At 39.1% G+C, this 71,447-nt stretch overlaps 4 protein-coding genes across 8 annotated transcripts; 2 read left to right on the forward strand and 2 right to left on the reverse strand.

Moving 5' to 3' along the window:
• Positions 1 to 24,706: 24,706 nt before the first annotated feature.
• On the forward strand, positions 24,707 to 36,008 carry LOC110787247 (4-alpha-glucanotransferase, chloroplastic/amyloplastic). The gene is made up of 16 exons (XM_021991828.2): positions 24,707 to 25,215; positions 25,311 to 25,373; positions 26,052 to 26,140; positions 26,249 to 26,309; positions 27,973 to 28,051; positions 28,673 to 28,809; positions 28,905 to 29,063; positions 29,182 to 29,258; positions 30,679 to 30,818; positions 30,931 to 30,962; positions 31,055 to 31,129; positions 33,621 to 33,693; positions 33,868 to 33,956; positions 34,108 to 34,152; positions 34,280 to 34,432; positions 35,442 to 36,008. Exons 1-16 carry the CDS (start codon positions 24,841 to 24,843, stop codon positions 35,544 to 35,546), a joined length of 1,752 nt encoding a protein of 583 aa, XP_021847520.1. The 5' UTR covers positions 24,707 to 24,840; the 3' UTR covers positions 35,547 to 36,008.
• LOC110787249 (uncharacterized) lies at positions 35,806 to 39,638 on the reverse strand. 2 transcript variants are annotated; one of them, XM_021991832.2, is made up of 10 exons: positions 39,316 to 39,638; positions 38,764 to 38,859; positions 38,607 to 38,681; positions 38,290 to 38,358; positions 37,159 to 37,235; positions 36,944 to 37,032; positions 36,693 to 36,822; positions 36,332 to 36,422; positions 36,178 to 36,243; positions 35,806 to 36,097 (listed from the first exon to the last, which is right to left on the reverse strand). In XM_021991832.2, the coding sequence occupies exons 1-10, from the start codon at positions 39,466 to 39,468 to the stop codon at positions 35,978 to 35,980; spliced, it is 966 nt and encodes a 321-aa protein (XP_021847524.1). In that variant the 5' UTR covers positions 39,469 to 39,638; the 3' UTR covers positions 35,806 to 35,977. The 2 variants fall into 2 exon arrangements, with proteins under 2 accessions (XP_021847524.1, XP_056696498.1); XM_056840520.1 differs by having other exon boundaries at positions 38,764 to 38,884; positions 39,316 to 39,442.
• Positions 39,639 to 42,161: 2,523 nt separating this feature from the next.
• Positions 42,162 to 45,382, forward strand: LOC110787248 (F-box/kelch-repeat protein SKIP6). Of its 3 annotated transcripts, none has more exons than XM_056840519.1 (2): positions 42,162 to 43,447; positions 45,121 to 45,382. In XM_056840519.1, exons 1-2 carry the CDS (start codon positions 42,318 to 42,320, stop codon positions 45,161 to 45,163), a joined length of 1,173 nt encoding a protein of 390 aa, XP_056696497.1. In that variant the 5' UTR covers positions 42,162 to 42,317; the 3' UTR covers positions 45,164 to 45,382. The 3 variants fall into 3 exon arrangements, with proteins under 3 accessions (XP_056696497.1, XP_021847521.1, XP_021847522.1); XM_021991829.2 differs by having other exon boundaries at positions 45,145 to 45,382; XM_021991830.2 differs by having other exon boundaries at positions 42,164 to 43,461.
• Positions 45,383 to 46,037: 655 nt separating this feature from the next.
• On the reverse strand, positions 46,038 to 52,886 carry LOC110787250 (shikimate kinase, chloroplastic). Of its 2 annotated transcripts, XR_002533057.2 has the most exons (13): positions 52,646 to 52,793; positions 51,798 to 52,038; positions 51,022 to 51,083; positions 50,789 to 50,843; positions 50,634 to 50,706; positions 50,322 to 50,409; positions 49,476 to 49,558; positions 49,240 to 49,369; positions 49,071 to 49,149; positions 48,772 to 48,836; positions 48,534 to 48,596; positions 47,571 to 47,816; positions 46,038 to 46,310 (listed from the first exon to the last, which is right to left on the reverse strand). XR_002533057.2 is itself a non-coding variant. In XM_021991834.2 (12 exons), exons 2-11 carry the CDS (start codon positions 52,012 to 52,014, stop codon positions 48,561 to 48,563), a joined length of 888 nt encoding a protein of 295 aa, XP_021847526.1. In that variant the 5' UTR covers positions 52,015 to 52,038; positions 52,646 to 52,886; the 3' UTR covers positions 46,038 to 46,310; positions 48,534 to 48,560. The 2 variants fall into 2 exon arrangements, 1 of the variants encoding a protein (XP_021847526.1); XM_021991834.2 differs by lacking the exon at positions 47,571 to 47,816 and having other exon boundaries at positions 52,646 to 52,886.
• Positions 52,887 to 71,447: the final 18,561 nt, after the last annotated feature.

Raw genomic sequence — 71,447 nt, forward strand, 5'->3', positions numbered from 1 at the left:
AAGAACTCTTAACGGAATGTTTGTTCGGTAAGGAGAGGAGCACCCATGCTTGCTAAAACCCGGATTTGAAATTTTCCATGACTGCCACACCTTGGATGAGGCACCCCACCTCACCAAGACCAAAACAGCTGAAATATTGGACCACCAAGCTCTATGGACATTGTTTAACGAATCGAGGCCTATGGAGGACGAGACTGTGATGACTACCTTAGCTTTACAAGATGAAGGTTTCGATCCAACCCGGTTAATCTCTCCTGCATCAACACTAGAAGAGGTCGAGAACGGATGGGTGAAGACATGTCAGTGGGTCAACACAAAGGGAATAGAATTCAAGATGAGTACTGGTGAAGGACCAAAGTTTTACGAGACTAAACCCAAGGCTTGAGCCATAGAGAGAACTTTAGCAAAAAAACGCCTAGTAGTTCTTTAGATTGATAGAAAAAATAAAAGCTTTAGATGGTCCTAAGACCCCTTAGAATATAGGCTAATTTATTTCAGTATGTTTTCCTTACTTTCCAAATTAATAAAGGCGTAAGATTTCTCCTAAAAACTTTTATTCTGACACTAAATAAGCACTAATCATACTTGCAAATATAAAAAAGAAGCGGCCCACCCTAGGCCCAATAACAAGGCCCACTCGGTCTTGAATCGTGACATCGAAATTCATCCCCAAAAATCCCAAAATGAACCACACCGTCATACTTCCAAAACATAAGGGTCTAACCCATGCAACCCAAAGAAATCAAAAGAAATCAAATCCAAACAAAGCAAATGTTGCTCAAAAAAAATATATTCATCAAACAGAATACCATCATTCCCACCATTAACAACCCGCACCTCAGTCCACTCAAAAAGTCTACACAAAGATCTTCATATCTTCCGCACACTAACCCCATTCTCAAAACCGTTTCGAGTCACGAATAGAAAAAATTAATCCGGACAAAAATGCGTCTCACGCTAACAGTAAAAAAAAAAAGCTTTCGAAATAGCGTCAAAATTTATTTCAACACTAGTAAAAAAGTAAAACAAAAGAAAAGAAATAAATGCAAGAACGTGTGAAGCAATGCGTCGGAAAAGACTGCCCAGAAATCATTTTCAGCGCCCAGGGCTGGGCGCCGAAATCTTTAGCGCCCCAGCCTGGGCGCTGAATCTCTCTGCCTGCCAAATTTTACCCACAAGTGCTCGTCATTTTATCCGCACATACATGGAAAAATAACGAACACTTGGGGGGGTACAGCACGTATTCAGATATACGTACCAAAAAATATCCAAAAAATATCCGTACAAAAAACACATGGAAAGTTTCATTTTTTGTGTGCAAATACACGGCTTACGGCAAAGCAGCAGATTAAAATAAAACACTTCACTTATTTTACCGTTCAAATAATATGTTTCCATCTCAGAGCATAATTATCAAATTCGGCATCCTAGAATTTATTCTAGCTAGAACTACGCGCGACCTGATTCTAAGTTAAAATTATTTAACAAGGATACGTAGGCAATCCTATTCATGGATTCGGTCCAATCAAGTAAAAATATACATTGTGCATAAGTGTTAGACATGAGCAAATATTAAAAAAAAAAGGAGAAGCAAAAAACGAAAAAAAAAATTACGCCTTTATTAAAAAAAAATAAGAAGGAAAACAAAGTGCTAAGGAATGAAAAAAAACACAACTGAAATAAATAAAGGGCACCTACACCCTAGCAAGAACTACACTACTCAAGTTCTTCCGGATCATCAAACAAAGTCTTGTAGAGGGCAATGTTCGCAGGGTCCACCCCCACAGGCTTCTACGCTGCCCCTATGTCAATCTCCATAAGAACAGGCTCTTGGACACTAACTTCCAAAGATGCCAAGGCCTCAGAAACATTCTCAGTTTGAACAGTTATAGCCCGCTCAGCCTCAAGGGCACAAACAATGGTGGGGGAAGGATTATCAACATCAACTGGATTAGCCACTGGTTCTACTAGCGGCTGAACTTTCCTAACCCATACATTATTCCGGCGACGATCTCCGCGAGAGCTTGCATTTCTTTTGTGAACGGCAGGCCCCTTCATGTTAGGCATCTTCTTAGGCCTGGAACTGGAACGGGGAGGAACTTCCTTTCGCTTTCGATCAGGACGAGCTTTTACAGTCTTAATACCATGGTTGCGAGGATTAGCAGAATCACGGCCCTCATACCTAGCCCGAATACGAGGTATCAAAAGCTCAGCCGGCTCCCCATTTCGAGCCTTAGTCCTCACAGCTTTATCATCGGAACTCATCCACAACTTGTAGTTTTCGGAAAGACCCACAAAGCCATCTGTAGCCACGGCCCAACGCGGGAGGCCATCATAATACTTAGCCCACGCTTGAACCTGTGCTTGTGAAAAGGCCGCTACTTTAGGTGGTACCGTATCAGAAAAGGGGATAGTCTACCTTAAGCCGTATTGACGCATGACTCGGTAAGGAAAGATATAAACGGGCCGAGATAGCCCCAACAAAGAAACATAAACTGACACTTCAGAACCCCCCGTCATATTAGCCAAACCCCACCACGGTACCACCCACTTAATAGAACATATGCCATGAGTAAAATAAGAAGTCCACTCGGCCTCGTCCTGGCCTCGGTGCAAATACTTTCGGTTACCCAAGGCTATAGGGCGATAATGTTTAGGATCAGCAGGAGTTTCTAAAAGCCTAAGTCGTTCCATGAGCCAAATCTGCAAAATACAGGTACGATCAGTTAAAAAAATAATAATAGGCGAAACCTGGGGCGCACTTTCAACACCCAGGACCAGGCGCCAAAAACTCCAACGCCCAGCCCTGGGCGCTGAAAATCAGCTCCAGGCAAGGCGAACAAAAAAGATACGAAAAATATGTGCTCAAAGGAAAGATCGATTACCTGCAGCAATAGGGGGCTCCCCTTAAAATATTCAGATTTGGCATCCTTCTTCAACTCATCCGCACTCAGCAAAGTCTCGGCAACAACCAACGGCATAATAGAATAGCAACTTTCCATCTGGCTAATCAAGGGGATCAACCTTATGTCACCGAACTCGCCATTGTTATTCGACAGCAAATAATGGTTCAACAAGCAAAATACAAGGGCTCGAATGTTCAATTTCTGTTCGGTCATATTTTTACTAGGTCTAAAGTGATGTTTTACAAGCTTTGCCAAATTAACCTTATCACCCACAACAATCTCAGCGAGCATGTTAGCATCTAGTCTTAGGAAAGTCCCTATGGTTGTTTTACCCTCTTCGATGGTGACAGGGGTGGCAGGAGTAGCATTGGTAGGATAACCAAGGATCGCAGCAAATTCATCTAGCAAAGGGAATATTTCATTGCCCCGGAAGACAAAAACATGGTGATCGGAATCCCAAAAGCTCAGGGCTGCATACAGAAAGTTATAATCAATATTAATTTGTTGTAAGCCTAAAAGTGCCTCTAAGTGGTATTCTTTCAACAAAGCCTTTTCTGTAGGAGTAAGGGCTCTTAGCCAACGCCCTAACAACTCGTTGGAGGGAGAAAGGAGGAATCGACATGACAAAAGCAAGGAAGAATAAGAGCTAAGAAATTGCAAAAGAGAGGAAAATTGAGAGTGATGGAAAAGAAAGACGTATCCAACCCCTATATATACCTGAAGACGTCAAGTGACATCCTGATCCCATTCGGAAACGCGTTAAGAAATCCGGAAACAAAAACTGCCAGGATAGGACTTTCAGCGCCCAAGGCTGGGCGCCGAAATAATTAACGCCTAGCCCTGGGCGCCGAAAATGCAACCCAAGGCCCGGATCTCGCAAAACGCGGAGAAGGAAAGGATTTAAAACCGTGTTGGTAGACACGAGGCCCTGTTGAAATCAAGATAAAGCCCAAAGCACCTTTAGAGCCCAAATAGTGAAAATAAATGTTAAAGCTTGTCGAAACTTAGACTCGTCTCAAGGAAAAAATATGTGTACATTTTTCAAAACAATATAAGAAAAATAAATATCAAGGTCATTCTTCGAAACACAAAAAAAAAAATCAAGTCGTTTGGTTTCTCAAATCAAAAAGTATTTATTTGTCAAAAGATCGATCCGGGCCAAGGTAAGCCCGATATTATTGAAAAATAAAACAAACTTTATCGCCCGGAAAATGAAGTCGCACTCCACGACTTCATCTGTAACGCCCCGACTTCTAAACACCATTAATTAGGTTAATTATCTTTAATTAGCAGCGGAAACCTTAATTTAATCGGAGCGTTACTTAGGGGTGTTAACGAGCCGAGCCGAGACCGAACTTAGGCAAGCTCGGCTCGAGCTCGAAACTTCTAACCTTAGGCTCGGCTCGAGCTCGAAGCTCGACGAGCCTTGAAAACTGAGCTCGAGCTCGGGCTCGAACCTAGGCTCGGTTCGGCTCGAGCTCGGGCTCGAAACCAAGCTCGATTCGGCTCGTTCTTTGTTCAAGCATAGGAATAACTGTAGCCCAATTCAAAATAAGCTAAGCCCAAAATAGACACAAAATATTAGACTTTATAGGGCCCAATAAATGGTATTATTTGATGCCATATCCAAACAGCCTAATAGTCATTTAGTTTTATAAGTGATTCTAGTTGGCTACTTATTTGCTTTTGCCGATATGGGACAATGAAACTTTGTCAGTAATAAAGTCTCAACTACTGCCATTAACAAATGTGATTCTCTATTTTAAATTGTCCTCCAAAAGTGTAATGCAACGTGCATAATTGTTTGAGATTTGGTTGAATGCCATATTGCCAACAAATAAATCCCATGTTCATTCCTTCTATAGTTCTATAATAGGCCTTAGACCAGTCATGGCAGCTCCAATGGTCGTTCCCCTGAAGGAATTTTCAGCAATTGGTGTATCAAGAACTCTTAGATCCTCATATTTGGGGGCCAGTCCTTTAGTCACTTTACATTCGCACCCCTTTCCATTTCCTCATCAAGACCTTGACGAAATGCTTCAAAGAGAAACACCTCAGCTTGACAAACCAAATGGCCCATATAAAGTATGATTATTGCAATATGAGTTTAATTTATATGCATCTCATTCTTTCATTCTTTTGCAATAACCAATGTGGGATAGTCTTAAGTAGTAAAAATTACAGTATTATTAAAGCTCGAGCTTGCTGACGAGCTTTCGAGCCGAGCTTAGGATAGCTCAGGCTTGGCTTGTTAAGATCTCGAGCAGAACCCGAGCTCGAGTCGAGCCCGCCCGAGCCGAACTTTGACCGAGCTTTAGCGAGCCGAGTATCGAATAGTTCACGAGCAGGCTCGGCTCATTAACACCCCTAGCGTTACTCCCGTATCTCCCTCCTGGGAAATACAAGGCGACATAACCTTTTTACATTTACTGACTACTGTTGAGTAAAGTAATTATACTTCACTTCGATTAATTATTTAAAATTTACATTGAAACCTAAGTAAACCTTAATAAATATTTCTAACATGTTTAAACATTAATTTAAAAATCTAACTCAAATCGTGAAATCATACTTAGAGTTTAATTAATACATCCCTTTATTACTAATGACATAGTTATCTTTATTAAACATCGATCGTGAATTTGATGGTTGCATCCTCACTCTAAGGCATCCCATGATCTTCTTCGTACCTAAAACAAAAGCAACATCGTGAGCCGAGGCCCAGTAACATACTACCCTAACAGCGTAAACTCATTTCAATTCATTTTATTTACTTTGCAATCAGGGAGAATAGAACATAGTAAAACACTTTCATAAATGCATTATAAAATAAACATCATTTATAACTTGAAACTTTGATAGTTCCCATTATCTTTCATAAAACCTTCATTTTTACTTGGTAACTGACAAGTTAGCCTTGCGGGACGTCTCCCACCTTGCGATAGTCCTCAAGGAGCACTCTCCCTTGTTGGACATACGCCCGTACCTAAATAGTTTCTCTTTTAGCTTGCGGTAACCCTCAAGGAGCACTCTCCCTTGTTGGGTGTCCCGCGGTACGGCGGTACGTGCACGACCTAGAATTAGTAACCCCACTAACTGCCAGAACCGATTACACTTTTATTTATCATGTTTCGTATCTTATTCGTAACTCATCAACATCATTCTTATAAAATCATACATAAACATGTTTGAATATCATCATGCATAAAACACACTTTATAAACACAATTCATATCCCACAATCCATTAAAACATATCATTATAAACATATTTCATAAATTCATAAAACACAGTTCATAAGGGGATTGTGGGTGTTAGCAATAGATGTTACCTCAACCGTAGTTAATATTCCCTGTTCGATGGACCGTTCTTCCTGAGCTCCGAGTTCGATTTCTTTCAGAATATTAAACCATCCAATTAGTTATTAACGATTAATATTAATACTTTATAGTAAGTTTATAAATAATTATAAATAACGAATTGTAATAATAAAAATTATAATTTCATAGTTTTATCGTTAATATTATTATTAATCAAAATTTCAATTAAAAACTAAATTTTTATTTTATAAATCGATTTACATGAAACATATTTATTTTTGTTAATACTAGCTAGTAACTTAATTTTAGTAAAATCGGTAATTTAAATATGTTTTCCTACCTGAAAAATAATGAGTAATTTATTAGTAATTTATTATATAAACATATATTGAAACATTTTATCAAATTTATTTAGATAAAAAAAACATGAAGGATAAGTTTATAAATCTGAAAATAGTAATGGAGAATGAGCTTACCAAAACCCATTAGAATTTGGGCCCATCCCTTTTTATTTTGGGTTAAAGGGAACAATTCACAAGTCAGGAAATTGGTTTCCTGACTTTGTGAATGTCGAGCAGAGGGGAGGGGCAAGCAACAGGCACGAAAGAGAGGAAGGGAAGAGAAGGTGGCGGCTGAAGCCTGGGCGGTACGGCGGCGCTAAAGCGCTCCGGCGATGGTGGTTGAGGGCAGTGCGACGGTGAGAGAAAGGAAGGGGGAGCACGAGCAGGGCGGGACAGGGGAGAGAAACAGGGGAGGGGTGTTTCCCGGTCGATTTTGGGCGGCGCAGCAGCAGCTCGTCGGGTCTTGTGAGGCGGAGGTGGTTATAGAAGGTGGTGCGGCAGCGACGAAAAAAAAAGAGGGAGGCAGAGGTGTGCGAAACAGAGAGGAAACAGGGGAATTGGTGGTGGTGACTTGGGGCGGTTCTGGGCGGTCGACGCGGTGGCTGGTGGTTCGTGGGTTGGTGATTGGTGACGGACGGAGTGGTGGTTGAAGGTGGTGGATAGTGGTTCGAACAGGAAGGGAGCAAGGGAACAAAATTTCAGATTTTGTTAATTTGATTTTTGCATTGAAATAATTCTGAAATTGGTTCAATTTGTAATTAGGTGGATTTCTAGAAGAATAAAAGTTCTTGGGCTCCAAGGAAGTGAATGTAGACTGAAATAAGAGAAGAGAGGAAGGAAAGAATGGCTTCCTTCTTCCATGTACGTGGAAAGCAAGGGAGGAAGAAGCTAATTGCAAATTTTGTCCTTTAGGGGCATTTTAGTAATTTCAAGTAGTTAGGTCAAATTTCTGAATTTTAATTGCTATTTTAGGAAATTACTAAAAATAGAAAAGTTTTAATTAAAACAAAGTCTCGTAAAATGTATCGTTAACGAAAAATAAATACATTTTCGTTTATAAATTTATCGTTTAAAATAAATCGTAGAAACGTTTAAAATAACGAAATTTTTAAATTATTTCTAATAATTAAAACGAAATTACGTTAATAAAATATTATTAATTTTAATCAATCGAGTTTAAAAATTTCGGGGTATTACATTCTTACCCCCTTAGAAAAAGTTTCGTCCTCGAAACTTGAATTGATTGTTGAAAGTCGAAAATATTTGAATAAAAGTACGATATTTTATTTTAAAACCAAGATCTCACAATTTCATTCCACTTCCGACAATGTCTAGCTTTCATTCCACCATCTTCTTTAATGACTCCGCTTCAACTCGAGACCTAGAATCGAAGAGTAAAGAATACAAAAGGGGCAAAATTATATGTTGATCTTAATCGTCATTAAGGTCAATTATATTCCGCCATCGTCTTTTGTATCTCTACTTTACTTCATAAAATAGGATCGAGGAGCAAGGAACGTAAAAAGGGCAAACTTGTTAGCGTAGACTAGGCTCCCATTTTTCTTTGTGAGATCCCGTTTGAAAATATTTTCTACCAAAAGTAGTAATGTTTTTAATACAAAATTATAATTCTGAAGATAGATATAATGAAAATAAATATTTTCCTAACAATTATAATAGTCAAATAATTTGTAAAAGTCATTTGTTATAATAATCTCGTACTCTGAGCTCAGGAGAACTTTCATCGAAGGCGGCTTCCATGTAAAAAGATTAGTTATTACCAATGCAATCATGACATCATAAACATAATCCATAAAGTATATCATAATTCAAAAATTGAAATTTCACTTTCAACATAAGCATAACATTCATATCATAATCATTTGATCTAACACACGAGCATGGTTGATTCGTAACACGATTACATAAAACATCGCGATTCGTACATTATATCATTCTTAGGCGACTATTTGGAGATATTGCGTTTTCGTTTGTTCTTGAGCTTCCTTGCTGCAGGAATCTTTTCGTTGACTTTCTTTATTCGATTCGTTTTGATTTCGATCTCCGCTCTTTTCTTCTACGTTGAATAACTTCGTTGACTACGTTCGTTGCAGGGGTTCGAGTCAATCACGTGATAGAAAATACATCGTTGGACATACGACTTCGATCGTTACTCATTCTTAGTATTTCAGGTAGACAACCCTCGTATTTCGCGGATAATGCTAAGTAATCAAATGTGCCTTTATCAGAAACAATCTATCTTCCAGAAAACTTAGTTCAGACTACCTGGTTTTATAGACATGTCATTTTGTCAATTTCCTATTCTCAATTTCATTGCATTCCTCAATCATTCATAACTCATTTCGAATTTCATAACATTCATTGATATCATCAACCTGATACACAGACTAATTCTTGATAACTCATTTTGGTAGAATCCTCAAAGCTTTATATATGCAAACTCAATTTCGTCTTTTCGATCACCACAAAACATGTTTTCCCATAACATTTTGCAAACCTTAATTTATCTCACTTAGCTTTCTTTATGGAGATTATCAAGCATACATAAAAACAATCCTTATAAATTATGCGGAATGGTAATCTAAGAATCGATTTCAATCGTAACTTCAATGCTTTAAATCTCGATTTAATTGTTGATTCGCCACTTACGAAATACAAACTCATGCTCTTTTCGATACTCTATCATTCAATCTTTTGATATACTAATTCCTGATAACTCCTTTTGATAAAATCCTCAAAATCTTATTCATATGTCAACTAAAATGGGTCTTCTACCCTAACTCATGTGGTTCATAATATTTATGTATAACTTCTTAGCTTCCTTAATAGAGGCATATCAATCATCTTTTAGATACTAGACTTTGTACTTATACACCAAAATATTTATCATGGATAACACGGGAAGGTAACCCTAGAATCAATTTCATTCATAATTTGAACACTATAAACCTATAATAACCTTAACTTAATTAGTGATCCACCACTCGTGAAATAAAACCTTATGCTCGTTTGATACTTAAACATTTATACTATCCTTAAAGATTCCATAACCATAAAAATTCCTCAAAACAATTCATATCCACAAAATCTTTGTGTTCGCACCGTGCTTTAACTTAACTTCTTTCAAGAAAACAGTAATGCTTAAACTTTGCCTAGTCTGTCTAGGGTAGGAAACTCATAACATGATAAACATGAAAACATGGGAATTTCGGATCCAAAGCGAGAGAGATAAATTAAAATAATACTAATGTTGGCGCCATCGTGAATGTTGCGCTTGTTGTGAGCTTCGCTCATGGCATCGTTAATGCCCTCGACAATCGATATTTCGCATAATATATTCAATCAGGAAAACATAAATAACAGGAGAATAAATCCCTTTAATCCCGTTCCTACACTCACACTCATTCCATTTTAACTTGAATTGATTTTAAAATATTCTTTTTAATTTATTCCTTAAAATTCTTGCTTAAAGCCTAATGAATTTTATTTCGTGCAAAACCCGTAAGGTTTAGCACTTATGGTCGCAGAACCTGGCTCTGATACCAAACTGTAACGCCCCGACTTCTAAACACCATTAATTAGGTTAATTATCTTTAATTAGCAGCGGAAACCTTAATTTAATCGGAGCGTTACTCCCGTATCTCCCTCGTGGGAAATACAAGGCGACATAACCTTTTTACATTTACTGACTACTGTTGAGTAACAGTAATTATACTTTACTTCGATTAATTATTCAAAATTTACATTGAAACCTAAGTAAACCTTAATAAATATTTCTAACATGTTTAAACATTAATTTAAAAATCTAACTCAAATCGTGAAATCATACTTAGAGTTTAATTAATACATCCCTTTATTACTAATGACATAGTTATCTTTATTAAACATCGATCGTGAATTTGATGGTTGCATCCTCACTCTAAGGCATCCCATGATCTTCTTCGTACCTAAAACAAAAGCAACATCGTGAGCCGAGGCCCAGTAACATACTACCCTAACAGCGTAAACTCATTTCAATTCATTTTATTTACTTTGCAATCAGGGAGAATAGAACATAGTAAAACACTTTCATAAATGCATTATAAAATAAACATCATTTATAACTTGAAACTTTGATAGTTCCCATTATCTTTCATAAAACCTTCATTTTTACTTGGTAACTGACAAGTTAGCCTTGCGGGACGTCTCCCACCTTGCGATAGTCCTCAAGGAGCACTCTCCCTTGTTGGACATACGACCGTACCTAAATAGTTTCTCTTTTAGCTTGCGGTAACCCTCAAGGAGCACTCTCCCTTGTTGGGTGTCCCGCGGTACGGCGGTACGTGCACGACCTAGAATTAGTAACCCCACTAACTGCCAGAACCGATTACACTTTTATTTATCATGTTTCGTATCTTATTCGTAACTCATCAACATCATTCTTATAAAATCATACATAAACATGTTTGAATATCATCATGCATAAAACACACTTTATAAACACAATTCATATCCCACAATCCATTAAAACATATCATTATAAACATATTTCATAAATTCATAAAACACAGTTCATAAGGGGATTGTGGGTGTTAGCAATAGATGTTACCTCAACCGTAGTTAATATTCCCTGTTCGATGGACCGTTCTTCCTGAGCTCCGAGTTCGATTTCTTTCAGAATATTAAACCATCCAATTAGTTATTAACGATTAATATTAATACTTTATAGTAAGTTTATAAATAATTATAAATAACGAATTGTAATAATAAAAATTATAATTTCATAGTTTTATCGTTAATATTATTATTAATCAAAATTTCAATTAAAAACTAAATTTTTATTATATAAATCGATTTACATGAAACATATTTATTTTTGTTAATACTAGCTAGTAACTTAATTTTAGTAAAATCGGTAATTTAAATATGTTTTCCTACCTGAAAAATAATGAGTAATTTATTAGTAATTTATTATATAAACATATATTGAAACATTTTATCAAATTTATTTAGATAAAAAAAACATGAAGGATAAGTTTATAAATCTGAAAATAGTAATGGAGAATGAGCTTACCAAAACCCATTAGAATTTGGGCCCATCCCTTTTTATTTTGGGTTAAAGGGAACAATTCACAAGTCAGGAAATTGGTTTCCTGACTTTGTGAATGTCGAGCAGAGGGGAGGGGCAAGCAACAGGCACGAAAGAGAGGAAGGGAAGAGAAGGTGGCGGCTGAAGCCTGGGCGGTACGGCGGCGCTAAAGCGCTCCGGCGATGGTGGTTGAGGGCAGTGCGACGGTGAGAGAAAGGAAGGGGGAGCACGAGCAGGGCGGGACAGGGGAGAGAAACAGGGGAGGGGTGTTTCCCGGTCGATTTTGGGCGGCGTAGCAGCAGCTCGCCGGGTCTTGTGAGGCGGAGGTGGTTATAGAAGGTGGTGCGGCAGCGACGAAAAAAAAGAGGGAGGCAGAGGTGTGCGAAACAGAGAGGAAACAGGGGAATTGGTGGTGGTGACTTGGGGCGGTTCTGGGCGGTCGACGCGGTGGCTGGTGGTTCGTGGGTTGGTGATTGGTGACGGACGTAGTGGTGGTTGAAGGTGGTGGATAGTGGTTCGAACAGGAAGGGAGCAAGGGAACAAAATTTCAGATTTTGTTAATTTGATTTTTGCATTGAAATAATTCTGAAATTGGTTCAATTTGTAATTAGGTGGATTTCTAGAAGAATAAAAGTTCTTGGGCTCCAAGGAAGTGAATGTAGACTGAAATAAGGGAAGAGAAGAAGGAAAGAATGGCTTCCTTCTTCCATGTACGTGGAAAGCAAGGGAGGAAGAAGCTAATTGCAAATTTTGTCCTTTAGGGGCATTTTAGTAAATTCAAGTAGTTAGGCCAAATTTCTGAATTTTAATTGCTATTTTAGGAAATTACTAAAAATAGAAAAGTTTTAATTAAAACAAAGTCTCGTAAAATGTATCGTTAACGAAAAATAAATACATTTTCGTTTATAAATTTATCGTTTAAAATAAATCGTAGAAACGTTTAAAATAACGAAATTTTTAAATTATTTCTAATAATTAAAACGAAATTACGTTAATAAAATATTATTAATTTTAATAAATCGAGTTTAAAAATTTCGGGGTATTACATCATCAAAGTAGCATACCACCACAAAGATCGCTCGCACATACGAGCACGATCCCAAACATGATTAAGGACGTTATAAAATACGTACTTCTCTTGGCAAGAAATGACCGTCAAGCACGAGTGCTTGGGGGCTCGAAAGAAAATATACTTCAACAGAGAGTATGCGAAGTTAAAACCATATTCCCGGACTACGCTCTACGCAGTCCCGTGTTTGGATAATCTCAAAAGATAAAACCGGATTACGACAAAGGTCGCCGTTGATACTTATACACGGTCCTCTGATCAAAGACCCAAGTAGTGGCAAAATCGAGCCGTAAAAACTAGCTCAAAACCATGAAAGAGGATGACCACAAGACAATGGTCTGTCTAAGCACGTTGTCAACCCACATTCAGGTTACAACTAAATCCGAGCATCACTCGAAAGAATTCGCTCCTACAAGAATGAATAGAAAGAAATTCTCAAAAGAAATCACAATGAACAAAAGAAATAGGGACTTGCCCACCTCAATCGGGCAAGATCGCGCCACGAACCACGCGAGTTCCAAATCGAAAAAACGAATTCAGGGGCGTCCACCCTCAGCGGACAGGGCTCGCCCACCTTCAGTGGGCGGGGTCTGCGTCACTAGCCGCGCAAGTCCTCAGTTTTCGAAAAATAGAATCTTCAAAACAAAATAAAATAGGCTCGCCATCTTCAGCCGGCGGGGTCTACGTCACAAACCGCGTAGGCCCTTATTTTCAAAACATTAAAAACAGATTCGTCCACTTCTATCGGACGGGGTGTCCACCCTTAGCGGACAGGCTCGCCATCTTCAGCCGGCAGGGTCTACGTCACAAACCGCGTAGGTCCTTATTTTCAAAATATCAAAACAGATTCGTCCACTTCTATCGGACGGGGTGTCCACCCTCAGCGGACAGTCTCGCCATCTTCAGTCGGCGGGGTCTGCGCCACTAACCGCGCAGTTCCTTAGTCGCCGCAGCGATAACTTTTTCTGGTTTTCCCTTTTTCCAAAAATTAAAGGATTGGTTTCCCCTTTTTCCAAAAAATAAAGGATTGGTTTTCCCTTTCCCCAAAAATTAAAGGATTGGTTTTTCGTTTTTCCAAAAAAGACCGATGTGCTGGATTTTCCTTCGTTTTACGTCCTATAAAAACAAGGGGGTTTTCTCGTTTAGCTAACCCTGAAAATGAGAATCTTCAAAAACATTTTACCTCGTGATTGGGCTTGGCCAGGCCCAGTTACACTTTATAGCTTTGATTTCAAAAACATCTTTAGATACTTCCAATGACAAAGTGAGGGAGTTTCTATACATCTTTAGATACTTCCAATGACAAAGAGACGGAGTTTCTATACTATCAGTTGACAAATTCCAATGACACTTGAGGGATATGTTAACACTTCAAGTGATGACCCTTAAGTCAAGTGTTATCACTCGGGGGCTCGTGAGACCCTCGCAAAATAGGTCACATACACCATGGCTTGTATGATGCACTTCGTCTAGTACTTTGACCATCGTCTCATCTCGAGACTCAGTCAAAGTGGGGGCTAACTGTAGACACCTACTTTTTTCCCCATTCCCGAAAGGGAAGGTTCGATGATGAGAACATAAATCTCCACTTGGCAACGCATCTCCTATAAAATAACGAATCTCGATCACCCTTTTCATTTCAGCCGAACCTGCTATTTATAGAAACCTGCTAAAAATAGTAACTTCCATAATGGGTAGTTGTTAAAAGTGGAAAGTCATAAAAGATAGAAACCTGTCAGAATTAGGTGTTGCACTCCAACATAAATCCTAAAAGAGATAGAATTTACAAAGGAATTATATTCCTGGTATAATTCGAAATAAAGAGTTACGTATTAATTAAAATCCTAACGAACCTAGAGTTCGTAACGGGCCCAGACGCATTCCGTCATAAAGTTAATACGCACTAAAAGACTCGGATAAGTCTCAAAGGCTCCGAATTCTACGAGTCCAAATCTGACAAGGAAACACGGCCCATACCCTATTTTCAACGCCTGGCTCTGGGCGCCGAAATCTTCGGCGCCCAGCCCTGGGCGCTGAAAATACCTGGGGACGTGTTGTCTCCGAATTCTTCTTGGATTCGTCTTCTAAAAATCTATCTTTCCACAAACTCTTCCCTATAAATACAGCCCCATAATCGACGTGAAAACACACAATTCATAATCTGAGTATTGACTCCAACCCTAAGCCTAAGCCTCACGCTGCGAAATTGATCCCGCGTTCTGTCGCAATCGACCCAAAAGTCGAACATAACGTATCCTGCCCTTTGTAGCTGAAGAATTAAGCCCGGATACTGGAACCTTGCTTGGAAACTCGAGATTCGTTAAATAAAAGGAGAAATAGCAAAGCCAAAGTGGTTAGTTTTTTGAGAACCACAACACACCTCTCAAAGGTGCGTTGTAATGTGTCCCTTCGCATGATTTAATCGCTTTCATCACCCTTTTATAAAACTGTTAACTATTAATCTGATTGTTCTATCACGCCTAATAAAGATAATATCTTGGACAATTGAACTATCATGCTAGGTACCTTAAATCAATCTAAACAAGATAATCACGATCGATTTAGTATTATGTGTTGCATATTGCTAAAATCAATTCAGAGTAGTTTAATAGTTAACGCATGTCCCTTCAATTATTTATGCTGAGCTAGTAAGGATAACCTGCCTTTGGAGTTATCGAAGAGCACTCCTCTCGGTAGTTACAGTCCCCCGAACTCTCAATCTCTGCCCTGCGGGTGTACGTTGAGCGATCCCCACACCAGGGATCACAAGGGAACCTATGGCCGTCGTGGTCAAACATAATTGCACTCCCTTTATGCCACGATAACCGGGTTTTGTCAGTTTTTCTCATTGTCGTTAAAAACTGAATGGCGACTCCTATATTACTAGTCAATTGGGTGTAAACTCACAGAAAATCCAATTACACTTGATCTGACAACGTCACGCCCACGAGGGACGAGGTCACGCATTAGCCTCGTGCTTTTTCGACCCCCTCACACCGACCGTGGTTGGGTCGAGCTGGAGCAGCGGCGGCTCTGGGTCGCCGGAGCAGGGGATGGTTCGTTTTTTGGAGCAGGGGTCGTGGGCGGCTCTGGAACGTCGGAGCAGGGGCTGGGCGGCGAGATATGGTTCGTTTTTTGGAGCAGGGGTCATGGGCGAGGGGCTGGGGCTAGCCGACGAGGTGTGAGGTGTGTGCGGTGGACGGAGTAAGGGAGCAGGGGAGGTGTGAGGTGTATGCAGGGAGCAGGGGAAGGGGCTCTGCGTTGGTGGTTGAGGGTTGTGAGGTGTGTGCAGTGGCGGTGGAAGGATTAAGGGGTGGTTCACGGTGGAAGGAGTCAAGGAGTGAAAGGTTGAGGTGAGATGGGAGTGAAGGGGGGGGTCACAATTTTTATAAGGGTAGTTTTGTACTTTTAACATTAAAATGAGGGCATTTTTAGCGGATTAGGACGTCGACACGTCGTTTAAAAACTCCCAAAAAAATCCCCGTCTCCCAAATTGAGTCATTACAACGTCGTGCAGCTCCACACATTCAGAACCAAAGTAGAAAAGGTGAAAAAGAAAATTGAGAATGAATGGCATAGAGAACGCACAGCAGGAGAGGGAGATCAAACTATCAAAGAAGCCAGTTTTTGTTTGTGGGTTTCCCCCAACAAATTAATTTGTAATCTTCTTTCTGCTAATTACTTGGAATTACAATTAAAAAATGGCTGCATTTCTGGGTATAGTCCGTCCTGTTCATGTTCTCTAACTAATTTTGCAAATCAAAGACTCAAACTCTTTACGACTTTACCTCCAGATTCCCAGTTTCAGTTCCAAGAAATGGGTTATCTTTCCATCACCTCCATAAACGAACTTTTCAAATCGTCCCAACTTCTAATAAGAGTAATTGATTTTTCCTTTTTGTCGATGCCCAATTATTTTCTTTCTGGTACTTTAATTTACAAGTAGTTTGTATTGATATATAAGTTTAATCATATATTAGTAAATTTGTTTTAGTGAATTTAACATTTTTGGGTATTTTTGGATTTATGATTTAATTAGTTTTTTTTTTTTTTTAATTTTAACTTTTTAATTAATTAAAATAATTAAAGTATAATTAACGGTTGATTATAATATGATTAGTGACTAATTGGCCGAAATACGTGTTAAGGTAGCAATTGACAACAATAACTAAAAATCTAGGTAGTAATTGACAACTTTTAACAAGCTAGGTAGTAATTCGCAAAGTCATTAAAGACCTAGGTAGTAATTGACAAATTTTCCATTAAAGTATAACAACTTGTATTATATATTTATATGGATTATCATATAAAATAACGCTATGGATTTGAAAGCAAAAAAAATTGCCATAGGATTAGTGATTAGCAAATATCATAAGATTTCTATTCCCGATTAAACAATACTGATTAGTAATTATCATAGAATTTCTATCAGCATGTTCAATTGTTAAGATACAATCCTAGTCAGTGGCATACTAGGAGTATACTGAATACAGTGTTAGAATTAGAGTAGGAATATGGATCCTAGTATTAGACGCAGTAGTATTGTTAGTTTAGAGTCTTTATGTGAAACTCTAATACTGTGCACTATATATTCTTTGCTTTATTATCAATAAGAACAACAACTTGATCTTATATTTGTCATGGTATCAGAGCAAGGTTAGAGAAAAAATTTCCGCATTATTAAAACAATCACACGTTAAGCTATGGGCACAGATGATGAAGAACCGAAATCCAAGCCAGGAGATGAGCTTGCTAAGGCATATTATCTGGGTTCAAGCGATGCACCCGGAAACATTATCACGCCAATTAAATTGCGTGGATCAAAAAATTACGATGAGTGGGCTGCCTCTGTTCGTCGAGCCCTCATATCTAAGAGGAAATTCGGTTTCGTTGAAGGTAAAATTACAGAACCTACGGACCCTGACAGGCTTGCGGATTGGATTGCAGTACACTCAATGCTCGTTTCATGGATTTCACACACCCTAGAGGAATCCCTACGATCCACTGTTGGGGATTTCGATGATGCCGGCGTTATGTGGCTCTATTTGTAAACACGATTTTGCGTGGTAAGTGGCACTCGAATTTGTCAATTAAAGAAGAAACTTGGAAACTGTAAACAACAACCCAACGAACCAGTAGCAACCTACTATGGGCGACTCTCGACTTTGTGGAAGGAATTCATTGCCTATGCTCGTGTGCCTAAGTGTTCATGTGGGGGGTGCAAGTGTGATATTGCTGGCCAAATTACACACATACGGGCTGAGGACTATTTACACTATTTTCTGATCGGATTGGATACTCCGTACGAGGCTATACGAGCACAGTTGCTCGCTCAATCCCCCCTGCCTAGTGTAGAAGAGGCATACCTGAATGTTTGTAATACCGAAGACTTGCGTGCCGAAGAGAATCAGGAAGGTCGTGCACCAGTTGTAGCATTCAAGGTTGAAACTCGTTCCCGAAACCGAGATGATGATAACAGCGACAAATTATGTAATCATTGCAATCGGATAGGGCACGAAGAAGAAGGGTGCTTTCAGTTAATCGGCTTCCCGGAATGGTGGCCGGCTGATCGGAGGGGAGGCCGTGGCTCCGGCAGGACGGGAAGCAGGGGCGGTAGAACTGGCCGCGGAGCAAGGGGCAGCAACTATGGCAATGGAACATCTTCTGGAGCAGCGAACAAAAACAATAACACCACTGATAGAGCAAATAAGGTCCAAGCCCATAATGTCCAACAAACATCCACAAACAATAATGGGCTTGTTGATGGGCTAGCAGGAGTTTCAGCCACTCAAGTTCAGCAAATTCTGGACATTCTAACATCTAAGGCAAAACCGAGATTACAGGGTAAGATTAATACTAATTTGCTTTGGATAGTTGATACAGGAGCGTCAAATCACTACACATCTGATCTTTCACTTTTGAAGAATATTCGGACAATCCCGAATTGTCCTATCGGACTCCCGGATGGTCAGACCGCCATTGCAAATCAAAGTGGTTCGGTAAAGTTGGAAGGCGGTTTTGAGTTAGACAATGTGTTATTTGTACCTCGTTTAAATTGCAACTTAATTTCTGTAACACAATTAAGTGATGAATTAAACTGTGTTGCTCAATTTACTAACAAAATATGTGTTATACAGGACCGGTCGACGAGGAAGATGATTGGCCTGGGTGTTAGAGAAGATGGACTTTATTTTTTTCGTGGAATTCCGTTTGGGAAAGTGTGTGCCGTCGAGACAGAATGTGTGGTCGAATTGTGGCATCAACGAATGGGACATCCGTCGGAAAAAATAGTGAAGCTTCTCCCTCCTGTTAATAGTGCAGTTAGACAAAATAATAAAGTGTGTGATATTTGTCCTCGTGCTAAGCATACTAGAAGTAGTTTTCTCGTTAGTACAAATAAAGCAAGCAGAGTGTTAGAATTAATACATTTGGATTTATGGGGACCTTACAAGACACGTTCGTCTTGTGGGGCTCGATATTTTTTAACTATTGTAGATGATTTTTCTAGAGGAACATGGATTTATCTGCTTCGCGATAAAACTGAGGTTGGGTTTACGTTTATGAATTTTGTTGCAATGAGTAAACGACAATTCAATCAAGACATTAAAATCATACGAAGCGATAATGGGACGGAATTTAATTGTTTGCAAGGATATTTTCTTAAGTCTGGCATTTTATTTGAATCTTCATGTGTTGGCACCCCTCAACAGAATGGTCGAGTAGAACGAAAGCATCAACACCTTTTAAATGTGGCCCGGGCATTGCGTTTTCAAGCAAACTTGCCTAAGAAATTTTGGGGGGAGTGCGTGTTGGCGGCATGCTATTTAATTAATAGGACACCTACTCCATTGCTTGAAAATAAAACACCATTCGAAATGTTGTTCAAGAAAGTACCGTCATATGATTTAATCCGGGTTTTTGGATGCCTTTGCTATGCCCATAATCAACGAAGTAGAGGAGATAAGTTTGATTCCCGTAGTCGAAAGTGCATTCTTATAGGATATCCGTTCGGAAAAAAGGGTGGCAATTGTTTGATTTAGACACACGAGAATTTTTTGTCTCTCGAGATGTTCGTTTTCATGAAAAAGTGTTCCCGTACAATGACAAACTCCAAGATATTTCAGAATATTCTAAGGAAAATATGGTGGACTTTGAATCAGATGATGCAGTAGCACTGATTGGCAGTAACACCGCAGGCATGGCTACAGAATTTGATACTTGCAGTCCTACGTGTAGGCAGGCTGGCGCAGCACCTGCAGCAAGGGGCGAGGCGCAGGAGGCGCACCACAATGTGCAGGAGGCGCTGCATCATCTGGATGATGCGCTGCCCAGTGTTGAGGCGCAGGTGGAGGCGCATGAAGAAGCGATGCCTGATGCGCTGCATGAGGCGCACCACAAGGCGAGCGAGGCGCTGCAGCAACAGGGGCAGAATGCGCAGGGCACGAGCAACACTACAGCTATTAACCAACGCAGCAGTGACGAAGCTCGGCAAAATAATAATGCTGGGCAGACTGCCTTGAGTGAGGAGGAGGAGTTTGGTAGGGGGAAGAGACAAAAATTCCAATCATCAAAACTCCGAGAATTTGTGACACACACTATACGGAAAAATAAAAGTCCATCTCCGAATTCACCCTCGACATCATCTATCTCAGGTACTCCCTATCCTATAACATATTTTGTTAATTATGAACAGTTTTCTGCAAAACACAGACACTTTCTAGCAGCTATTACGGAGGGCAAAGCTCCAAAATCCTTTAAAGAAGCAATGAAGTACAAAGCATGGAGAGAAGCTATGGGGGCAGAAATCGATGCTCTTGAAGGGCAAGGGACATGGGTCCTAGAGAAATTACCTCCGGGAAAGAAAGCACTTGGGAGCAAGTGGGTGTATACGGAAAAAAGAGATGAGGATGGAAACTTGATTCGGAATAAGGCAAGATTGGTCTGCTTAGGAAATCATCAGGTAGAAGGTACGGACTATAATGAAACCTTCGCACCGGTTGCTAAAATGTCGACAGTACGAACATTTTTAGCAGTCGCAGCTGTGAAAAATTGGGAAGTACATCAAATGGATGTACGCAACGCTTTTCTTCATGGTGATTTAGAAGAGGAAATTTATATGAAAATCCCTCCTGGCTTTCATAAAAATAATACTGATATGGTCTGTAGGATGAAGAAATCTCTATATGGTTTGAAACAGGCACCCCGGTGTTGGTTTGAAAAATTGTCTACCGCTCTGGAAAAGTATGGATTCAAGCAATCCTACTCCGATTATTCACTTTTCACTATGTCGAAGGGAGGAGTTCAATTGAGTGTCTTAATCTACGTTGATGATATGATTATTGCTGGAAATAATGTATTTGCGTTAAATAGTTTTAAAGCATATTTGAGTCAGTGTTTTAAAATGAAGGATTTGGGTCATCTGAAATATTTTCTAGGCCTCGAGGTTGCACGTAGCAAGAGTGGTTTTTATGTGTGTCAAAGAAAATATGCACTAGACATTATTTCAGAAACAGGTCTATTGGGTGCTAAACCGTCAGATTTTCCGATGGAGCAAAATCACAAATTAGCACTAGCAGACGGTAAGGAGATGGAGGATGGGGAGAAATACAGACGCCTAGTAGGACGTCTTATTTACTTGGCAGTTACTAGGCCAGACTTGGCATACTCTGTACACATTTTATCTCAATTCATGCAAGCACCAAAAGAGGAGCATTGGGAAGCAGCATTGCGAGTAGTACGATACCTGAAAAAGTGCCCGGGCCAAGGTATACTTTTACGTTCTGATAGTTCATTACGGCTAGAGGGATGGTGTGACTCGGACTGGGCTAGTTGCCCATTAACTCGCCGATCCTTAACCGGATGGTTTGTTCTGTTGGGTTATTCTCCTGTATCCTGGAAAACTAAGAAACAACATACAGTATCGCGATCATCAGCCGAAGCAGAATATCGTTCAATGGCAGCAATTACTTGTGAGTTAAAATGGTTAAAACAGTTGCTCGAAGATTTGGGCATCGAACATAAGCAGGGCATGAACGTGTTTTGTGATAGTCAGTCTGCCCTTCACATTGCACAGAATCCAGTGTTTCATGAACGGACAAAACATATTGAAGCAGATTGTCACTTTATACGAGATGCAATTAAGGAAGGAGTAATTCGTCCTTCATACGTGTCAACAAAGGTGCAATTAGCAGATATTTTCACCAAAGCACTAGGAAAAGCACAATTTGAATTTTTTCTTGGCAAGATGGGCATTCGTGATCTTCATGCTCCAACTTGAGGGGGATGTTCAGTGGCATACTAGGAGTATACTGAATACAGTGTTAGAATTAGAGTAGGAATATGGATCCTAGTATTAGACGCAGTAGTATTGTTAGTTTAGAGTTTTTATGTGAAACTCTAATACTGTGCACTATATATTCTTTGCTTTATTATCAATAAGAACAACAACTTGATCTTATATTTGTCATCAATCCTTAATTTCTTATGATGTCTTCTAATTTGGACGTAATTACTTCGTTTTATAATGCTCAATGTTATATCAAATTTGTATTGTTGGTGGTTTAGTGGAACAGGAAAACAGAAACAAGAATTGTTTTTTTAATTTTTATTTTTAATCTTATACGATATGTAAATGTCCTTGGTTAATGGTTAATGGTTAATGGTTAATGGTTAATGATTACTTTGTGCGGATTACAATTCTTTCTGGGCAAGTGCAACTAATGGAAGGAAAATTAGAGTATTAGAAAACCATGAACTTTTATGGAGCATCGATAATGGTGCCCCCAAGGCCTTGATGCATCCTTCCTTTACAAGTGAGCATATCTATACCTAGTATTTAAAAAGAAACATCATAGGTTATTAAAACAAAAGCTTTTGTGTAAGACCGTCTAACGGTAAGACCGTTTTTTTGATACTAACTAAACTAATGTAAAACATAACTATAAGTAATAAAATCATAACTAATTGAATAAAAAAATAATTAAGGTATAAAGACAAATAGTTAAATTTTGAGTTTAATAGTTATTATTTTCGAACAAACTTATTAGTAACTAAAACTCATAAAATCTTTACTAATTGATCTCATTACTTAACTAAACAGTTTCATTGTTTAACTAATTGGTTCAGTGCTTAACTAATAGGTTCGGTTGCATAACTAATTGGTTTCGTTGCTTAACTAATTGAATTTCAAACTTAACTAATTGGTTTAAGCGGTTAACTAATTAGTTAAAGTGCATGCATAAAAGTGGTCTAACAGTTAGAGCGTCTTTCCTAAAAGTTTGTATTATTAGAAGCCATGTGGCATCTCATTATTAGAAGTCATGTGACATCTTAATATTAGAAGCCATGTGACATCTCTCCTTTCATCCATCATTTTATTTTATTTATTTCAATTTTTCTTTATTGTTTCTATGATTTACAACTTTTAATGCCTCTTCCACTCCATTTTCTTTATTCAACATCAAGTTATTAATAGTCTAATATACTCATTAGTCTCTTCTACTCTACCTAGGGATGGCAATGGGTCCAGGATCCGACCCAGATCCGGTTGGACCCGATCCATTTATAAGGGTCTGGGTCCAAAATAATTAGACCCTGTGGATCTGGGGCGGATCTGGGTCTTTGTTCAATGGGGCGAGTCTGGGTCTGGGTCCAAGAATTAAAGATCCAGATCCGGTCCAGATCCGACCCACAGACCCATATATATAATTTTTTAAAAAAATTATTAAAATTTAAATATGATTCTATCTTTATGTGCCAAACTTTATTAAGTTCTTATGATGCTAAACTATTTAAATATTGTTTGACGTGACATATAAATAATAATATTAGAAACTTTAAATACTTATTGTATTACAAGGCTAATATGATTTTTTTTCCTAAACAAAATTAACGAATATTCCATATTTAGTGGTTTGATCAAAGCAACGTTACATTTACATACATAAAATGGGCGAAAAAATTACGCAATATATGAAAAATGAGGGACAGATTTTTTTGGAAAACAAATACGGTTAGACCCATTTAGGACCCAGATCCGACCCTAGACCCATTAGACCCAGTGGATCTGGGTCTGGATCTGATTTTTTTGGACCCAACGGATCTGGGTCGGATCTGGATCCACCTCTTAAAAAGCGGGTCTGGGTCTGGATCCTGTCGGACCCGGTCCAGATCCGACCCATTGCCATCCCTAACTCTACCCCTTAACATCCAATATTTATTCAACATATAATTTTTATATTTTTCCAACCCTCAAATTACACCTCTATTTAATTCATATATTACCAAAAATCACAAGTACTCACTAATTAAAACTTCAAAAGACATCTGAACAACCGCTATACTATTTCCCGTTCTATGAACGGGCTCAAAAGCTAGTGTAGTTGAATGTCTTCCTTGAAATTTTGATAATAGGTATAGAAGAGGGGTTGATAACTATCTTTTCGGATTAATGGAACACATTGTATCGAATCGAAATTAGAAGAATACTTCCTCCGTCCCTTAATACTCGACCTGTTTTGACTTTTTGCACTATTCACATAATTCACTTTGACCCTATTTTATTTCTAGTATATGAAAACAAATGTTAGTATATAATATATTGTTGGCTTCATTTATAAGTTTTTATAATATGTATTTAAAGAAATTGTTGGTCAAAGTTGTGCATTGGCAAGCGTGTTTGGTCAAACAAGGTCGAGTATTAAGGGACAGAGGGAGTATATTAATGTTAATACTTTATAGTGTTTGATTTATTTTAATCTAATACTTAATTAACCTTTTACTAATGTTTCTAAAGATGAAATATTTAACTTAATGTTATCCACTCAAAAAAAAATTCAAATATGATAAAGTTTTAAATGGATAAATGTTGATTTATATTATAATTTATATTGTTATATTTTATGATTACTTTAACGTACTTTTAAGTTACTATAATACAAAAAGTAAAATTAAAAAAACCTGTTTATACGTAAGTTCTTGATAGGAGTGTCAAAGCTGGAAGAGCAACCGCCCATACACTTTATTTGCGGTCACACGGCCATTACGGTGAGTTGTGAATCACTGACTCAGTAGTCAGTAGTGATTCGGATATTTTCCATTTTCTGCAAATTGGACAATGGCAATGATACCGATGACAATGGCGTCGCTCAACTCTTTCTCTCTCCTTCCATCATCACTCATTCCTGCCAAACTCCACCTCCCTTACTCCTCCTCACTTTCTCCGTCCTCCTCCTCCTCCTCCTCCACCGCCACCTACGTCGCCTCCGTCGCCTCTCAATCTATCTCCGCCGTCACCGCCACCGGCGTCGGAGAGGATCTCCCGGTCAATTACGACGAGTATATGCCAAAGGCATCCCCCTCGGACCGGCGGAGAGCAGGAATTCTCCTACATCCGACATCATTGCCTGGACCTCACGGCATTGGTGATCTCGGCGACCAAGCATTTCAATTCATCGATTGGCTTCATTCTGCTGGCTGCTCCCTTTGGCAGGTGGTTTTAATTTGGTAATTTTGGAGAAATTTAAGATTGAATTATGGTTTTAATTTGGTAATTTTGTTAATTATTTGCTGGAAAAATGGTGGCAGGTTCTTCCTCTGGTCCCCCCTGGCCGAAAGGCGAATGAAGAAGGCTCGCCGTATTCCGGCCAGGTCTTTTCGTTTACCTTTTTTTTTTAATAGTTGTGACAAAAGAAATTTTCTTAAGTATTCATCACCAAATCACAACCTCGTTAATTCATTTATTTCAAAACTGGGCTACATTGCTTAATATAGCTCAAACTTTTGATATGTTTGCAATCTTTGACACAAATTCAACACCCTGCCAAGAATAACGCGAACTTTTAAATTTATGATTGCCAAATGAATGATGATACTCATTGGTCCCCTGAAAATCTGAAATAATGGTTATGATACTCATGAATCTTAAAAAAGGTTTGGTTCTATTTCTTTAATCATTAGATAACACTCTTATATTAAAACATATAAATTTGTCTTGAAAAGGAAAAAGAATCTCAAAACTTTTTTTCTTCCAGTTATTTTTATGCATTACGGAAATGTTTACACAAGGGTTTTGAGCGCAGTGGATCCACATTGCATTACGAAACGTAAGTTCCACAAATCAGCAAGAAAAAAAAAAAAAGTAGAATTTAAAAAGCAGAAAAAAGTGGAATATAACGTGACTGTGATGTGATCACGTGATGATGCTAGACATTTGAATTCACTAAAACTGCTTGTCGGTATGTAGTAAAGCATCACTGTTGTTTTCTTAGGTCTCTTCTGGCCATAATAAACAAGACATTGTTTTAATCGTGAAAAGCTCGAATTCAGGATGCCAATTGTGGAAACACTCTGCTGATTTCTCTTGAAGAGCTGGTAAAGGACGGTTTATTGTATGATGAAGAACTCCCTGAACCTTTGTAAGCCTCGTTACACTACTCGTGAATCCCTGCTCTTTGTACCTAGATTATGTTAGTTTCGCTTCTGTCCTGTATTGTTGCTCATCAAAGTCACATGTCCTATTGTAGAGATGCAGACAGGGTGAATTATGATACTATTGCCGAGATAAAGGATCCTTTGGTGGAAAAAGTGAGCATCTTCTCGAATTTTGATTTCTATTTCTACCTTTACTTTCGTTTTGAAGGAGAGAGATCTTCCATGTGTTTGATTAAGATTCTCATTATCATCAAGTTATACCTATACATCAGCATACATCTTACTGTGTTTATATTTCAAGCACCGTCGCTATTTGCATTTAATACCTTAGATTTCCTGGTGGTCATTTGGTGTGATTGCTACAATAAGCTATTGTGGTGGGTTAATACCACAGGAAACTAGTTTTGAATGCACGGTGATCCTACTCCCTATACCCTTTCACCTTAGCAGTTGATCCTTGAGTTGTATTTCAGTCATGATGCAAAACATAACTCAATTGTTCCTCATCAAAATCCATAGTATTCATCTGAGAGAAAACATAACAAAAAGTTAGCTAACACTAACTTGGAAAATGAGAAAAAACATTAACTTAATTAATGTTAGGAAACTAAATGATAAGTCCAATTTAAACCCCTGTTACAATTGATGGGGAAACGGGATGTGCTACCTAGTTTTGGTTAAGCAACGAGTAACAATAACAAAGAACAATTAAGCAAGCAAACCAAGTATGAAAATGGAGAGGGAATTTAACGTGGGAACCCGAGTGTCGGGAGAAATCCACCAATCCATTATGAAGAACATGATGATGATGAACAACAAAGATTTGAAAGCTTTAAGCAAACCATGAAAGTTTTCCCTTCAAACTCTCTTCCTCACCTAAACCCTAAGTGTATGAGATTCTCAAGAGGCTACATCTTTGCTTTAATTCATCTAACATAACCTAATTACAAGGCTTATAATGGATATAATATAGTAAGGGCAACTAAACAATCTAAAGGATCAACATTAAGCCACGACATTGCATTTCTTCTTGAGTTCCTGATCATCCATCTGCGGGCAGCAGCTGCGGGCTGACCTCAAGTGCTGCATGCGCACCTTCATCTCCCTTGCCTCGCCATCAATCTCATGCATGAGTCCTCCCTTATGCCTCCTTGTGATCTAGCCCTTGAGCCCATCTCCACACTCGTCAAACGCCAACAACTTGTAAAGAAAAATAAGATGATCAAATACGTCCTCCAGCAGTCGAGCCTACGAACCATTGCCAAGAGATTTCACACTCAGACTTCTACAGTTGAGCAGGATAAAAATGAGAATTTTCTTTTCAAGGTAGTAAATTTATATACTTATAGATGGATTAGAGTAGTATATTTTATCCATGGGTTATTAAAGGAGCAAATGTGTGCAGTCTGGGAAGCGTTTTCTAGTCAGATGAGTGCTCTTATATCTGTGCCAAAGATTAGTGATATTTTGTTATTTGGGGCAGAGGGAGTAATCACATTATGGATAAGCTATGATGGAGAATTGCTATCGTGCTTAATATCCCACAGGGGATATGCCTCATATTTTGCAAGAAAGATAAAAACTGTTTCTGGCAGAAGTGAGAGGGAAGACTGCATACATTTATTAACTCCCAAAGGTGTTCCTTGCATTGAGGAAAAAGCTTATAGTCATATATTAGAACTTGTCCCACTTGTTTCTTTTACATTAAAATGAAGTGCGGCATATGCTATTCTACCCACTTTTCAGGGGTACAATCCGTACAAATTCTGATTTTAATTTGTGGATTAATATTTGTTAGTGGCACCTTGTTTGATAGGCTGCAGAGCGACTTATTATGAGTGAAGGGGAACTCAATAGGCAGCTTCAAAATTTTCGAAGGGATCCTGTTATATTAAGTAAGTCACATTCTTTGATTTACATTTTTTATGATTCTTGTTGTGTTCTAAACTATGTGATAATGTGATATGAGTTATGTCTATTGTACTAGATATAAATGCATGCGATGCGTGCTTCACATTTAAAAATAACATGTACGAAAACTTATAATACATTAACACTGAAAATATGAAATTTAAAAGAACACATATAAGTAAAGGCGTTTTACGTGGACAACAAACTCCTCGGGAGTTTGCTTGTGTGATAGAGATGTTCAGCTTCCCTGAAAATTTAAAGTAGGAGCTGCGTGGAATCTCAGGCCTGACTTTTTCTGGCAGCTCCTTTTCCGGATAGGACAGATCAAGGTTTTTGTTTTGTGGTGTGTGTGTTGGGGGGGGGGGGGGGGGTGGGGCAAGGGAATGAGAAAAGGTATCAGGATTTGAATAGGAAGGAATGGCAGAATAATCTAAACAATGACCAAGCGCTCTGCTGGTTGTTAACAAACCATGAGTAACTTCCGAAATAGAGTTGGCAAATTAGGGAATAAAGATACTCTTTATCCACGTTGGTGGGTAGGAGTGTAGGATGAAAATTTGCTAAAACCTCTGCTGATAATGTTTCGACAATCTTCTACTACGCAGGCTGGCTTGAGGATGCAGCATATTTTGCTGCAATTGACAGAGTTTGTAATACTTTTTCTTGGTATGATTGGCCTGAACCTTTGAAAAATCGCCATCTCTCTGCACTGGTGAAAATTTATGAAAGCGAGAAACACTTTGTAAGATTCTGACAAGCTTAGACACTTTAGTTAGCATGTACTATTTATGTTACAAATAATTTATTGATGAAGTACTCATACTTTCAGTTGGACAGATTGACTTATTCATCGCCCAGCAGTTTCTGTTTCAAAGACAATGGAAGAAAGTTCGTGATTATGCACAGCTGAAGGGCATCAAAATCATGGGGGATATGCCAATCTATGTGGGTTATCACAGTGCAGATGTTTGGGCTAACAAAAAACACTTTTTGCTGGTGGGTTCTAGTTTGATAATTATGTTCCATAACATGACTTGTTGTTTCTGTGTTATGCTATTAGATGTTTATTTCAGCATTTGGTGTTGATGTCCTTTTTATTTTTTTTATTTTGCAGAACAGGAAGGGGTTTCCTCTGCTAGTCAGTGGTGTTCCACCTGATGCTTTTAGTGAAACTGGTCAGTTATGGGGCAGGTTTGTGATTCTGAGCATGAGAAGTTTTTCACATTTTTCAAGTTGTTTAGTGGACTAATATGATGCATCATTCCTCCCACTGATGCCTGGGATGCTGCACAGGATGGTCTATTTTCAGTCTTCCTCTTTTTTCTTTATTTCTTTATAGGTCAGCTTAAGTGGGGTGATGTGTAAATTAGTCAATATATAACCTGGGGAATGCCTTGGCTTCGTTTGACAAACTGGATGAATGGGGAGTTAATGTGTATCCCATGATATCAATCTCTCCTTAAGAACCCGTCTAAGTATGTTATCTGACACGTCAAATGTCAAAACTGGGGCAATTATGTGTATGAACAATCACCAAATCAGATGCGGGATACAGCCTAGAATATGGATCAGAATTTGGGGAGAACAATATGGCTCTTTGACATCCCATATGGGCATGAACCATGACCAATTAGCTGAATATCTGTCAGATCCGGTGTTTATACTGGATAACCATGAATCTGTAAATAGAGGCGCTAATTGAAGAGGAGCAGATGAGCAATGTTCCAATGACCCATTTGGTGGCCATAAATGGTGGTGATGGTTATGTATTTATAGTTTTACATGTAGTTTTGTAAGGAAAGTCTCATGCCAAGGTCCATGGTAATGAAACTCTATCTCCACGCATGTGTTTTTCTTCATAAATTTCCATGATAATTCATGGCACTCAATACCACCTCTAGAAGTAAAGAATGGTAATGTAAGTTTATGTTGAAAAAGAGATGCTGGTGGACGAGCATTACCGTAGACATTCGCATTAAGCTCTCCTTACAAAATTACAATATAAACCAATTGTCATCATCACTATTTATCACCACTTACCAAGTAGGCTGCAAGAGGTGTGAATCTACATTTTTTTCCACTATTGATCCCAAGCCTCTATGGTTTGAGGAAGAGAGAGGAGTGGAGTAACAGAGAAGGGAAAGGGATAGGGCCCAAAGGTTCTGCATTACAAATATTGGACAAGAGAGGGTGAGCTTTCACTAGCTAATGTCATCTTACGAGAAGTTTAACGGCTGGCCCTTGATGGACAAGCGAGTTGAGGAAGTGAAGGATAAAAGATTGTTTTGTGGGCATGCTTCACCTACCACCCAATGGAGGAAAGGCGTACTTGGCCTATTACGGGAAAAAAAGGCTGAGAACAAAATGGCATGGATGACTCTGGAAGAAATATTTTCTTTTGCTCTTTCCTAGTTGTCATCGTTTTTCATAGAAGTTCGACGATATTATTTCCTCTTAGTATCTAGCGCACTTTAGTTTCTTGTATTTGGCCTTTTTCCGGTGTTCTCCGTTTCACTTTGTTATGGTGTATGTTACTGTACTGCGGTAGCCTGTAACTTCTTCCAGTTGTTTCTCAATGTGAACCCACTAATGCTAGTTATTTTGATTGAAGCCCCTTGTATGATTGGAATGCAATGGAGGAAGATGGATTTTCTTGGTGGATACGTCGAATTCAACGAGCGACGGATCTGTATGATGAGTTCAGAATTGACCATTTCCGAGGTTTCGCTGGATTTTGGGCTGTTCCATCAGGTATGTGTTTTATATTATCAGGCTTATAGTTATAGGCTTATAGCATTTGGTTACAGTGGTACTCACTACTCTCTACCTTAGTCATAATTGTGGGGCCATCATTTATTTGCAGAAGCTAAAATTGCAACGGTTGGGCGGTGGAAGGTCAGTTTCTCAGGTTGAAATTACTTAATAAAGCTCAAGCTATGGGTTCTGTACATGTTTCACTTATTTCTGATGCTGTTTGATGGCAGTAGGCTGGGCCTGGGAAGTCCTTGTTTGATGCAATATTCAAGACTGTTGGCCAGATTGACATTATTGCTGAAGACCTGGTATGTCAAATTAGATTTTGGCCCATTGTTTTATTTTTCCCGTTGCGCTAATATTGCCTAATGTTTTAGAGTTGAGGGTTGTGTGCTATTCTTTTGTCAGGATGCCTGTCATTATGATTGGTTTATAAATATCTGTTTACATGCCACTTTTGAGTTTTGACCACATTAGCTCCCCACGAGGAAATGGTAAAAATAAAAAGGTTAATGGTTAACTGATTTGTATGGGAATTGGTTGTAATTGTTGTTCTCGTGAACATTATTTGCTACTTGGTCTGATGTTCTAATTTTTTTTTAATTTTACATGCTATTTTGAAATGTACTTATTTTACTTATTCATTTATTTTAAACTTTACTTATTTTTATTATCTCTTACAATATTTCTTTTATAATGTATATACATTTTTCTCTTATCTTACTTTCATTAATTCCACTTTCTCTTCCTTGTTTTTTTCTTTTTACTTCCTGCTCCTTTCTGGTTTGATTGGTGACAATGACGATCTCCTACGACGATTCATGTTAGCCGACCCCAAATCATTTTGGGACTAAGGCTTTGTCGTTGTTGTTGTTGTTGTTGGTCTGAAGTTCTAAAACGTGATGTAATGTATTCTGGATACTTGATTTTACGTCATTGTTATCTTTATTACACTGTAAGGAATCTTTTCACTAAAATTAGATATGGAAAACACAGTAATCTTTGATGGAGATGATAAACACTGAAATAAGACAAACAGAGAACCCTTACCCTTGGAAGAAATGGTTAATGTATAGAAGTTTGAAATAAGAGAACAAGATAAATCTTCCCCTGGGAAGAAGTGGTCAATGTATAGGAATTGTCTCCTTCATGGTGAAGAAAATAATTGTTCCATAATTATATAAGCTGAAAAAGAAAACGAAGGTTGATTGGAAAGGACTATAGTATAATTCTAATTTTAACTTCTTAATCTAAGCCATAAACTTTTCCATTTCCGATGGAGCCAAATATTCATTTGTTCTTTTGGCTGTGGAATGTAATGGACTAAATCAAAATGGCTCTTAAAACCTTTTCGCTACCTTTCCATGAAGTAAGAAGATGGTCGTCTCGTTATCGTTGTTGGGTCAATTGGAAACAACCTCTCTGCAATTGCAGGGGTAAGGTTGCGTACACCCGATCCCCCCTTACCCCGCTTCTTGCGGGAGCCTGTTTGAGGCAATGGGATAATGATAATGATGATAATAATGATAATGATGAATCTGAGCCATAAATTATTGTAAACCTTATTGATGCCCACTATGAAACTTTAGAGAAAGAGAAGATTTTCCCAGCGAACTTTTAAGGAGGAAAATATGGACCTGTTGCTTTGTTATAGTGGTATCTAAGTGGGAGGAACTGAGGACTAGGAAAGAAAATGATGAGAACACAAAAATTATATCACACTCCAATACTAGTGCAGAGCATATAATACTAGAAAATAGAATTGACTGACTGTAGCATATAATCCAAAAGCTGGAGAATTTTATCTTTTAGGAAAACTTCACTTGGAACCTTTGTTAGATGTTAGGTATTCTAAATTATTTAATGGGTCACCAAATTAAATTTGTCACAACATGACCCGGTCTGAAATGACATCTTTACTTGTTATAGCTAGCCAAAGCTTTCCAACATTACCACAAATAAGAATAGAAATGCAAGATTTTCGACCTTGATCAGTTACAAGATTGATGCAGTTAACCTATTATCTTGGCGTGGAAACTAACCTGACAAGACATGAACAATTGTTACGCTCCACAACAAATACCTAAAAACAAATGCTGGGTCGAAAACGAGAGAACAATTATTAAAAGAACTGTTGGTCTGGAAGGCCAGATCAAGCAAATTTTCTGAAATCTAATATCATATGATTGAGAATGGTGATATCGATGCCTCTATTATTTGGTGGGGGTTAGGTTTAGGAGAGGTACCTATCAATTCTCAAACTTGTTTTGGATGCAAGAAGAGGGGCAATGGCTGTCATGGAATTTTATTTGGTTCTTCCTGCACTTCAACTGCAAATGCTATTTTTTGCCGAGATCTTCTTTCAGCTTTGCTTTCTCTCAATTGTTCCCTTCACGAGTCTTGCAATTAGCCTTTTATTTAGTGGATACTTCTGGTAGCTTAGATTCCAATGACTGAAACAATTTTCTACTAAGGACTATGTATATGTAGATCCCACTACTAGTATCAACATGTGTGCATTAGACAATTTTATCAAAAAATTCACATTCTGGTCCAAGTTATTTTTCAAATATCCATATCCACTATGAGAGTGTCAAGTTATCGGCATTGACATTTGAGGTGGAAGGTGGAAGGAGGAGTCCATGTAACTGAGGAAGATGTGGTGTTGCTTGGGAAAATGTTATGAGTGCCTTCTGTGTTTCTTCTTTTCTTGGCTGAGAAACAGATGAATGTTGTTTTTAGTAACATGTACGAAGTACTTCATATATTGTCTTAATTTAGCCAATTTACTTATAACAGGGTGTAATCACGGAGGATGTAGTCCAGCTGAGGAACTCCATTGGAGCACCTGGGATGGCTGTCCTGCAATTTGGTATTCACCATTTTTTGCCTTCTGATTTATGTTTCTGTGTGCTCTTCCTCTCACTCTCCCTCCCCTTCCCTCTTTCTTCCTCGTGATATGTTTTGCAAATTCTCTGTTTCGTAACGATGATGAAAAGGAATGGATGATTTAATGACTATGTTTGGTTATTAAATCTTGGTGCAGGTTTTGGAAGTGATGCAGAAAACCCTCATCTGCCTCATAATCATGAAAGGAATCAAGTAGTATACGCTGGCACTCATGATAATGACACGGTATAGTTCTTGCTGCACTATTCATAATGGTGCATTTGTTTTCTAGGCATATGGCTTAAAACACCGAGGCTGCTAATATCATGGACATATAGTGCAATTAGTGCTTCCTTTCATCTGATTTACCTTTTTCAATGGATGTGCTAATGTTCAGGTTCTGGGATGGTGGGATAACTTGAAGCAAGATGAGAAACATCATGTAAGTTCTCTTTTTATAGTAACCAGGCATTATATAGGGTATTAGAATAGCAGTTCCATTTGGACTTGTTTTATATTTTTCTGGTGTGTTTTTTATTCCTTGGTGTGCTTTCCTGTTATTGATACAGGTGGTTAGATACCTTTCTCTTGACAAAGGAAATGATATCTCATGGGGAATCATCCAAGGTGCATTATCATCGGTAGCTAAAACTGCAATCATACCAATGCAAGATGTTCTTCGACTTGGGGGTTCTGCAAGGATGAATATTCCAGCAACTCAGGTAATTTGAGGCCATTATAGCAGTAATGTGTAGATAAGATAATAACATTATTTTAATACTCCCTCTGTATTTAATTAAAAGATACACTTTGACCGGCACGTAGTTTTAGGAGAGAGTTGAATTTATTAAAATAAGATGAAAGTGGGATAGTGGGTGGATTATTTTTATTGTAGTAAAAAGATAATTGGAAGTGGGGACTATGATATCCCAAAAAAGGAAAGTGGATCTTTTAATTAAATACGGCCGAGTATAGAAATTGATCTTTTAATTAAATACGGATGGAGTATATCGAAAGTGGTTCTCAACACGCATATGTCAATCACGGATCACGGGTATCATAGAATTGGGATTCCGAATTCCACTGTGTTCCTCTTAGCGTTCTGCACTTCTTTTCTTTCTCCACGTTGTCAATTTGAACTTTATCAATTAATGTTAATATAGTTGATCGTTAGATGATAGTGATGTGGAAAAATATGAGGTGGGACACTAGATGGGCCAAATTGTAAGATTCAGGATCTCTAACAGTTAAAGACTTATGATAACAGTTGATCTTTCATATAAATGGTCAATTCTTCACATAGTGATTCCCTTTCTTTCTTTTTTTTACGGTTTCGAGGGATGGGGGTTTGAAGTGACGTGACACTTCTTCTGCGGACAGCAATTTGCATTTCTTTTTGGCTGCATAACAGCAGTTCACATTTGAATCCACCCTTCACCACCTTATCTATGTAGAATGTTGTATATGCATGATAGTGCTGATTTTAAGATATGATTTCCATAGAAGTAATTTAAAGGCCATAGTTAATTGCATGGAGTTTCCACGTCTCTGTTTCTTGCCCATGCCTTGACTGTCATCCTAAATGTAATGAAGATTAGGTACTTAAACATGTTGTGTCTGAAAGTTATCTAATGAAGATAGGTACTTGAACCTGTTGTGTCTGAAAGTTATCTCTTTCCTCTTCTCCATGCATTATTGTGCTTTCTTCTAAATTGACGGGGTGTTATACAGTTTGGGAACTGGAGCTGGAGAATACCATCTTCTGTGAGTTTCGAAAGCTTGGACACTGAGGCAACGAAATTGCGAGACTTACTGTCAATGTATGGTCGGCTGTAAATGTTGATAGATGATGAGATTGTGTATTTTACCTGAGCCTCTTCTGCAGTTTTGCGTTGACCCAAGTCAGAAGATATGTTTAGTTTATCATAAGAGAACTTGGTATCTCAAATAAAACAATGAAGTTGATGAAAACAAAGTGAGTCATGAGTACGATCAAACAAAGGATAAAGCACGTTCCCACGGCCCACGGGTCTCAAAAGGATCATTGAACACCAAAGGATTTGGGAGTTTGCAGAGTGGGAAGGACAAGCACAAATTCCAGCTACCAAAGATGTTCTTGGATTCTCTTTAACATTATAGTATTACAATCTTAGTTTTTATGTACTTGACATTGTTTACTTAATAAATAAATGGCTCTGAGTTATTTATAATCTTTACACCAAAAAGATGAAAGAAAAACTATGTAACGACTGTCTTGTTTCTTGAAATTATGAAGCCATTTCGATAGCTTTGATGCAATCAAGTACAGTTGCCTTGTTAGACATTTGAGCCATTAGAGCTTCATGAGCGGCTTTATTGTTCTTCAAGAGGGATGCTGCCAACAAAACCTGAACACGGATATCGCACGATGTATTAGGTCCCTTCCCTTGAGAAAGAGAACTATTGAAGAAGCGATAACTTAACTTACAGCCCATCTAGTGAGGTTCTGTTGCTGGTCTTTGCTGATTTGCGGTGTACTCCTATTCATAAATCTCTGTGTAGGGCAGTAGGGGTAACAAACAGAAACTGTAAACCTATAGCTTCAAATTCGAGCAACAGTTAACAAGAAAAACACTACAGACCTGTAGACTGAAAAGATCTGCAGATTGACCTATAACCTTGTCGTATGTTAGCCCCTCAGCAGCCAGTCCAGCCATTGACACAACAGCCAACCTGAGAAAGGACAAGATTAAACCATCTCTGAGTAGATTCAGGAATCAGGAGTTCACCCCTTTTCCTTTCGAAAACGCCCCTAAATTTTCAGGTGTGCCGAAATATTGGATAAAATATGAGGCACGAGGCAATGGGAATAGATAGGTTAAAGGCAGAAGATAGACTTGTACGGCACAAATACATTATTTTAAGGTATTCAACACATAAATGGCGAGCTAGCCCGAAGAAAATGTGATTTCTAAACCATCAAAGAGCTGTTAGATTAATTACCTGTCAAGTTCCTTGGAATCAAGCTGCCCACTGTAAATAAGCTTCTCCAACTTGTCACTAACAAGGTTTACATGTTCTTTTCCAATATCCAAGGAATAGCTCAGAATTGGCAAGCCAAGCATATAAGCAACTGTGAAGAACAGAAATAGTGGCAAGACATGTCAAAGAGCTATTAAGCACAGAGCTGGTAGCCAGTGGAGAGTGGATTTCAGGCAATAGTGACAATTAACGAAATAGTGCAGACATAATACCTAGAAAATGAGCCGCTTCATGTCTAGAAATGCGCTCTTGATAATCAGGAAAAACCACAGAGAATCCACCAATGGCTGCCTGGAGAAGTCTGCAATTAATGACAGACATCAATTTGATCATCCTCTTTTACAGAACAGAACAAGTTAAGGATAGGAAAGGAACATATGAAGTATGAGATATCTGCATGGACATTATTAAGATAATAAGTACTTACCCAGGTGAAACGCTACCCACGGCCAACACCACTAAAGAGATACTTCCAACCAGGTATGGCACGAAGAAGCCCCAGTCCTTCAATAAAAGCATGGTTAAATATCTCAAAAGAACCAGAATTCCCCTACTTTAAATTTAGGGGGCGTTTGGTTGGGGGTATTTAGGAAAGGGAAAGAGAATCAAAAGGAGTGATTCCCTTTGTTGTTGTTTGTAATGTTATTTCAATCATTCTGTTTACCCCTTGATTCCCCCAAATCCCTCTATATTGATTCCCCACCCCCCCTAAGGTATTGGCATTCCCTTTCCCTAAGCCACCATATACCCTCAACGCACCACCACATCCACCATGACCAACTCATAACACCACCTCCCTCCACCTGAGCCACGCTAACTGTCAACCTACCCTCGTCGTCGAACCACCGTTGACCACCCATCGTTCGCAATAGGAGGAGTCGAGAGGGAATCGCGGGCCAGTGGCTGGTGGACGGGTGGCGTCGATTGGTTGGGAGAGAGGGAGTCGCGGGTCTGGTGTTGGTGGACTGGTCGGCGAGTTTGGGGTTGGTGGGTCGGCGACGATTGGTTCGGGGGGAGAAGGAGTCGCCGGTCTGCTGTTGGTGGACTGGTCGGCGGCGACTGGTTTGGGAGAGAGGGAGTCGCGGGTTTGGGGTTGGTGGGTCAGCGGCGATTGGTTCGGGTGAGAGAGGGAGTCGTCGATCTGGGGTTGGTGGACTGGTTGGCGGCAATTGGTGGGGTGGTGGACTGGTTGGCGGCGATTGGTGTGGGTGGTGGGCTGGTGGTGGACTGGTGGTGAATTTTTTAGGGTTTCCTTGGATTTGTTCAAACAAACAACTCTTGCAATCTAAGGGATTTACATTCCATTCCATTCCAAACCCTTTCTTGATTCCATTCCCTTTACCCCGTGTCTACCAAACGGCCCCTTAAGAAATTGTGCACAACTGCCCACATTTACTGTCCATCACAACTTCAAAAAGGTTGTTACTTGTTAGTCATGTAAATTATGCAGGAATATTTATCAGTGGACATATGGAGGTTGTAACCTTTTGACACCGAAGATGCTAATTGTTTTCGTTCTTGACCAAGTAAGTAATGGAGATAAAAGGATGCAATTTACCCCTGGAAGTTGGCCAGCGAGAACTGCCACGAATCCTGTTGTGCCAACCACCGTAGCCAAAAAAGCTGCCTGCATGACTGAAAATTATCATTTTAAAATCTCCCAACACATAGTTCATTCAATACTAGAACCATCATGATGTGCATAGGTAACAATGAGTGAATGACTATAAGCTTCAAGCTAAGAGCCGGACCTAGCCAATGGAAGAAAGAAATTCAAGGCATATAAATTTTTATTTCTGCTGCAATTCTAAACATAGCATGCCATAAGAATCCCAAAGTACCCTTCTCAAAAGATGGGTGAACCGATTCACTTACATCATTTCTTACGCTTGGTATAGCTAGATTCTCAGCATTCTTTATCCCAAGAGTTGTCAGCTCCCTGAGTGAGGTCTGTACATTACAAATGCACAGAATGACTTTTCTTGAAGCAGCATTTGCTGATTTAGCCATTTATTGAACATAATATACTTACTGAGCGACGAGAGATACGCGGCTGAGAGCTCCACCTTTTGGCCCAACCAACTTCGCTTAACTGATCAAGAGCATCCTTCACACCATCACTGTCTTTCTGCATCACAATGTGTTTTTACATCCTTGCAATTTGCAAATACTAATCATCATTCTATCAGGTATAACAACTTGATCATACAAACATGAGAATATTTGATTTGTTGATATTTATACTAGAAATCACCAAACAAGCTGACAAATCGTGACCTTAAGCATAACATTCTTGAAAGATAAACCCACATAAACAGTGCTCTCATACCCAATTAATATCAGTTCTTAAGGAGTTTAAGACCTCAATTTCAGCCAAATCCATAACCTAAATACAGAAATTTGAAACCCTAGAGCCAAACCCAGCTAGACAATGTGACTTTGTGAGTAGTAAATCAGTTAAATCACAACAAATTTATACAGACCCAGAAAAATCAGAGAACAATTTCCGATACTGGGTGATTCTGGAATACATTCAAATTCAATTCAATCGCAAGGATATAGGAGAGAGAGAAGAAGGATGAACCTTATCAAGAGCGGATTGAAGAGTATTGAAATCAACAGAAGGAAGAGCATTAGCAGTAGAAGAAGAGGATTTGATGATAGTGAGGCGTTTCGTGCAACAAAACCATTTCTTGCTAACTAATGCAGCAACGCCACCCACTGCAACTGCTGACATCCTTGTTTTCACACTGCACTTCAACACCAGACCCTCAGATTTCTCAGATAAGGTTCTGTTTTCGCGCCACTACTAACTGCTAATCTGCTATAACTCAATTTCACCAACTTTCATTTTATTCTTCTTTTTTTTCCCATTTACTCACTCACTTGATGAACTCTCGTTATATTCATTCCTCCCTATGTGGATGAAATTAAGTATGTGTAAGTTGATCACCCACGTATTTAAATGGTTAAATCCACGGTTAAAAAATAATAATGTCATCAAAACATTCCACGTATTTAAATCAACGGCTAAGAGCAACTCCAATGGTGGGCTACAAAGTGATGTAGCTAAGTTTGCCACATCATATTTCTAGCTACAATTAATTTCAGCTATAAACTTTCACATTGGTGGGCTACACTCTCTTGTAGCTCCCTATAATATTTAATTCATATATTTCCCCTTTTATTTTTTGAGCTACCTGCCCAAAATAGCTACAATGTTTTAGTGGATGTTGATGTCATTATTACAACAACGGTGGACTACCTGCTCATATATTCTTTTAATTCGTGAGCAGGTCCATTTTGCAACCATTGGAGTTGCTCTAAAGAAGAATAATTATCGTCAAAAAAATATTTCACGTAATCAAGTAATTATAAAATTGACGTTAAAAAAATTACGAAGTAAATAAAAATATTTCACGTAATCACAAAAACATAAAATTGTTGTTAAGTACTTCGTATCTTGTTTTTAGTCGAACTTTGTGATAATTAACTTCTCGAAATTATTTTGTTAAGTATTGTACTCAACTACAGAGCAGAACTTTAATTTCACCAATATTTTAAAAACATCATTAACTTCATTTGTTTAACGAAAAGTCAATTTTTTTAATATTGACTTTGTTTTCCACCAACATTTTGCGCATGTTGTACACTCCTACGGTCCTACCAAAATTCCCACGCGCCTTTTTTTTGTTTCTTGTTCCTTTTTTATATATATATATATAATCCACAATATCGGTGGCCTATAGTCCCTTAATTTTTTTTCTCAACATTTTTGCAATCACTAGATTGCGTTGAAATTGATGCTGAATAATTGGGTAATGCATTCAAATATATTCTTCAATTTCAATGAAATTAATGGTTATAAATAGTATAATCCACCTTACTGTGTTGTGACTAGTGATTGAATGATTCTTAAAGAGAACTTCTGAAACTGCAATAGTTCTACCGAATAAGCTATTAGAGAACCTAATTTACGACACAAAGGTGTGAAATTTATTGTTTAAACTTGACTTGTTTTAAAAGTCGTTTAGTTGTCATGACTACGCACGAGTATTAATTATTTACAAACATGCATGTAGTTGTTGCTCCCTCCATCCCTTTTAAATTTTTACATTCAGTATTTTTTTTTTGGTGCAAACTGGGAGTCAATTTACCATAAAAAAGAATGTTTAGGGAGGTTTGTCCACCTCAATTACAGCAGAAATAAAGTCTGGTGACATATCCCATAAAATAACTTGGTTACACACGACATTAGTAGTTCTACAGTGCTTAGCTAAGCAATCTGCTAATCCGTTCCCATCTCGCTGTTCATACTCCAGTTTCAAAGATTTATTCCTTCTCATAAGGTCCCTGCAATTTTGTACAATCAATTAAGTAATTAGCATCCCGAGCTATTGTATCATTGAGGATCGCATCAATGGCATTTTTTGAGTCTGAACAGATGATGATATTCGTTAAACTTCTTGCTTCAATCTGTTTGCAAACCCATCTGAATTGCTCGAATTTCTCCTGTGAGAATGGATTTGATACGTCCCTTAAAGCCATAGCCTCAAATCCAATCTTCCTTTGAGTTTCTACATTCAGTATCATGCACGCAATTTAACAAAAAATTATGTGAATACAAATTTTATTTCTACTCAAAGAATGCAAATTATATTTATTAATAATGTTATAACTTTTTATCTAAAAGCTGATATTGGAAACAAGGTTGTCTCTGGCAATTTGGAGGCCCTGTGCTAAATACAGATATTTGGCCCCTACAAATTTTAAAGGACAATTATTTAATGTAAAACCCATAATTATTATATTAACACGGAGTATTATTTTGTTTATATAAAATGCAGATTCAGATTAATAATATGGTTTAACGTTTTATGGGTTTAAGATCAAGAATCGAACACTGGTATCAGCTACAACACCTATGACCCGACACCAACTAGGACAAAGATCATACATTGTCTAATATAGCAGCTGTTAATTATATATGGTAAAGTTCTTTGGGGACAATTTGTTGGGCCTCGAAATTTTATGGCCCGATGATATAGATCCGATTAGACTGCCCTTTATCCGGGCCTAATCGGGAAAGTGCGAGAGATTAATACTCTGATAGAAAAATGTGAGAGTTTAATGCCCTAATAAAATTGATTGATTAAAATAATCAATTGGTATATCTTTTGACAAAACATTAGGTACATTTAATCATTTATGTTACAATTTCAAAAGGAAATTTCTAAACATAAAAATTAAAAAGAGACCCTCAAAATAAAATATGTAAGAATAAAAAAGGACGATAAAGTTATTACTCCGTATAAAATTAATTCCACAAATCATTACTCCGTATTAATTAATTTTATATAAAAGGTGCACTTTGTCATGTTCTTCTATCCTTAATTTGGCTGAATTAAATTGAATCGAAATGAACTTTGAATTAATACTACGAGCTCAAGAACTTAAATTGACAATATCCAATTACTCGTAATAAACAATGTTGGTGATCGTAGTTTGTGACGTATGAATGTATGATTGTAGAATCCACTTTCTCTCTCGCTCACAGTCACCAGAAATCTGAAACATCCGACAGCCATGGCCGATCAATCCTCATCTTCATCCTCTGATCCCACCGAAACACACCACCATGATCAAACCCTCATCCCAGCCCTCTCAAACGACGTCGCATTGCAGTGCCTAGCTCGAATTCCTCGCTTCCACCACCCTTTGCTCTCTCTTGTCAGCAAATCATGGCGCTCTGCTCTCCAATCTCCTCTCTTCCACGCAACTCGCCTTGCACTCAACACCACTCAATCATTCCTCTTCCTCAACCTCCGCCTTTTCAACCCCAAAGATTCCTCGTTTTCCTTCAAATGGTACTCTCTACAACCTTGTACATTAGATCCCCAAATTACCCTCATTCCAAGAATCCTAATCCCAATGAATTCCTCCCCGTGTCACCTAATTGGGGCTTCTTTCGTCTCAATAGGTCGACATTTGTATGTAATTGGTGGATCAGTCAATGATATCCCTTCCCCTAATATGTGGGTTTTTGATTGCTTGACCAATAAGTGGGAAATGGGTCCAAAAATGAGGGTTGGTAGGGAGTTTGCTGCTTCTGGGGTGATTAATGGCAAAATTTATGTGTTGGGGGGTTGTGTTGTGGACAATTGGGCTAGGTCTATCAACTGGGCTGAGATGTTTGATCCGGTTACCGGGTCATGGAGGGCGATCCCAAGCCCGATTGAGGTCAGGGAGAAGTGGATGCATGCTAGTGCAGTGGTGGGAGGAAGGATTTATGCAATGGCTGATAGGAGTGGGGTGATTTTTGACCCAGAGTTGGGGGAGTGGAGTTCAGTGTCAACCGAGCTTGATATGGGGTGGAGAGGGCGGGCGGCGGTTGTGGACGAGGTATTGTATTGTTATGATTATTTGGGGAAGATAAGAGGGTTTGATGTTGGGGAGAATGAGTGGAAAGAGTTGAAAGGGGTAGATAAGCATTTACCCAAGTTCTTGTGTGGTGCAACTATGGCTAATGTAGGTGGGAGGTTGTTTGTTGTGTGGGAAGGCAAAGGGAAAGGGAAGGCAAATATAGAGGTTCTTTGTGCTGAGATTTTGGTTAGGAAGAATGAATCAGGGGAATTATGGGGATCGATTGTGTGGTCTGATGTGATCATTCTTATTCCCAAAGGTTCCTCTATTGTGCATTGCTTGGATGTCCATTTGTGAGTTTCTCTGAGTATGTATTCGTTCACCCTTAGAGCTCTTGAATTCAGCTTTATTGTGCATTGCTTGGATGTCCATTTGTTAGTGATGCCCTGTTGTATTCTTTTGTCGCGAGCTTCAATTGTTTCATATTACATTGCATATAGGAAATTTCAAAGAAGAACAATGCCGTACTTAGACTTCACTTGAAAATACCTTTCATTTGGTATTATCAAACTAAGTTGCTAACCAGAATACAAAATATATTACCATTTCCTTGAATTGGTACCTGATACCACATACAATTTTAGGAGAATTCTCATAGTAAATCAAAATATTTGTTAAGTTTTTTTTATGTATTGAGGATGAGATGAGTAGGGCCTTTAAGATAATCTGAATGTCACTGGTGGTTATGTGAAACCTTAAAGTTTCAGTGAAGTAAGATTTTCAATTTATTCACTTGAGCCATAGATTGTTGAGGCGCCGAGGAAAACTTTGTTGGTGTTTTTATCATAACCCAATGGCTTCTGATGAGAGTGTACTTATTTTTTCTTTTGAGGCAGTAAAATATCGTTATGGCTGTTTGTTTGTTTGGTGATTGTACACCATTACACCATTATGGAGTATATCAAAGGGATTTTAATTTGAAAGTTATAACTATGGTAGATATCAAGCTGATGGGTAATTGGGTTTGATGGAGGTTTTTCATTAAGAGCAATATAATTTCATTCTAAGCACATGGATTACATATGATCTGCACTTGTTACAAGATGAGTTCCGCAATAAACGTATCTTGTTACCTAGAAAAGAGATTTTTGAAACGAGTACTTCATAGAATGGATGGCTTGTGTCTCATCATGACTTCTAATCTGAATTTCGGTCTCCAATGATTTTTTTTTTAATGAGCTTTTATTGTGAGGCCCTCTGCTAAGAATTTTAATGATCCCCTTTCTGGAAAGTTATTGTTTTAATGCCTTTTCTTGTACCTTCCACTTTTTCAATTTTGTTTCCTGAGAAGGGAAACTTAAGGCGCATTTTCCAAACATATATGAGCAGGTTAAGCTATTCCATGGGTAACATTTAGGATGGCCGATGGGTTTCTTATACTTGGTATGAATGTATGATATTACATCATGTTTTAGAATTCCAAAATCCTTGTTTTCTGTAAAATATGGTCGTATACGAAGTAAATAGTAAGAAAACCATCTGGTTTAAATATTGAGCCAGGAATTGTCACATGGCAGTCAAGCCAGTCATACAACCAACGTCATCTAGCTAAGTATAATGCTTAAATAAATAGGAACTGCAGTATAATGATGATGTTCGTGTAGTGTAAAAAGATAGATTTGGATGGATTATGTAAAATCAATCTCATACTTCAAATTTCCTTATTAGGATTGTCATAAGAATCACAATATAGAAGTATATAAATTGTTCAAAAATATAAGCAAATGTTTTTAGTAGGAATTCGTGAGGATTCTATATTTATTTATAATTTTAGAAAGACGGAGAAACTTTCTGAGTAAGCACACTTCTTAACTTATGATGTCCCATTCCCAAGCTTCTTGTGAATTGAAGTGCTGAATTTTACATCTAGCATTAGTTTAGAGGTTCATCACTCTCAATTAGACAGCTGCATTTGGCGTGGATTGGTTTGCATTTTATTAGATACCTCTATTTTTCCTTTCTGCAGTACTCAACATCTGCATTTGATTAGGCATTTCAAGGTCAAATGAATTGAAGCAGAAGCGTCTGGCCATGTCTGCATTCACATCCGAAGAAAAAAGTCCAGACCCTATGTAAATCTGTACGTGTTGTTGCTCTTATTGTCTTTGCTCAAATGATAAACTCCCTTACGAATAATATGGGGGCAGTTTGCAATGTTAAACTAATGTAATCAAGATTGTTTAAACAAAACTATATTCAGCATTAAAAATTATATGCTGTTAATTGCATAGTTTGCTCTGCCCCCACCCACGCACACGCACACACACAGAAAGAAATAAAGTTTACAGTTTGTCCAATGATATTATCAACTGAGATAGGCGGTTATTTCTGCCTTACTTCCGCTAGCACTCCAGCAGGGTTGCAATTGGCAAATAGAGGTTTCTCTGTTTGCTTCCAGTTATAGCCACTGATCAGAGAAAAAAGTCAGTATCAGCAATGTTCATTATGCTTCCCCGGAAACTTGGTTGCCTTGTTCTCCTTCCTACTATTATCTGGTAGTCAATTGAGAACAAGTTGCAAACTGCACTACTGTGCGAAGAACCCTTAGCAGTTACTCCGTAGCAGGTTTGTCCACGTTTGCAGAACCGGCTTGGAATACTGAAACAACACCCCTGTGAAGCAGATATTGAAAAAGATTCTAATAATGCTACCAACAGACTTTCTTTATCAGAAATCATTTGATTGTCATAATGTCCCAACATCTGTTCCTGTAAGATTTAGTTTTATTTTACAAACAAATCCTTTTACATCTGGGCTTTTCTATTGATTCCAGATAGAGGGAGTATCTTGCAGCATTGATTATGACAGTGGTTCGAGCCTCAAGGGACCCCATTGTAATAACAAAGTTGTATTTTACGTTTGTATATTTCAAGCATTACCCCATCTATAATAGCATTAAATTATTTATACTTTTCTTGATACAAATTATTAGTAATACTTTACTTGATACAATCGCATTAATACTTTACAAAGCATTGAAAGATAAAGAGTTGGGTAAAATTAGCCAAAAATAAAGTTGGCTAATGGACTAGTAGGTGCACGGTGCACCATAAAAGTGATGTACGCAATTTGCCCCTGAATTGCCACAATTTGGCCGCCTCCAACTTCCCAGCCAGCATTTACCTTGTGCTACGGCCTTTTAGAATCAGAAATATTCTGCAAAAATTAAGACAGATTTATATAAAATCTTAAAACACCACGTACAGATTGCTGATGAGTGAAGACATAAAATTAGTAGTAAAACTTAGCAATCAGAGTCATTTTACTCTTTTTTTCTTTTCAGACAAAGTTGTTATTTAACACAGTATTTTTTTTCAATCTTTGCTTCTAATTTTCATTAATTGGCAAATACTTCTTTGAATTCTTCCCCTCGTTTTCATTTAACGAGTCAGCAAAGAACAGGAGCAAAATCTTATTAAAAAAAAGTAAAGATAATAGAAACAAATTTTTTGTAGGGCTAGCAAGTAGAAGCAAAAACGAGGAGGAAAAAGATGATCAAATTCAATGGAAGACGGTTTTGAATGGAGGGAATTCGTTATTCATTAACTTTCAAATACTATTTATGAATGTAGTAGGCAATAAATTGGCAAGTAATCTTATCTGGGTGGATATAGAAAGAGATGCATTGTTCTCCTTTAGTAGTAGTAATAAACCTTACTAGTTTTCTCCAATAATAGAAACCCTTAAGAAAAATTCTCTGCACAAATTCTTATTTACAATGGGTGTACAATAAATATTGTACACCGAAGTAAAAGTTGACTTAAAATGCTTTAAAGTTACATTTATATATGTAAAAGTTATCTATTTTTTAATGATAAATTTTTTATTTGAATAAAAAATTATTTCTTCAAAATCACTAATAATGTATAAATTAATCATTTAACCCTTTAAAATGTTTATCTATCAACTTTTTAATTTTATAATATAAAAGTTACAGAAAAATAGGTTAAAGTTACGAAAAACTGCATAAAAGTTGTCTTGGTGTACAATAAATTTATTGTACACCTTGTGCGCGCAAGACCTTTTGAATTCTCTGTCAGTAGTAGTTAACCCCATTATGCTCATTACATTTGTCGAATAATAACATAACCCGAAGCATACCAGATTCCACAATCTCCCTAAATTACAGTCCTTATTCCTAAACCACAACAAACTCACTGGACTAATACCCAAATTCAGTAGGTAAACTTCCTCAATTGCGGGATTTACATCTGAATCATAACAAAATTACTGGAATCATACCAAAAATCTGTAGGTAAAGTTTCCCAATTGCAGAAATTATACCTCGGCCACTATAGACTCACTAGACCTATTCCTTCTTCCATAGGCGAACTTACATCTTCACAGTTCACAGGTTTTGAATTTGGGTGACAATAAATTGACAAGTGTGTTACCATACTCCGTAAGCAATCTTACCTGAATCGAGATGTGATTACAGGAAAGTTGTATGATGTCTTGTTGCCACCGACTATGGGGCATCTAACTGCATTGTATGATGTCTTGTTCTCAAATAACCAGTTTGTAGGCCAAATGTCTTCAACTTTTGGCAATCTGAAGCACAATAATTTGCACTTGTCTAACAATCAGCTCATTGGCCCACTCCCTCAGCTTGTTTTCCAGCCAAAAATATATGACAACACCTTCGATTTATCCTATAATCCACTGATCAGGTTGGAGAAAAATACCTGATTAGTTATTTAAGTTGAACTTATACGAAGTATGATCTTACATTAGCTGGGACAGGGATCAAAGGAAAGTTAACATAATCAATAACGACTACTTATACTTCCTACTTCAATTTGAATCACCTTCAAATCCCAGGGAAGTTGCCTTCATGTATAGGAAATATGAGCTATCTACAATCCCTTAAGGCCTTAACTTATCCATAATAGACTTTCAGGAAGTATTCCTAGGGAGGTGTTGAATTTGGACCATCTGTATGATTTTCATGTCTCATGGAATCAACTCTGTGGAAGAATACCTCTCCACAAGGCCACAACATAAGTTTTCCTGCTTCTGTATTTTCGGGAAATCTTGGCCTATGTGATTCTCCGCTCCCTCCTTGTAAGCGTTTGTAGTCGTGTTGTTCTATTTATCAAATTTCTATGTCAAAGTTGAAGTTTATCGGAATTTCCATCCATTACTGTATGCATTTACTCTTTATGTAGTGAATTTGTTTTCGTGACAGTAACAGATTGTTTGTTAACCTGTTACTCCTTTTGCAAGTGTCAAATGTAATCCTTTGCTATCTAAATTATCTTCTTATATACTGCACTATCTGTGTCTTAATTTTCTAAACATATGGGTTAATCGAGAATATCAAAGGTAGTAAAACAAAATTGAAGATACAACACTGAGAAGGCATGTACAGAAGCATACTTGTATGCAGGTTTTACGTAAAAGCCATCATCCTTTAAGGAAGCTCTCAATTTGTACAAGCACCTGCAAAATTAGATGTGTAATAGATGAATGGGAAAAAAGAAATGGCAACTTTGAATTCAACAATTACAAAGAAACAGATAATAAGAAGGTATGAAATTTGTAAAAACTTTCTTTTTATATTTTTTCCCCTTTCATGTACTTCAGATTGGACCATAGCAGAGAGCAAATAACCTACCTCAATTGCAATAGCAGCTGGACTAAGATTATCTACATTTACATGCCCTAGTTTTGATGCGATATCTGCAAACAAAATAGTATAGAAGTTATAATGAAGGATATAAAGCCACTGCAAAATAGGTTGTTGTCAGTGTAGCACGAAATTTTTGGATGGCCAAGGAGATATTGATGCTCAGATTAAATAAATTCAATCTAAAGGTTAGCCCAGAATATACAATGAAATCTAGAACACCCCGTATTCAAGGAAAGAAGGGGGGAAAGTGAAAAGAAGAGAGAAAAACATTGATGAGGTCATACGTTCAAAAGAAACCCGGGTGTTAGCATTAGCGTATGCTTCACCTCTCTCTTCTAGTAGGGTGGACAAACGTGTCAAAGCCTGCAGAGTGGTAAATGATTACTTTAACAGATTTTCTTACGAGTATATACTATTAGATTTTCCATCCACTAAGGCAGGCAAGCAATAAACCTTAGAGTATGCATCTCCTGATTCACCATGCAACAGAGGACGAGAGCCGGTTCCAACTGCCGAAATCCTCCGTGCTAAGCACTCCACTGGCACATCTAACCAAACACTAATACCACTTCGCATATGTTTCCTGGTCAGTTAATAAAAACATATAATAATATTAACACAAAACATCGTGTAAACTGAAAAAACAACCTTCAATAACAATTAAGTTACGGAACATGCAAAACAGATACCAATTGATGGGCCTTATAACAGCCCCTCCACCAGTGGAAACAACAAATCGATGCATCATAGATAGCTCCTTTAACACCTCAGTCTGCAACGAACAACTAAAATCAGCATTGTTCTAGTACCCCCCGACATAGAAGAACAACTAAGCAGTTATAACTTATAACAGAATTCAAGAGTGATCTACTGTACTAGGATACAGCTTCTCCTAATACTGATGTACCATGATTCATCTCGTATAATACTTTCCCTTCATAGATACCATGAGTAATCAACAATATCCAATTTTTTTTTTTTGAGGGGCTACTGTGAATATCCAATTTTTTTTTTTTGAGGGGCTACTGTGAATATCCAATTATTTTTTTCAAGGGGCTACTGTGAATATCTAATGTGTACTTGTGCAGTACATCTTAAGTTTATAAGTATTGTACTATTGTATGACTAAAATTAAAATTAGCCTCCTAATTACTTACTCAGGAGAGCCCTGCTTCAAATTATATGAATATGTATTTTGTGACTACCAGCAATCTAATCTGATCTCTTTGTTTTTTTCCCTCCTTTATGGAAAGGGTTATTATTTCCATGCAACAAAATTAGAAACTAAATATGTCGAAGATAACAACATAACGATAGTGAAACTTTAGAGAGAAAGAAGTGGGGTGGAGGAAGAATCTTTTTTATAAAACAGTAGGCCAATGATTCAATGAACTCCATTGCATATAAGTACATTGGGTCATTGACCCATTAACAAATTTAAATTGTTCCACAAATCCTCATTAAATCACTTGTCAACCAAAATTTACAAAATCAGTGAAGTATGACAGAGATAACAGCTTTTACAGTTTACTCACCTCTTTGTCTCTAAAGAAGCCCTCCCCGTGTTGCTTGAATATTTCTGCAACAGACATTCCCCCCGCTTTCTGCTCCACCAATAAGTCACTGAAGCATGAAGATCCACTATCATTAGTATCATGCCAGCAAAATAATTAATCCGAATTATATGATTCATGTTTCATCGAGTCCAAATAACTTAGCTCCTACTTGAGGACAAACACGTATAACTGACAGGTGAGTGGTGACACATAGAATATACTGGAAGCCTATCGGAAGTTCTAACTAAAGTACGTCATCTAAAAACATCTATTAAGTGACAACGAACAGACCTATCAGAAAACGAATAACTAAGTGCTTCAGACACAACCCTGCCAATAGTTGTTTTCCCAGATCCCATCATTCCTGCATGTAAAATTAGCGAGTTAATATATAGAGAAAACTATATTTTATGTAACTAAAAAGGGAATGCCAATTAGGAACTAACCAACAAGGTAAATGCAGCGTCCGTTCAGAACACTGTCTATCTCTGCTGACTTATTCTGCAATTAAAATTTAAGCATACTAAGATTACATTTTGTGTAAGATGAGACAATCAATTAAGACCCATATATCAGAACTTATCTTCAACAGTCTAAAAGTTTATACAGCAAGCTGAGGAAACTTTTTAACAGTCTGTGAAACAAAGTGATCTAATGATAGAAAAAGCAATACAATTACCTTCAAAACCAAGGACTCGTCTAGAGAAGCGGGAAAGCCACCAGACTCCAACAACACCGAACCTGAATAAGAACACAACTTAAAAGCTTGAAAAAAAGGTGATATAACCATGATAAGGACTTTAATGAGAGATGACTAGTGCCAAAGTACTTCGCATCCAAAGATCACTGAAAAGTTATAAGAGTTAGTTAAGATAGGGTGAAGGTCACTAAATTCAAAATTCTTACTCCTAAAAATGAGAGAGAAGGGTATTCTTCAGGCAAAATCTAACTAAATTCCACTATTAAAGGGTCATTGGTTTCATGCTTGATCCTGACTATAAGGCGAAGGATCACTAACTTCTCAATCTTAACTCGAAATCAAAAGCAAAAAGGAAATTTCTTTCAAGCTTGATCCTATCTAAATTCAACTACATGGTGAAAGGTCACTGAATTCTCGATCTTACTCGTGAAATTAAAAGCAAAGGACATTTCTTTCAGGCGCGATCCTAACTAAATTGGATTGTACAGGGTGAAGGGTCAATACATTCTCATTATTACTTTTGAAATCAAAAGAGGACATTGCTTTCAGGAATGATCCTGAACAATCTCGAATATAATGCGCGATCATACGATGTCAATCTTGTAGTATTTGAAGAATACGAGAATCAGATCATTCTTCAAAGCATCGAGATAACAATAAACCAATAACATACAAAACATAATATAACTAATTCAAGAAAACTTCATTGCGGGAAAATTCACCAAACACTTAGTGAACAAAGTTAGAAATTTTACCTGGAGGGTTCTTTAAGGAACTCAAAACCTTCCGACTAAACCGATTTTGATGAGCTGAAACTCTCTTACTTGATTGTACATTCATGAACATTGACCGGACCCTGGAATTATCCATAGTTTTATGAGAAACCCGGATAAATGCGCCGGGTTTTCTCATCAAATTTTCGGTATCCACCCATTTGCAAGGTTGAATGCTTTGAAAAAGTTTGGCCTCCATAGCTGAGCTCTAATAATTCAAATTCTGCAAAAATAACAAAGAGGGTGTGAGAAGCTGTATTATTCTGTATTTCATTATTTTTTCAATGTACGGATACTTACAAGCTTTATTTATTTAAATATGTTTACAGTTTATGTTCCTAATTTTATCGAACCTCTTTCTTCTGATAAATTCAAGCATCCCAATTGCAAATTGATGGGTGATTCAAAATCAATATTTTTATTGCTGAACTTCTATTCATTTAAACTCAAAATATAATCATTTAAACTGGAAAATGTCATGTAATTTGCACTGCACCATTCACAAATCATGGTTATTTATTTTCAATTTTTCCAAATGGATCACACACACACAAAAAACGATTAGATTTCAAATACTATAATATGAAAATTGACAATTACCCACTTCAATACCAACTAACTATGCTATAACCAACAATTATATTGCTGATATGGTATTTGAATTCAAGTAAATTTCATTTTCCAGCTAGCTTTTTAACCAAATAAAAACATAAAAATATTAAAAGATCAGAAAAATGAACCAAGTTTTTCTTCGCATGAACTAATCATTAGAGATAACTGATTGAAATTTGTATTAAAATGGTAGAAAATGCTGAGAATGGAGTGCTTACCTGAGATGAGAGCTGGAACGTAGGAAAATGGAGAGTGTCATGGAGGACTGGGGGGAAGTTGGTGGGGGGAAGAAAATCAAGGAGAGGAAGTAGTTGGTGGGTCGTCTATGCCTCAAATTTTTTTTTTTTTTTGGGTGCAAATGAGTAAGAAGGGCGGGGATGAAAATCGATCTCAGGATCACCTGGAATCGGGATGGAAGCTCTAACCAACTGAGCTATCCATCACTCTCTCGTCTATGCCTCTATGGCTCTATGGAAAAAACGGAGGGGAAATTATAACCTACTATTTTTTTTTGTTTGTTTTGGTTCTATTACGAAGAGTTTCCACCGTATTCGGCGAGTAGACTAATTTTCTGTGGGAGTTTGTATGGGTACCTCGAGGAGCGACTTTGGTTAAGGAGTAAGAGGCCCTTAATTACTCATGCTAATATTGTTGTGGGGTTTTTCCAATCTGCTGATAACAAGGAGGTTTCCAGTAGAATACATCACGATCTCAGGTCCGACCTGCAAAACAACAATATTCCTCTCGGAATATTCCCTCCGATGCCTAAGTAAGTATTGATTTTTAGAGAGAGAAACTAGAGAGAAGGCAGAGCATAAAATATACGTGGTTGTTATGAATTGAATGTCCTTGTCTCTGTCCTTGGGATTTGGGGCTTTATATAGTACTAGGTTTACAAGAAGACCTAGAATTCCTTCATATGATTGGCTGAGCTAGGAGGAGAGGACACATGTCCTTCTCTTTTGCAGTCATGTAAATCAAGGACATAAATGGGCTTTTTGGGCCTTTGTGCCAGGTGAAAGTGTCCAAAAGGCATACATCTTTTGCACAAATAAGGAGGTATTTATCCATGTGTAAGGCAATGATTGGGACATGTCGTTTCTTCTTCTTTAGACTGAAGACTGCCTACGAGGCATAAATTGTGTCACGTGTCGCCACCTTACTGGTACAAGCTGGCATGGTAATTTTGCCTACAATATTTGCCCCTCAAGGAGGGTATTTCTGGAAACAATCTTTCAGATGTCCCTTCTTGACTCTTGATGTTCAGTTGACACTTGGGGACTTTTTGTGAGATGATGCCAAGTGTCAAGAATCTCACTTTTGCCCCTCTATATATATGGGGTAATTTTCTCATTTTTTCACTCTCATTTTATTTTTACAGAGCCCTAGAACAGGAGATTTCCGGCAAGGAACCAACACCAGTAGGCGATTTCCGGCCACCGTGTGATTCCACCTTGTTCTTCCCAAAACTCAACGTGTTCTTTGCAAACTCAACTTGTTCTTCAACAAAACTCATCCGATTTCATCTCAAATTCATTAAGGTTAGTGTCTCGTCTCTTCGTATATGTTTTTATTGACTTGTTAATTTTTTAAATATTTTGAACCTGGTGGGGGGGGGGGGGACGCTGGTCTTGCAATAAACGTCCGTCGGTTAGGCTCTTAGCGCCGTGCGGCTGGTTATTTGCAGAGCGCATACTCGACCTCCCTTTTTTCTTTTTCTCGACCTTCTCTATGCCGTATTCTGTTAACCTATGCAGACGACATGGCGAGAACAAAGCAAACGGCTGATCCGACCCGCTTACGCCTAAGGGACGAGGCTGCGGGACCTTCTGAGAGAAACTCATCCACATAACCGACTCCTGAAGATGAATACGCCGACCTCTTTCAAGAGATTGACGAGTATGTTGGTCAGGGAGCTGAAGGGACTGCCAGTTCTTCTGATCGCACACGTGTGGATGAGGCTTTGCTGGTGGGTCAGGTAGCGCAAGAGGAAGCGTCGGCCAAGGCTAAGGCATTGACCAAGCCGGGTGGCAAGGAGGAGGCTCACCTTCTTCCGTCAAACATTCACCCAGATCAAGGGTGGATGAAATGGCTAGACAAGCACGGAGCCGAGCTTAGAGATGGCTTGTGCGTCGGCCCAGGGTATGAAATGAGGGTGCCGGCCGACCTGGACTCCACTGTGAGTCTCCTAGCTGAAGAAGAGTTCCCTGTATATTCCGCCGCCATTAAACTGGGCATGCGTTTTCCGCCGCATCCTTTTGTGGTGGAGGTGCTTGATGGCTTTAATATTGGGGTGTCCCAATTGACCCAAATTCCTGGGCCGATGTTTTTGGCTATATCGCCAAGTGCGCGTTGCAGAACGTTCAGCCGTCATTTAACGCTTTCCTTCACTTGGTCTCTATTTCTCGGTCTCCTAATGCCGCCAAAGGTTAGTTCACTTTGAGCAGCAGTGGCACCTATCAGACGGTGGTAGGTAAACTATCTAAGTGGCATATGTGGCGAAAGAGGTGGGTCGTCTTCCACACAGACGACAAGGAAATGTACTATAGGATGGGTCGCTGGAGCGCAGCGGCCAAGTATATGGATATGACGGTGCTTGTCGCGGAGAACAAGAAGGTTGCGGCTGAAAAGGTGGAGTTCCAAGCCCAACTAGAGGACTATCCTCGGGTTAAAGAATTAGCTGAACAGACCGAGCGTGTGCAAGAGGAGCTGGAGACTGCCAGGTCGCAGGTTCGTGCTTTAAAGGAGCGTCTGCATGAGTCTTATGACCAGGGGGAGCAGGCTATGAGGGATACTGTCAAACACGCGTGGGAGAACCATATGGAGGAGTATGACCTCGCCTGGTTCGACCGGCGTTTGGAGCATAGTTCTACTGTCCTTGCTGCTGAACGTCTTGGCCTGCCGCCTCCAGAGTTCGTGCTGTCAGATTATGAAGATGATGCCCCCGCCACATGATGTGCCTTGTTGATGAAAAAAATATTTAGTTTTAGTATTTCTATGCCTGAGGGAAAAAAACAATTTAAGTTTGTCTATAATTCGCGTCGTTGGCGTGTGTACTTTTGTGCCTTCTGAGCACTAACAATTTAAATTTTTTGCTGTTTTTGCGCGCCACTTTAGGCGTTCTTGAATGAATAGGGGTGCACCTTGCCTCCCTTGGCTTATATCTGTGTTTTTCATACTTAGCTTTATTCTTAACAATGATTCGAATCAATTGGTATGATTGTTGAGGCAACATGCCGCAGCTAACAGCGACATAGGGTCGTCAACTTCTCTGACGGGCGTGTCTATGTTTGGATTGATTGACGCAAGTCAATCAATAGGTATGTTTGCCGCTAGACATGCTCGCCAGACGAAGATAGACGAAAACATTATGGACGGCACAGAACATCACCGTGGCTCTAGCTTTCAAGGATACACTTGCCGCAAGGCAAATCAACATGCCGTGGCTAACAACGACATAGGGTCGTCAACTTTTCTGACGAGCGTGTCTATGTTTGGGTTGATTGACGCAAGTCAATCAATAGGTATGATTGCCGCTAGACATGCTCGTCAGATGAAGATAGACGACAACATTATGGACGGGACGGAACATCACCGTGGAGCTGTTTAACAAGAAATCCAAGCTTTCAAGGACATACTTGCCGCTAGGCAAATCAACATGCCGCGGCTAACAACGACATGGGGTCGTCAAATTTTCTGACGAGCGTGTCTATGTTTGGATTGTTTGACGCAAGTCAATCAATAGGTATGATTGCCGCTAGACATGCTCGTCAGATGAAGGTAGACGACAACATTATGGACACAGAACATCGCCGTGGAGCTGTTTGACAAGCAATCCTAGCTTTCAAGAAATAGAACTACTAGTCATCTTGCATTCTAGTCGTCTAACGTTTTCTATGCGTCCATTTTTATAGAAAACTCCGACCAGGGACCATTTTCAACTTTTGACATTCAAGTTCACTTGATAGACATTTCTTAGTCACAGGACTGGTCCTGACAGTCTATCTTGAATATATCGTCAAATTGAAGGGACTCATCATTTAATAAACCATAAATTAAATGGAAAAATGAATTCTATTCATTAATGTGAATGGTTAACCAATAATGTTTTACAAAGTATTAAACTCTAAAACTTTAAAACATTAAATAAGGACATCAAAGCCATTCTCCAACATGCTTGATTCCCATAGCTGTAGTGTGCGAGTTGTGCTTCGCCTGCGGCAGAGGTTTATTTAATGGATCTGAGATGTTGTCATCAGTTCCAATCTTGCTTATCTCGACTTCTTTTCTTTCAACAAACTCTCGTAGAAGGTGAAATCTACGAAGTACATGCTTTACTCTCTGGTGGTGTCTAGGTTCCTTTGCCTGTGCAATAGCTCCGTTATTATCACAATATAGAGCTATTGGTCCTTTAATGGAGGGGACTACACCAAGTTCACCTATGAACTTGCTTAGCCAAATAGCTTCTTTTGCTGCTTCATGTGCAGCAATGAACTCCGCTTCAGTTGTAGAATCCGCAATGGTGCTTCGCTTAGAACTTTTCCAGCTTACTGCACCTCCGTTAAGGCAGAAGAGAAACCCAGACTGTGATCTGAAATCATCCTTGTCGGTTTGGAAACTTTCCTCCATATAGCCCTTAACAATTAATTCATCATCTCCACCATAGACCAGGAAATCATCTTTGTGCCTGTAGACACCTACTTTTGTCCCCGTTCCCGCAAGGGAAAGGTTCGATGATGAAAGCATAAAAACTCCACTTGACAACGCATCTCCTATAAAATAAACGAATCTCGATTCCCCATTTCATTTCACCCGAAACCTGCTATTTATGGAAACCTGCTAAAAATAGTAATTGCCGTAAAAGGTAGCTTCTAAAAGTGGCAAATCATAAAAAATAGAAACCTGTCAGAATTAGGTGTTGCACTCCAACGTAAATCCTAAATGAGATAGAAAACCGCGAGAATCCTATTCCTAATAGGATTCGGAAATAAGAGTTACGTATTAATTAAAATCCTAACGAGCCTAGAGTTCGTAACGGGCCCAGACGCATTCCGTCATAAAAGTGATACGCGCTAAAAGACTCGAATTAATCTCAAACTCTACGGATTTTAGGAATCCGAATCTGACTAAACAAAACTGCCCAGATCCTATTTTCAACGCCTGGCTCTGGGTGCCGAAATCTTCGGCGCCCAGGCCTGGGCGCTGAAAGTACCTGGGTACGTGTTTTTTCCTAACTCTTTGCGGATTAGAACTCTGCAATTCTATCTTTCCACGAACTCTTCCCTATAAATAGGCCCCTAGTTTCGACGTGAAAGAACACACAACAACACATAATATATTCTGAGTATTGACTCTAAACCCCTTAGCCTAAGCCTCTCACTGCGAAAATGTTCACGCGTTCTGTCGCAATCGATACATAAATCGAACAGAATGTATCCTGTCCCATAATTGAGATTCGTTAAATAAAAAGGAGAAATAGCAAAGTCAAAGTGGTTAGTTTTCTGAGAACCGTGACGCACCTCTCAAGGGTGCGACGTAATGTGTCCCTTTTCGATGATTTAACTGCTTTCCTCGCCCTTTTTATGAACTGTTAAACTAACCTAATATGATTGTTCTATCACGCCTAACAAATATAATATTTTTGGGAAATCGGATTATCATGCTAGGTCCCTTAATGTTATTTAAATCAGATAATCACGATCGAATTAGTATTATATGTTGCATATTGCTAAAATCAACTCAGATTAGTTTAATAGTTAACGCATGTCCCTTCAATTATTTATGCTGAGCTAGTAAGGATATCCTGCCTCTGGAGTTATCGACGAGCGAATTACTCCTCTCGGTAGTTACAGTCCCCCGAACCCTCAATCTCTACCTTGCGGGTGTATATTGAGAGATCCCCACACTAGGGATCACAAGGGAACCTACGGCCGTCGTGGTCAAACATAATTGCACTCCCTTTATGTCACGATAACCGGGTTTTGTCAGTTTTTCTCATTGTTGTTAAAAACTGAATGGCGACTCCTATATTACTAGTCAATTGGGTGTATACTCACAGGAAATCCAATTACACTTGATTGAATAAAAAGAATCGTCACACCCACGAGGGACAAGGTCACGCATTAGCCTCGCGCTTTTTCGACCCCCTCACAGTGGCGACTCCACTGGGGATAGTGAAGGAAATACTCGTGCTTGTAGGTAATCAAAATAGCCGAAGGGTGAAACGATCCTACCCCGCGTTTATTTCCCCATCAAGTTGGGACGACCTGAAAATCAGCATATTAATGTGAACGGGCAGAACATCATAACGAATCTCGGCTCCCTCGGGAGTTGGGACTAAGGATACCTTTTTTCGCCAATAGGGGGGTGCATACGCCGCGCATGTTTCCCACTCGGTACTTGTGCAGGTAGTACACCTATCCCGAACCCAATCGCTCGCCCATTAGGTCCCTCTCGCCTGCATGCCCCCTTGGCTTGCACTTGCGGGTTGGCCTCTTGAGCGAAATTCGTCTGTTGAAGACACTACCTCGACCGGGGCATGTGTTGGATCTACGATAGAAGCGTTACCAAGCCAGGCGCAAAAACTACCCATAGAAGCCTATCATAAACTACGTGGCATGTTTAATTTTCAAATCCATGTTTGTAATGTAGTTATGTGTAGCGAAATATGTGATTGTGTGTGACAAACTATCCTAAAAAACCAACGACCTTAAAAAATTTCCCAAACATTCATAGACTAATTTGCCAAAGAGTTATACCGAAACACGTGTTCCGCAAACCCGAATGATCGCCACAAAATAAGTGACGCTCGGGATGGCCTGTAACGAATCCCTCAAACGCTGTTACGCGTAAAGGATGTTATTAGGCAAGCACGTAAATCGAAGTCGCATAAACAGAAAACAGAAAACGAGAACCAGCCAGGGACGCATTTTCAACGCCCCTGGCTGGGCGCCAAAATTTCTCACGCCCACTGCTGGGCGCTGAAGTTGCTGCTTGGCTTTCTGGTCAGGTGCAGCAGCCTCGGTGCCCAAGCAAAAAGAAAGTATGTAGCACAAAAAATGTTCATCAAAAGAATTGCTACGAGGGCGTAAGAAAAGCACTCGATTTCAAAAGGCGACTCGCGAAAAATTAATAACTCTTTGTGTCGTCGTTAGGCCTCCTACGACGGCAATGCTCGGCACCAAAACCGAACATGCTAACAACTATGAATATCACACAGGCAAGTGTTTCGAAAATCCAAAGAATGACCAAAATAAAAAAAAAACCCCCAAAAAGTGTACCGACAGGAGAAAGAGCGAAAAAAAAAAACAACAATTTAGAGAGTCGAAGTCTAGACTAAGTAATGCTTGAAACTTTGGGAACCTAAACTTTAGCTTATCTTATGCCTAGGAATGGTCCTGCCACTTGGTGCCGATCAGGGAATCAACGGCTAGTGCGTCTCGAAGATACATCACCAACATCAGGTTTAGTAACTCCAAGCTCCGTCCGTCGTCCCTCATTTCAAGGATCTCCGCTTCCCCAACCTCGATTCGCACCTCCAAATATGTCCATCGAAGATTTGCGAGACCAGATGGTCCAAATGACCCAACTCATGGGCCAACTGAAAATTGAAAACGAAGCCTTAGCGGCTGCGCAAGCCAAAAATGACCTTGAAAACGAGAAGAGGATTGAAAAAATGGTCCTACAGCAAACCATGGGGAGAAAATACTTCTCCCTCGAGCCTGAACCTTTTTCTGGAAAATTACCAGAAAAGTCCAGTTCATCTGACTTACCAAAGTTCAAGGCCACGGACAACCCCCGTGATCATCTACTGAGCTTTGTGAATACCATGAACTTGAAAGGCGTGGACAAGTCCATGTACCTACCTGCCTTTCCTTTGTCCTTGGAACCTGTGCCGCTCAAATGGTACTATCACCAGGACCCTAAGCTCTTCCCCACTTGGGAAGACTTTGTCAATGTCTTCATCAAGCAATACTCGTCGAACATGGATTTCCAAGTCACCATGCGCGAGCTGGAAGTTCTCTTCCAAAAGAAAAATGAGGGTTTCACAACCTACTTTGCTAGATGGAGGGACTAGGCGGCCCAGCTAATCAATAGGCCTCCCGAAACAGAATTGGTCCAAAAATTCATTGACAACTTGGACCCGGCTTACAGACAACACCTTAGGTACCTGGGACTCGACACTTTCAAAAGGGTTTATGATGTGGGAATAAAAATCGAGGACGACCTCGCCAAAACCATACAGAGCAAATCTGCATATAAGACCAACACCTATAATCGGGGTAACACATCCCAAGCCCAAGAAGTCCATGCTGTAGAAGAGGCTCCCGCCCGAAGATACCCTGTAAGATGGGTCCGAGACCGAAAGTTTGCCCCACTCGGGTCAACTTTGGTACAAGCCTTTGAAAGACTAACCAATCAAGGAAAGTTGAGACCTATAGGCCCCACCCGTGACCCTCCTGTCAAAAACAAATATTGGGTCGAAGGTACTTACTGCAAATTCCATCAAGGAAATGGGCATGACACTGAAAACTGCTGGAATCTAAAACATACGATCCAGGACATGATAGAGGATGAAGTAATACCTCTCCCTAACGTTGGCAAACCCAACAACAACAAGAGCCCACTCGGCTCTTGTCACATCTCTCTCGACCAACAGAGAATTTCGACCCCACGGTGTATATTACACCTCAAGGTGCACCACTCGCTGTGGTACCTATGGATCGAATCGAGGGGGAAGTGTGCGGTGTGTGGAACGATGATGCTGAAGATATTTACCTATCTCAAGTCTCGGGCCAGGACCTCTTCACTGAAACTTGGCCCGGGTATGCTCTCATTGACACCACCCCTCAGGGGCCCGAGGTCGACAACCTCACCCGATCCGGAAGGATATATCAACCGGATATTCACCCCACCTCACCAAGACTAAAACAGCTGAAATATTGGACAACCAGGCTCTGTGGACATTGTTTAACGAATCGAGGCCTATGGAGGACGAGACTGTGATGACTACCCTAGCTTTACAGGATGAAGGTTTCGATCCAACCCGGTTAATCTCTCCTGCATCAACACTAGAAGAGGTCGATAACGGATGGGTGAAGACATATCAGTGGGTCAACGCAAAAGGACTGGAATTCAAGATGAGTACCAGTGAAGGACCGAAGTTTTATGAGACTAAACCCCAGGCTTGAGCCACATAGAGCACCATTAGTAAAAAGCGCCTAGTAGTTCTTTAGATTGACAAAAAAATAATAGAGACTTTAGATGGTCCTAAGGCCCTTTAGAATATGGGTCAGTTTTATTTTCAGTGTGTTTTCCTTACTTTCCGAATCAATAAAGGCGTAATATTTTTCCTAAAAATTTTATTCTAACACTAAATAAACACCAAATGTACTTGCAAAATAAAAAAAGCGGCCCACTATAGGCCCAACAAACAAAGCCCACTCGGTTTTGAAATAATGCCATGTGAACCAGTTCCCGAAACCCACAAAATAAACCACACTATCCCATCCTCAAAACCTAAAAAGCCAACCAATGTCATCATAAGAGCCAATCCATGCAACCCAAAATCAAAAGGAAATCAAAAATTTAAAACAAATGCAAATGTTACCAAAAAAAAATAAATTCATAAAACATAGATTCCATCATACCCTTCACTACCAACCTACCTCCAAAGCCTACACAAAGATCTTCATAATTTCCGCACCCTAACTCCATTTTCAAAACTGTTTTGAGTCACCAATAGAAATATTTAATCTGGACAAAAATGCGTTTCACGCTAACAGTCAAAAAAGCCTCCAAAACAGCCTCAAAATTAACTTTAACTACAAAGCAAAATATCAAGGCACAAAAAACGAAATAGAAATAAACGCAAGAACATGTGAAGCAAAACGTCAAAAATTGACCGCCCAAGTCATTTTCAGCGCCCAGGGCTGGGCGCCGAAATTTCTGACGCCCCAGGCTGGGCGTTGAAACTCTCTGCCTGCCAAAGGTTCTCTTTTTCGGAAGTGCTCATCATTTTATCCGCATACAACGGAAAAACAACGAACACTTGGGGGGTACAGTACGTATCCAAATAGGTTTACCAACAAATTGGTCGAATTTTACGCAACCTATAAAAAAAACGGCAGATGAAAATAAATGGCAAATACTTCACTCATTTGACCGATTAAGTAATATGTTTCCACTTCAGGACATATCTACCGAAATCCGGCATACTAGAACTTATTCTAAAGCTAGAACTATGCGCGACCTGATTCTGACAAGATACGTAGGCAATCCTTACCAAGGATTCGGTCCAAATAAAAAAATATATTCTTTGTGTAAAAAAGTGTTGGACATATAAAAGAGGAGAAACAAAATTAAATGAAAACTAAAATACGCCTTTATTAAAATATAATAAGAAGGAAAACAAAGTGCTAGGAATAAAAAAAAAACAAACACAACTGAAATAAATAAAGGGCACCTACACCCTAGCAAGAACTACACTACTCTAGTTCTTCCGGATCATCGAATAAAGTCTTGTAGAGGGCAATGTTCGCAGGATCCACCCCCATAGTCTTCTGCGCTGCCCCAATATCAATCTCCATAAGAACCGGCTCCTGGACACTAACTTCCAAAGATGTCAAGGCTTCAGAAACATTCTCAATTATAGCCCGCTCAGCCTCGAAGGCACAGGCAATGGTGGGAGAAGGGTTATTATCATCAACTGGGCTAGCCACTGTTTCTACAGGCGGCTGAGCCTTCCTAACCCATACATTGTTCCGGCGACGATCTCCGCGAGAGCTTGCATTTCTTTTAACAACAGCAGGCCCCTTCATGTTAGGCATCTTTTTAGGCCTGACACTGGAACGGGGAGGAACTTCCTTTCGCTTTCGATCAGGACGAGCTTTCACAGTCTTAAAACTATAGGTACGAGGTCTGGCAGAATCAGGACCCTCATACTTAACACGAATACGAGGTATCAAAAGCTCAGCCGGCTCCCCATTTCGAGCCTCGGTCCTCACATCCTTGTCATCGGAACTCATCCACAACTTATAGTTTGCAGAAAGACCCACAAAGCCATTTGTAGCTACGGTCCAACGCGGGAGACCATCATAATACCTAGCCCACGCTAAGACCCGTGTTTGTGAAAAGGCCGCTACCTTAGGTGGTACCGTATCAGAAAAGGGGATAGTCTGCCTTAAACCATATTGACGCATGACTCGGTAAGGGAAAATATAAATGGGACAAGATAGCCCCAACAAAGAAACATAAACCGATACATCAGACCCCCCTGTCATAGTAGTCAAACCCCACCATGGTACCACCCACTTAATAGAAAAAATGCCATAAGTAAAAAAGGAGGTCCATTCGGCCTCGTCCTGGCCTTGGTGCAAGTATTTTTGGTTACCCAAAGCTATAGGGCGATAATGTTTAGGATCGGCAGGAGCTTCCAAAAGTCTAAGCCGTTCCGCAAGCCAAATCTGCAAAAACGGGTACGATCGAATCAAAAGAATGAAAAGAAAGAAAAAGAGGGTTCCTGGGGCGCAGTTTCAACGCCCAGGACCAGGCGCCGAATATTCCAGCGCCCAGCCCTGGGCGCTGAAACTCAGCCCCAGGCAAAAAGAAATATATAAAAGTGGCGTATGTGTGCGCAAAGAAAAAATAGATTACCTGCAGTAATAGGGGGCTTCCCTTAAAAATTTTGGATTTGGCATCCTTCTTCAGCTCATCCGCACTCAGCAAAGTCTCAGCAACAACCAACGGCATAATAGAATAGCAACTTTCCATCTGGGTAATCAAGGGGATCAGCCTTATGTCACCGAACTCACCATTATTATTCGACAGCAAATAATGATTCAACAAGCAAAATACAAGGGCTCGAATGTTCAATTTTTGTTCGGTCATATTCTTACTAGGCCTAAAATGATGTTTTACGAGTTTTGCCAAGTTAACCTTATCGTCTACAACAAGTTCAGCAAACATGTTATCATCTAGCCCTAGGAAAGCCCTTATGGTTGTTTTACCCTCTTCAATAGTGCCAGGGGTAACAGGAGTAACATTAGTAGGATAACCAAGGATCGCAGCAAATTCATCAGGCAAATGACATATTTCATTACCCCGAAAGGAAAAAACATGATGATCGGAGTCCCAAAAGTTTAGGGCAGCATGCAGAAAATTATAATCAATATTAATTTGTTGTAAGCCTAAAAGTGCCTCTAAGTGGTATTCTTTTAACAAAGCTTTTTCTGTGGGAGTAAGAGCTCGTAGCCAACGCCTAACAGTCCGTTGGAGTGAGAAAGTAGGGGTCGACATGGCAAAAGCAGTAAATAATTAGAGCACAGCAAAAAGAGAGAAAGAATTTGAGAGTGGTGGAAAATAAGGACGTATCTAGCCCCTATATATAGCTGAACGCACCCAATAACATCCTGATCCCATTCGGAAACGTGTTTAGAAATCCGAAAATCAAATATTACCAGGAAAGAACTTTCAGCGCCCACCTCTGGGCGCCGAATTTTTTTAACGCCTGAGCTTGGGCGCTGAAAATGCAGCCCAAGGCCCAGATTTCACAAAACACGGAATAGGAAAGGACTTAAGACCGTGTTGCTAAAACACGAGGCCCTATTACAAGTAAGATCAAGCCCAAAGCACCTTTAGCTCCCAAATAAGCAAAAAATAATAACATTAAAACTTGGTCGAAACTTAGACTCGTCTCAGAAACGCTCATGTACACTTTTCAAAAAAAAAAAGCAAGTTAAATATCATGGTCATTCTTCGAAACACCAAAAAAAATATGTGTCGTCAAGTCATTGGTTTTCCAAATAGGAAATGTCTGTCTGTCAAAGGGTTAATCCGGGCCAAGCTAAAACCGGATGTCGCCTGAAAACTAAAGTCGCACTCCACGGCTTCACTAAAATAGCACACTACTATAGGCGGTCGCTCGCACATACGAGCGTGACCCCAAACATGATTACAAGACGCGAAAAACAACCAACGAGCCCCAACACTTGGGGGCTCGCAAAAAGTGGACTCCAACAAGGAGCGCGCAATCAAAATCACATTCCCAGACTGCGCCACGCACCATATCATGTTTGGACATCTCAAAAAATATATTGTTAAATATACACAGTGTGGACCCACTTATAGGACACATCTAATAAGGAAATATTACGACCCACCAACAGGTTGTAATCACCAAAAGCTCTTCTACATAGGCAAAATAAGAAATTCAAAATGGGCTCGCCCACCCTCAGCGGGCGGGGTCTGCGTCACTAGCCGCGCAGGTCCTCAGTTTTCGAAAAATAAAGTCTTCAAATTTAAAATAGGCTCGCCATCTTCAGCCGGGGGGGTCTACGGTGCAAACCACGTAGGTCCTTATTTTCAAAAAAAAAACAAAAAAAAATTTCAAAACAGATTCGTCCACTTCTATCGGACGGGGCGTCCACCCTCAGTGGACAGGTTCGCCATCTTCATCTGGCGGGGTCTACGTCACAAACCGCGTAGGTCCTTATTTTCAAAAACATCAAAACAGATTCGTCCACTTCTATCGGACGGGGGGTCCACCCTCAATGGACAGGCTCGCCCACCTTCAGCGGGCGGGGTCTGCGTCACTAACAGCGCAGGTCCTTAGTCGCTGCAGCGATAACTTTTATCGGTTTTCCCTTTTTCCGAAAATTAAAGGATCGGTTTTCCCTTTTACCGAAAATTAAAGGATTGGTTTTCCCTTTTTCCAAAAATTAAAGGATTGGTTTTCCCTTTTTCCAAAAATTAAAGGATTGGTTTTTCGTTTTTCCAAAAAAGAACGATGTGTTGGATTTTCCTTCATTTTACGTCCTATAAAAACAAGGGGGTTTTCTCGTTTAGCTAGCCCTGAAAATGAGAATCTTTAAAAACGTTTTACCTCGTGATTGGGCTTGGCCAGGCCCAATTACACTTTACAGCTTTAATTTCGAAAACATCTGTAGTTACTCCCAATGACAAAGTGAGGGAGTTTCTACGCACCTTTAGATCCTTCCAATGACAAAGTGAGGAAGTTTCTATACTATCAGTTGACAAATCCCAATGACACGTGAGGGATATGTGGACACTTCAAGTGATGACCCTTAAGTCAAATGTTATCACTCGGGGGCTCGTGAGGCCCTCGCAAAACAGGTCACATACACCATGGCTTGTGTGACGCACTCCGTCTAATACTTTGACCATCGTCTTACTCCAAGACTCAGTCAAAGTGGGGGCTAACTGTAGACACCTACTTTTGTCCCCGTTCCCGCAAGGGAAAGGTTCGATGATGAAAGCATAAAAACTCCACTTGACAACGCATCTCCTATAAAATAAACGAATCTTGATTCCCCATTTCATTTCACCCGAAACCTGCTATTTATGGAAACCTGCTAAAAATAGTAATTGCCGTAAAAGGTAGCTTCTAAAAGTGGCAAATCATAAAAGATAGAAACTTGTCAGAATTAGGTGTTGCACTCCAACGTAAATCCTAAATGAGATAGAAAACCGCGAGAATCCTATTCCTAATAGGATCCGGAAATAAGAGTTACGTATTAATTAAAATCCTAACGAGCCTAGAGTTCGTAACGGGCCCAGACGCATTCCGTCATAAAAGTGATACGCGCTAAAAGACTCGAATTAATCTCAAACTCTACGGATTTTAGGAATCCGAATCTGACTAAACAAAACTGCCCAGATCCTATTTTCAACGCCTGGCTCTGGGCGCTGAAAGTACCTGGGTACGTCTATTTTCCTAATTCTTTGTGGATTAGAACTCTGCAATTCTGTCTTTCCACGAACTCTTCCCTATAAATAGACCCCTAGTTTCGACGTGAAACAACATACAACAACACATAATATATTCTGAGTATTGACTCTAAACCCCTTAGCCTTTTCAGGTACTTCAGAATATTCTTGGCAGCAGTCCAATGTGCCTCTCCTGGGTATGAATGGTATCTGCTCGTAGCACTGAGTGCGTACGCAACATCCGGGCGTGTACATATCATAGCATACATTATTGAACCAATCAATGATGCATATGGAATCCCACTCATTCGTCTACGCTCATCCAGTGTTTTTGGGCACTGAGTCTTGCTTAGAGTCATTCCATGAGACATGGGTAGGTAGCCTCACTTGGAGTCTGCCATATTGAACCTTTCAAGCACCTTATTGATATAAGTGCTTTGACTGAGTCCAATCATCTTCTTGGATCTATCTCTGTAAATCTTGATGCCCAGTATGTACTGTGCTTCTCCTAGATCCTTCATCGAAAAACATTTCCCAAGCCAAATCTTGACAGAGTTTAACATAGGAATGTCATTTCCGATAAGTAATATGTCGTCGACATATAATACTAGAAAAGCAATTTTGCTCCCACTGACCTTCTTGTATACACAAGATTCGTCTGCGTTCTTGATGAAACCAAAGTCACTGACTGCTTCATCAAAACGTATATTCCAGCTCCTTGATGCTTGCTTCAATCCGTAGATTGATTTCTTAAGCTTGCATACCTTTTTAGCATTCTTTGGATCCTCAAAACCCTCAGGCTATGTCATAAACGCAGTTTCTGTTAAAACGCCGTTTAAGAAAGCGGTTTTGACATCCATCTGCCATATTTCGTAATCGTAATATGCAGCGATTGCTAACATTATCCGAATAGACTTTAGCATTGCAACTGGTGAAAAGGTTTCATTGTAATCCACACCGTGGACTTGCCTGTAACCTTTTGCAACTAATCTCGCTTTGAAAACTTCAAGTTTCCCATCCTTGTCCTTTTTCAGTTTGAAAACCCATTTGCTTCTTATGGCTTGGTAGCCATCTGGCAAATCGACCAAATCCCAAACTTGGTTTTCAGACATGGAGTCTAATTCAGATTGCATGGCTTCTTGCCATTGCTTGGAACTAGGCCTCGTCATAGCTTGTTTGTAAGTCGCAGATTCATCACTTTCAAGTAATAGAACTTCATAGCTCTCATTCGTCAAAATACCTAAGTACCTTTCCGGTTGAGATCTATATCTTTGCGATCTACGTGGGGTTACATTTCTAGATGGTCCTTGATTCTCACCAGATACTTCTAAAGTTCTCTGAGTTTCATCCTAAATGTCATCTTGAGTATTCTCTAGAGTTTGTTGTTCGACTCGAATTCCTTCGAGGTCTACTTTTCTCCCACTTGTCATTTTGGAAATGTGATCTCTTTCAAAAAAGATACCATCTCGAGCAACAAACACCTTGTTCTCAGATGTATTGTAGAAGTAATACCCCTTTGTTTCCTTTGGGTAGCCCACAAGGATACATTTGTCAGATTTTGGTTGAAGTTTGTTTGAAATTAATCGTTTGACGTATATACTTCACATCCCCAAATCTTAAGAAAAAGACACTTTTGGAGGCTTTCCAAACCATAACTCATATGGAGTCTTTTCAACAGCTTTAGACGGAGCTCTATTTATAGTGAGTGCAGCTGTGTTTAGTGCATGTCCCCAAAATTCTATTGGAAGTTCGGCCTGACCCATCATTGATCTAACCATGTCTAGCAAGGTTCTATTCCTCCGTTCCGACACACCATTCCATTGAGGTGTTCCAGGAGGAGTCAATTCTGATAGAATTCCACATTCTTTCAGATGGTCATCAAATTCATAGCTCAGATATTCACCGCCTCTATCAGATCGCAGTGCCTTAATCTTCTTGCCTAATTGATTCTCTACTTCACTCTGAAATTCCTTGAATTTGTCAAAGGATTCAGACTTATGCTTCATTAGGTAGACATAACCATATCTACTGAAGTCATCAGTGAAAGTGATAAAGTAGCTGAAACCACCTCTAGCATTTGTGCTCATTGGAACACATACATCTGTATGGATTAAACCCAATAGTTCAGTTGCTCTTTCTCCAACTTTAGAGAAAGGTTGCTTTGTCATTTTGCCAAGTAAACATGATTCGCACTTCCCATAACCCTCTAAGTCAAATGGTTCTAGAATTTCTTCCTTTTGAAGTCTTTCTATGCGTTTCAAGTTAATATGGCCTAATCGACAATGCCACAGATAGGTGAGATCTGAATCATTCTTTTTGGCCTTTTTGGTATTTATGTTATAAACTTGTTTGTCGTGATCTAATAAATAAAGTCCATTGACTAATCTAGCAGATCCATAAAACATCTCTTTAAAATAAAACGAACAACTATTGTCTTTTATTAAAAAGGAAAATCCCTTAGCATCTAAGCAAGGAACAGAAATGATGTTTTTAGTAAGAATTGGAACATGGAAATAATCTTCCAGTTCCAAAACTAGCCCAGAGGGCAACGACAAATAATAAGTTCCTACAGCTAATGCAGCAATCCGTGCTCCATTTCCCACTCGTAGGTCGACATCACCCTTGCTTAACCTTTTACTTCTTCTTAGTCCCTGCGATTTGGAACATAAGTGTGAGCCACAACCTGTATCTAATACCCAAGAAGTTGAATTAGCAAGAATACAGTCTATAACGAAAATACCTGAAGATGGAACGACTGTATCTAATACCCAAGAAGTTGAATTAGCAAGAATACAGTCCTTAAGCTTCGAGCAATCTCTCTTCCAATGCCCCTTCTTCTTGCAGTAGAAGCATTCAGATTCAGAAGTGGATTGGCTCACCTTCTTCTTTTCAGATTTGGTGCCGCCAGGTTGCTTAGTTTGGCTGGCCTTGTTGCCACCTTTCTTAGCATTCCTCTTCTTGCTAGATTTCTTGAACTTGCCTCCACGCACCATAAGCACATCTTGCTTATCACTTTTGAGCGTCTTTTCAGCGGTCTTCAGCATACCGTGAATCTCAGTGAGCGTTTTTTCCAGACTATTCATACTGTAGTTCAGCTTGAACTCATCATACCCGTTATGAAGAGACTGGAGGATGGTGTCTACAGCCATTTCCTGAGAGAATTGCTGATCCAGCCGACTCATGTTCTCAATGAGTCCAATTATTTTGAGAACATGTGGACTTACGGGCTCGCCTTTCTTAAGCTTGGTCTCAAGAATTTGCCTATGAGTCTCGAATCTTTCGACTCGAGCCAGATCTTGGAATATGTTCTTTAACTCACTGATGATCGTGAAAGCATCTGAGTTGATGAACGTTTTCTGTAGATCTGCACTCATGGTTGCAAGCATTAGACATTTCACATCCTTGTTGGCATCAATCCAACGATTGAGGGCTGCCCGAGTGACCCCGTCGCCCGCGGCTTCGGGCATCGCCTCTTCTAGGACATACTCCTTTTCTTGCTGCATAAGAACTAGCTATTTGCAAGTTCCTTTGCCAGTCAAGGAAGTTTTTCCCGTTCAACTTCTCCTTTTCGAGAATTGATCGGATGTTGAATGAATTGTTGTTTGCCATAGTAAAACTACAATTGAAAAAGAATAAACAAATAAATAACCATTCACAGTTTCTCTTAATAAACTTTAAATTCTAGCAAACATGCAAAATTTATCATTTATTAAGCATTTTATTCAAGTTATGTGTTCCGGCAGGTGTGAATAAAATGATTCCAAGATCCTTAAATCATTGAAGAATTAAGCACATTATGTATTTAGACTCAATTCTAAAATATTTTAGGTAAGCAAAGCCTTTGCTAATAGTCTAGAAACTACTCTTGGTTGATAGGTACGTCTAAGAACTTATTAGGTAAACCTATCACATTTGCCACGACATAAAAGAACTCCTTACTTGTATCGTTGAGTTTCACCAAAACTAACATGTACTCACAATTATTTGTGTACCTTACCCCTTTAGGATCAATAAGTAACACCTCGTTATGGCGGAAAACTATTACTAAGATTGATGTAAAGGTTTATCCGAGTAAGTGTTATTTTGGCATGGCACCTTTTAACTCAATTTTTTTAAAGTTTGGAACTTAAGGCTCTTACTATGTTGGTTAGATTTTAAGTGAACTAAAATCCTTAGTCATGAAACATAATCAAGCCACAATCTCATGCATAATTAAGACATATTTAAAGCAATAAATAATTTAAAACATGCATAAGATGTAAATGTGATCTAGTATGGCCCGACTTCATCTTG

The sequence above is a fragment of the Spinacia oleracea genome, chromosome 3 (genome assembly GCF_020520425.1).
Source record: "Spinacia oleracea cultivar Varoflay chromosome 3, BTI_SOV_V1, whole genome shotgun sequence".
Taxonomy (NCBI): domain Eukaryota; kingdom Viridiplantae; phylum Streptophyta; class Magnoliopsida; order Caryophyllales; family Amaranthaceae; genus Spinacia; species Spinacia oleracea.

Bases quoted from the DNA above. Each gene is read 5' to 3' on its own strand.
- LOC110787247 (XM_021991828.2), top strand. From the start codon at position 24,841: ATGGCAATGATACCGATGACAATGGCGTCGCTCAACTCTTTCTCTCTC. The intron at 26,310-27,972 runs GTGAGCATCTTC...CTTGTTTGATAG, and splicing joins AGGATCCTTTGGTGGAAAAA to GCTGCAGAGCGACTTATTAT. The intron at 28,810-28,904 runs GTAAGATTCTGA...TCAGTTGGACAG, and splicing joins ATGAAAGCGAGAAACACTTT to ATTGACTTATTCATCGCCCA.
- LOC110787249 (XM_021991832.2), bottom strand. From the start codon at position 39,468: ATGTCAGCAGTTGCAGTGGGTGGCGTTGCTGCATTAGTTAGCAAGAAA. The intron at 36,244-36,331 runs GTCTGTAGTGTT...TGCCCTACACAG, and splicing joins CAGATCTTTTCAGTCTACAG to AGATTTATGAATAGGAGTAC. The intron at 36,098-36,177 runs GTAAGTTAAGTT...ATCCGTGTTCAG, and splicing joins AGAACCTCACTAGATGGGCT to GTTTTGTTGGCAGCATCCCT.
- LOC110787248 (XM_056840519.1), top strand. From the start codon at position 42,318: ATGGCCGATCAATCCTCATCTTCATCCTCTGATCCCACCGAAACACAC. The intron at 43,448-45,120 runs GTGAGTTTCTCT...TCCTTTCTGCAG, and splicing joins CATTGCTTGGATGTCCATTT to TACTCAACATCTGCATTTGA.
- LOC110787250 (XM_021991834.2), bottom strand. From the start codon at position 52,014: ATGGAGGCCAAACTTTTTCAAAGCATTCAACCTTGCAAATGGGTGGAT. The intron at 51,084-51,797 runs GTAAAATTTCTA...GTTCTTATTCAG, and splicing joins TTCCTTAAAGAACCCTCCAG to GTTCGGTGTTGTTGGAGTCT. The intron at 49,150-49,239 runs GTTTATTGCTTG...ACCACTCTGCAG, and splicing joins CAGGAGATGCATACTCTAAG to GCTTTGACACGTTTGTCCAC.